Source organism: Schistocerca serialis, chromosome 5 (genome assembly GCF_023864345.2).
Source record: "Schistocerca serialis cubense isolate TAMUIC-IGC-003099 chromosome 5, iqSchSeri2.2, whole genome shotgun sequence".
Taxonomy (NCBI): Eukaryota; Metazoa; Arthropoda; class Insecta; order Orthoptera; family Acrididae; genus Schistocerca; species Schistocerca serialis.
The window spans coordinates 510,307,501-510,379,589 of record NC_064642.1 but is presented as its reverse complement, the minus strand read 5'-3'; the positions used below and the strand labels follow the sequence as shown (position 1 = coordinate 510,379,589).

The 72,089-nt window shown below is 41.9% G+C and overlaps 1 protein-coding gene across 1 annotated transcript; it reads right to left on the bottom strand.

The window, feature by feature from the left end:
• Window positions 1-11,790: 11,790 nt before the first annotated feature.
• LOC126482035 (odorant receptor 43a-like) lies at window positions 11,791-71,661 on the bottom strand. Its single transcript, XM_050106007.1, has 5 exons — window positions 70,877-71,661; window positions 60,648-60,747; window positions 47,435-47,536; window positions 24,526-24,681; window positions 11,791-11,888 (listed from the first exon to the last, which is right to left on the bottom strand). The coding sequence occupies exons 1-5, from the start codon at window positions 71,659-71,661 to the stop codon at window positions 11,832-11,834; spliced, it is 1,200 nt and encodes a 399-aa protein (XP_049961964.1). The 3' UTR covers window positions 11,791-11,831.
• Window positions 71,662-72,089: the final 428 nt, after the last annotated feature.

Below are 72,089 nucleotides of genomic sequence, written 5' to 3'. Positions count from 1 at the left end.
TCCACACCCTGCAGGCTCAAGAAAACGATCGCCGAAGGTATGATGCGAGCCACTGCCCTGTTGTCTACCAGCCTGGTGACCTCGTCTGGATCTTCACTCCTGTTCGGAAGGTTGGTCTCTCTGAGAAGCTCCTCAGGCGCTACTTTGGACCTTATAAGGTCGTAAGACAGTTGTCTGATATTACTTGTGAAGTTGAAGATTTCGACCCCGACACAAGACGACGAAAGATCAGAGATACGGTCCACGTCCTTCGAATGAAGTCTTATTAGGATCCTGCAACCCAGGGTAAACTCGAAGCTCCAGCGACAGGCAACAAGCGGAAAGGTGACGAAGAGTGTAGCGGCAAAGGACGTTCTAAGATCACCGCGAGGGCGAACATCAGTCATCGGGAGTCGGAGTATGCAGGACCGATGACTCGTTTCCGGACTAGGCCGACGTAACACCGACATGCTGTTCTCTCAAGGAGGGAGCAATGTCGCACAAGAAGCTGAGTAGCACTGTAGTTTAGTGGTTATGATACTAAACTGTTGCATGGACGCTCGTGAGTTCAAAACTCACCTGGATTGTATAACTTTAATTTCTATATTCGCTTAGAGTACATTCTAGAAGTATCCACAAATGTCAAGAATCATTGTACTGGAATGTTCTGTAGCTGTATTTATACTGTATGTGTTCTGGCCGGAGGCAGTTCGCTCCGCACTCTTGTATTGCAAGTGCTGAATAAATCTTCATCTAATTACATCTTCTTCTACCTGACTATATTGATAAGTCTTGTTTTGGGAGCAGTAGCGTTAGCTTTCTGGGACACGTGATAAAAGGAGGAGGGATTAGTCCCGATCCAGAAAACAACTGAGAGGGTTTCTAGGGGTAATAAATATTTATAAGAAGTTTGTCTATGTGGAAACATTAGCTAGTCCCCTACTTTGCCAATTGATGGGAAAAGGAACACCCTGGGTGTGGGATGAGTGCGCAGAACGAGAATTCAATAATTTGATGGCGGCACTCGTCAATGCCCTTATTTTATCACATCCTGACTTATCACCAGAATTTTGTATGGCCACTGACAGCGCGAAGACCGGTTTGGGAGTTATGGTGTTGGAGAAGTTTGAATAAGATGGCACATTAGTACACAGAACAATCGCCTTTGGTAGCAGGGTACGATCCAAAAGTCAAAGGAATTACTCTGTTACCGAACTTGAAGCCCCTGCAGTAGTCTGGGGATTTAAAACGTTTAGATACTTTCTGTTCGGTACAAAAACAAAAGTCTATACAGACCATGGGTCCCTAGAATTTCTTATAACCGCCAAACGTTCACATGGAAGACTAGCGAGATGGGTAGCTGTGCTTCAAGAATACCATTTTTCAATAGTCTATGTGCCTGGTCCGACAAACGTCATTACTAACGCCCTCTCCCATTCATCTGTTGGTATAACAGAAAGACGGCTGAAGTATTAGAGCCGGCCGCGGTGGTCTAGCGGTTCTAGGCGCGCAATCCGGAACCGCGCGACTGCTACGGTCGCAGGTTCGAATCCTGCCTCGGGCATGGGTGTGTGTGATGTCCTTAGGTTAGTTAGGTTTAAGTAGTTCTAAGTTCTAGGGGACTGATGACCAAAGATGCAAAGTCCCATAGTGCTCAGAGCCATTTTTGAAGTATTAGATCAAGAGCACTTTTCGTTGTTCTGGCTCAAAAGGGTTGCATTTGAAAACTTCGACACTGCAACGATGCGGAATATCCAGAATGACCAGGACGAGGACCCAGATCTGGTCAAAATAAAGGAAAAATGGAAGGGTCAGACACAGGCGCGCATAAGACAGCACTGTCTCTTGAGAAAAGAGATTCTATTTTATAGGGCAAACGTTAATGATTCGTTGTGGGTGGTGTGCATACCAAATAAATAAGTTTATGTGGTATACACACCTAAGTTACGCACATTTTGGTCCACGAAAATGTTTTATGAAAATGAGGAGTGTGTGCTATTTTAAAAACATGGAAAATCGTACAAGAAAAGTATTAGCCATATATAAAAACTGCCAAAAGGCGAAATCCATTACTGTAGGCAGCCAGGCTCCTTTATACCCAATTATTCCTGAGAAACTAAGGTATATGGCAGCGACGGATTTAATGGAAGCGTTACACAACACACCGAGGGGACATAAATATATATTGGTAGTATTGGAGCTGACATCCAAATTTGTGACGTTGACACCACAAAAATGGGCGACTGGTGCAACTGTGAGTAGAGCCCTGCGCAAAGACTTCATAAACGAAGTCGAAACTGTAGATCGTATTATCTCAAATAATGGACCTCAATATAAATCTTAAGTATGGAAAATAACACTAAGAAGGTATAAAAAAAGCCCATATTTATTAGTAGATTGCATCTGAGTTCGAACCCTGCAGAGAGAACGATGAAAGATTTGGGTAATTTATGTAGACTATACTGTGGAAAGAATCATGCTAGCTGGAATGTATTTCTTAAAGATTTTCGGGATGGGATAAACGAGCTCCCCAACAGTACTACACTGATGCCACCTATGATAGTTCTGAAGAATAGGGACCCTCCAGATAAAATTCGAGGACTGTTCGATTTTCCACAAAGGACGCGCCGACACCATAAAGTCATAGTGGAGGACGCTTTGCGCAATATTCGGGTCGCTGGGGAGAAGTGCAAGGTACGCGCAGACCAAAAGGTGCAACTAAAGGAATTTGTGGTTGGACAAAAAGTCTAAGTTAAGTGTTTAGGTTGTCAAACAAATGAAGCTATGTCAAAAGTTCTTCAAGAGATACAGCGTTCCTGTACGTATAAGAAGACTAGAGCACGCAAATGCGGTTGAAATTCAGTCTGTGACATCAGGAAAATCTTTGGGACTCCATCATGTGAGCCATCTCAAGCCATTTATAGAATAAGTAGGAAGACTTAAAGTGAGCTTGTATGGCGAAAGTAAAGAATATTGTACATAGTTAGCAATTAAGTGAAGTTATTGCACTGAAGGGATATGTAGATTTATCAGTATTTTCTGTGCTATTATCACGTTAAAAGACGTACTACAGTGCATAAAAAGGGCAGGATGTGGAACTGAGAAAATTTGGGTATGTGCAAAGCAAGCTGAGCGTACAATTTAAAAGGTGTTTGGGGTTTAAGATGTGCTATGTGTCCATGAAGGAATAAACTAAAATTGAGAAACGTGTGGTACTGCAAAAATGTTGTTAAGATGTGTGAATAGGTAATTTTGTTACCCAGTTGATTTGGAACGTATTAGAAGAGAACGTCAGCATTTTGAAAAAATTTTAGAATTACTTGATGAAATGAGTGTCTGTTTTCCATGTTTAGCAATGGGATCACAAATGAGTGACTTGCCAGTAGTGGTTTGCAGTGACACGCAGGTGTGTTGTCCATTCTGAGAAACGAGAGTTTACCAGGTGGCCTTCTCCACACGGCTACGTGAGAGTGCACCATTAGTTGTGTGTAGAAGTGCTGCATTTATGTCTGTTCAGAGAGACAGAAGAATTGTGTACATGGTGGCCATTTCTGTGGAACACCGTATGAGAGCACCGAAATATTGTTAGAGTGTTATAGCGACATGAAATGGAAATAATAAGGGGCTAGACATGTAAAAATTAATAAAAGAAAGTAAGAAATGCTATACATTCAAAGAACATGACATTTTTGGTAATATATAAGGGCATGGCAGCCATGTTGATGAGCAGTGATCTTATAAAAGTCACTAAAATCTTTATATTTGCACGTACCACTGGTCAAATAAAATGTAACTTTATTAACATAAAAGGAAGAGTTAACGACAGATAAAGGTAATAGCAGCAGCTCCGATGAAGAGACAGTGACAGAGAAGGTATTACTGAGTAAAAACATGAAAAAAGAACCGTGACAGTATTATTAAAGAAAGCATCTGTAATTTTGTACTAAACTTGCTATGTGCTTTATGATTGTCCACAGGAAGCAAGCTGAAGCATGAAATGAAGAAGAGGCCCGCCTAATCACTCATTCGTGTATGTTTGTTCAGACATGCACTTTCTTATTCACAGATACTCGTCACGACATCCACGACAAAACCAAGAGGCATGAGATCTGACGATCTTCTGATACCCAACGACAGTTTAGTACTTCGAATACGGTTGTAGTTAGATTAGTATAAACATCCTACTGGCCAGTAGTTTAACAAGTAGTATTTGCAATTATTAACACTGGGATCTGGTGATCATAATTCTACTGTTATGTGTATTTTTTCATAGGTATACAGGTGCCAACAGATATTTAATAATTAAATTACGTAGGTTGAGGAATATGTTCTTTTATAATTAACATTAACTTTGTACGTGAAATTTTGATCAAAATAATAAGAGTAAATAAGTGAGCATCTTGGCTGATTGTACAATTCGAACACTAATAAATGTAATGCTAAATTACCTCACTGGTGAGCGAATCTATAAAAAATTTATATTTCGTAACAGAAACATGTCATTGATTTTGTGTTATGCATTGTGCAGTATTTGTGTAAATCGGAAACTAATTGTTTGAGTGCGTACAGGATTCACAAAAAGCTTTGCAAGAGACATTGGAAGCAACAATGTGATGTGTGGATGGAACGGGAGGCTAACGGCACAGCTGCAGAGGAAAGCGGAAGCAAGGGATACCGTCGGTAAGCTAAAGCCATGTCGCGGATGTGGGCAAACAGCAGGCCTATTCTAATGTGGTTGCCTGGAGACCTCGGGCGGCCGGTAACGACTGAGCAGGTAGCATACGGCGTTCCGTAGGAGCCCTACTGGGTCGGGTCAACATGGGTGTTTAAACGGCTACTAATGACTTGTCTCCATTGTTGCATTACACGATGGATACGAGATAAGCAAATTGCACACATTATACAGTCAGTTAATCCTACAGAAACTACTAATAGCTGTACGGAACTGTAAACTCTATTTGCCTTTCCTTCTGCTGTTCTCTGCCAGACAGAGACTGATAAACATCATAATCTATAGCAGTCAGTCACCTGGCACTGACTTGTCAGGAATCTGAGACACACACAACGACTCAAGTTTCATGTATAATGCCATCAAGCAGATAACCTACCTGTCCTCAATTAGCGATATCCTTATCCAAAATACAATATTTATATCAAGAGAAAGAAGTGACACGAAGAACAGAAGAGTAGGAACACATACATAGTAAAAAGAAGAAACACAAAGACTGTAGAGTAGATACCATTACACTTCTCTCTGCTGACACAGAAGAATTTTAGGTGACCTCTAAAGATCCTACCTGACTGTACCTCCCTCATACTGTGTGCAAATTCGATGAAAACTTGGCAGTTTCAAAACATACACCCACTTACCTTGCTGTATATTCAGAGGATCCTTCCACATCATCAACTCTGCAAGAGACTTGTAATCTGATGGGATCCAACCTCAGGGTCCAAAGATGGACTTAAAAAGCCACCATTACCGATCTCAAACAGTTGTTGAACCAGTCTTTGCTTCCTAAACTTCACAAAAAAAAGCTGTAGCTTCCGTCCCTGTACACACGAAAGTGTGTTGTGAAATCTGAATCAGTGTGTGCCTCTTGATAGAAAAGCCATATAATTTGATGAACACTGAACAGCTATACCCACAAACTGTTTCCAATATGTTTATCATTTTTGTAAACACTTGTACTTATTTTTCATGGTAGTCTTAAGAAAATATTTGTGTATTATTGTTTGTCATTCTCTTTGATAATGATACTATATATGCTTCAACGTTTTTAAATATTTGTGTATTTATTTACGTAAAATTATTGCTTGTCGTTTTCTTTGATAATGATGCTATGCGTTTTAGCACTTCTAATGTATTACATTTTTATACACTGTGAACAAGAACATAAGTTAAAATTGGTGGTCAGTCCGGTCTCTTATTGCAGATATTAGTTCTCACAGTAAATGTAAATGCAGTCTGTCAAAGAACGCTTTAGAACATAAGATTTGTGAACTGTTTAAGGAGTATACACATCAGGGAAACACTAGACTAGGGCAATCAGTTTGTGAAATGATTTTTTTAATGGAAGCCGAGAGCATAAATATCACCAAATAAAATTTACACAGGATGTTTCACAGAATTTTATAAAATTGTGTAATGACCGACAGATAACCTCTAGAATAATTGACATAACTACTTGTTTTGCATATTAATGGCTAAATGAAGCACATGTAATTTATTGGATGACCACCTTGAAAAGATTAGGATACTTTAATATTTCTTGCCTCAACTATGTCTTAGGGATGGACGAATGACAGCATAGGCCTTATGTGTAAAAGAAAGATGGGAACTGCCATTTTTGAAAGAGCATAAAAATTTTATAATGCTAGTTAAATTTCTTTTGATAACATGGGTTATTTTGCATGTTATTGTATATTCCAACTGTCATGTCTCGGAAAAATGTTCCAAATATCAGGAGCACACAGATTAAATAATAAACATATAGTAAATATATTTCCGGCAGTAAACGCATGAATGAACACAGAATGACTGTAGAAGGCCATATCATGATTCAATTGTTCCTCTGCCCTCGTATTCTTATTAGCTCGCTTGTACAGACAATTGAAGGTTATATTATTTTGTACTGGATAAGAAGATAATACTATAAAAATTACCCCATCCTAGTACAAAATAGTTCATTAGGTGGGTGTATTGCAAGGTGGCTATAATTTCGCACCTTACAAGCACTCATCTACATACTTTGCCGTGATTTACAACCAGAATTAGGTATATTTGATAGGCTGTACATCGTATACATGAATATTTAAAGAAGACTGACATTGTCACGTACACCTTGTAAATAGTTGTTAACGCTTATTGCGTGAAATATGATAGAGTGTCTTTATTATCAAAATGGCATAGTAAATGATTGCCTATACTAGTAGAGGTTGGAACACAAGCAGAAATGAAATGACAGGCGTAACTCAAGCCCTGGGTGGAAAAGCCCGCACAGTTGTGTTGGTCTGCTTAACACAGGAAGTAGCCAAGCCGGACGGTTGGGGCACCTGAGCGCTGAAGCACAATACAGATGCGGCCGGCTGGTTTGTAACAGGGCCGGAAGAATAACCAGACAATACCTCGGAAACTCTGAAAATCTTGGACGCTGCAGAGAGGAACGAGGAAGCGTTACCTCGGAAATCACGCAGGCTGGGTGTACCATTGTATGTATTCCTAATTAACGAGGATAGGTATTTCTTCGCAAACTTTCCACGCTGGACGACAAAAGACTAAAACATGGTTGGTCAGCGTTCGGAAGAATATTCCGTGGTTTCGAGAACATGTTTCGCCTTCTGCACTTACGAGGGAGGGGAGCCGAGCTTTGCTGGGAAGCCTACGGTGGTGAGAAAGAGGTCTTCCGTTTTGAGCGCCCGTCTTTGACAGTCGCTCAGTATCAGCTTTTGTTGGTACAGACGGACTTTCTGTCTTTGCTCTCGGGGATTTTATAGTTTGAACGGTTAGGCACTGTACTGTTGCCTTGAATTGCCCTCTTTATTTATTGATTGGATAGCCACTGAATTGCTACTTATTTGTTTAATGGGATAATAATAATTATTAAAAGGTGGCAATTTTATTTAAGCACTGTTTTTACTCTTTCGATTGTTGCGAGTCAGCGATAGTGCAATGCTGCTCGCTTTGGAGAATACACATTTTATAAGAATTATTTGGTCCAAGAAACACTTTTGCGATTACGGTTGCGATTTATGGTTGAAAAGGCTCTGAGCACTATGGGACTTAACAGCTATGGCCATCAGTCCCCTGGAACTTAGAACTACTTAAACCAAACTAACCTAAGGACATCACACAACACCCAGTCATCACGTGGCAGAGAAAATCCCTGACCCCGCCGGGAATCGAACCCGGGATCCCGGGCGCGGGAAGCGAGAACGCTACCGCACGACCACAAGCTGCGGACGTTGCGATTTAGACGGTATTCGCGTTATTGTACTGATTAAAAGTTATCGTTTCCGAAAGACGCAGGTTCGATTAAAGCTGTGTGCACTTTTGCGCGTATAATGAAAATATTCATAACACGTAGCGTAACAAAAAGAAACATGCGAATCACATCCGTGATCAAACGAAGAAAATATATGATAACATAAATGTTCTTCGCTGTTATTCAGGACAGGCTCAGATTAGACCTTGGAATTTTTAGTTATAGGAAATCACAAGACGTTACACTTTAGAGATATTTGTTTTGAATAACTAGTATTTACCTTCTCTCTCTCTCTCTCTCTCTCTCTCCTCTTTTTACAGCCTTTATACCTTCATAGTTTCGTAGTAGTACAAACAATGCTAATTTATTCCGTGCACTAGAAAGTCTTTGATACACTGAGCACAAAAATGAAAATAATAAAATTATAATTACATTTTTAATATCATGAATACTTCTTTAAATCATGAAAATAAGGTTAGCACTACAGCCTTCAGGTAGGATGTCATCGTTGAGTACGCAGAGCTCATTGAGAGCACTTCATCTGTCTAAACTCACGTAGAGACGTTATCTGAATTCCGTCCCTGTGGCTGGGAGTTCGCGTTTCTTGTCTGTAGAACACAGAGAGGAGAAGACAGTATTAGATTATACTAGTCAGAGGACCCTCTTCTAAAGTCCCAGTGTTTGATCGAGTTTTATATATATATATATATATATATATATATATATATATATATATATATATATATATATATATATATATATTTTGTGGCAGGAGTTCTTCCGTCTTCGCAGACGTGTACGAGAACCATCACTCCGACGCATCGGACGCAGTACATACGGTTCAGCTTAGATCACGTAGCCATAAAAAGGGGTAGATTTGGGCAATCGATCAGTAATATTAGTTAGGAAATATAAACATTTGTAATATAAAGGAGTTTTTAATCTACAATTAATGTATGAGCAGAAACAGCATTTATCATTTTGTTGTTACTAGTTCCCCTAATCATTCATTTATGTTTATGTCGTAATTTATAGGTTAAAGAGCAAGCTGGAGGAGATAATATCACCATTAGGAGATCCTAAGATCTGCTTCAGGGGGTAGTCAGACAGGGCCAAATCTTCATTTTTGCGATCAGTATTTTCCGTTGCGCATATTCATTTTTACACCCGCCTAGAGTAGCATCTTGGAAGTGTTACCCAAATAATACTGCTGAGGTGACCCAGATATCATATTTATTTAACCAATGACTGTCACAGAAGAAAAGAATACTAACATTCACTTAAAGAATTAAACGTTGTGGTCCAGAACCAGTCATCTGATAAGGTCGTTAAACAAACTACAGGCAACATAGACTACCAGTTAAATGTTAACATTTATGTTTTATGTGGTAGAGAGGTACTTCCAACCATTTATGTAAAAATAAAATTTAGAATGAACAAGTATTATCCTTGGACGAGTATTATTAAACGAGAGTGGAGCAATGGTACACAGACTTTTAATTGTTTTATTAAGCCAAGAACTAATGAGTCAGTCAGAAAATTGGTACTGCTTATTTATAACAACCTTTTTTTATAGAACAGTCAAGTAATTCCCTGTGCATCTCAACTGATACCTACAACTCCTGTTGTTTTGTGCAGTCATTTAGTTCCTTTACTAGTTTCGAAGTGAATCATGAAGCAGTTTATGATTTATTGGAAGAACTTCCTATAACTGTCAGAAGATATTTTCATCACATATTTAAGCTTATGTTACGTATATGTCTCCATCTCACGGTCATAGGTGCGTGGTACAAAGTATAAACTTCGTGTGCAGTCGGTGGACTATGTGAGGAAGAAGACGTTCATTAAGTCTTTTCACAAGCTGTAACCGCCACCACACTGTGTCACATGTTAATGCTAGTACTGTAAATTCAATTAGTGGCAAATTAAGTAACAAAAAAACAAGAATAATACTGTGTAAGCTCTACAACAATGTAGCAGCGATTACATTGTCACTGTCGTATGATGCTGTCAATTATCAGTACTACCGTCTTACGAAATAGAGATAATAGTAACCGCATTTTAAAAATAATTTAATTTCTTGGCCAAAGCAGAATGGAAGCCTTTTGTTTTTAGCCCACAAAAAATTTCATTTTATCACTCAGGGGGTAATTACCATCAGGGTGGGTACCAATATTTCCAATAGTAAAAGTACTTCACAAATCGACACAAAACTAAAGCCCTGACTCAGTATCGCTACCATGTCTAAACACTTGTTGTATAATTTTTGAATAGAAATAAAATATTTGTAAACGTTCGGAATTGTTTCTGAGAAACAAAACTGCTGAACCAGCTGTCTTTGATGAAGCAAGTACTTAACGTTGTGTAACAAGATGAACTAAACTGTACACTGTTTCTAGACTTTGATCTGATCACCCATGATCTGTTACTTGACACAAAAAAAGTTGCCTGCAGCTGCTGAAGTCATATATTTCCGGCACGCAGAACATGGTAGATATATATCATGAGAGCAGAAATTACTTTTTAAGGCGTGGGGAAATTAGTTAAGGAGTTCCTTGGGCTCTGTGTTAGGTCATCTGTTGTTAATGACTAGCCTTTTTTATTGAAGGGCTTATTCAAAACGATTTACAGTGGCATTTATCTGTGACAACAAAAGAGGTGTAAATATGTATTAGAGTTAATTCTATGGCGGACAATGAGAACAAAACGAAACAGATAAGCTTTAGAGTTTTAAGAACTGAAACCATGGCAATATAGTGCTAAAATTATAAGGATGTATCCCTGAACAGACGCCTTTCAGAAAGTATCTAGGGTATGGGCAGTTGAGGTGGGAAAACTTTTTGAACTATTGGACAAAAGATTAAGTAAACGTTATTGTTCTTTACAGTTCTGATTCAGGTATAACACTGAACAGTTACTCTGAGCTTATTGCAATAATACGCACATTTTTTTCAGGTCATGGTGTGATATTCTAGAAAAAATTGATGTATCGCAAAACAATCAATTGAACTCCAATAAAGATATTAAAAGGTCTGTTAAATAGGCAGTCGTACGAAACTTTTCTCCAATTTCAATGAATTTTTTCACAGATGTTTCTTACAGAGTAAAGTTAACCCGTGCAAAATTAGAGGTCAAGATACAAAAAAGTTCATGGCTTTTTGACGCTTTCGCGGAAAAGGCAGATGTCAGGGGTTCGAGTCCCGATCCGGCACTCAGTTTTAATCTGCCAGGAATTTTGATATCAGCACTCACTCCGCTGCATTGTGAAAAATTATTGTGGAATTTTACTATTGCTGCTTTCGTGTTTCAATTGTTTCTGATCAATCAAGTACGCAGCAGCTTGTCGAAGTGTGTCTGGCAAAGAAGAATAAGGAATGTGTGAGGGAAGTTGAGTGTGTGAAATGCTGAGAGCGGAATTATGCCAGTATGTATGTATAAATGACTGTAGAAGAGATGAGATGAGTAGAAGGACCACAACATAAGAGTTTGATTGAATGACCTAAAAGTGTATTACATTTAAATCGAAGAAAAAGGTAAGACGACAGGAAATATTTTGGTATTGCTGTATTGTTTATTTATTGCAGATTCATTCTATACGAATGACGTGTTAGTTGTTACACTGTGCAGTACCATTTTGGACTGTACAACATCAGTTTTCAGCAGTTAGTAGATGAGTGACAGTTCATACTGTTGACTAATTAGAAGCAGCGTGTTGTGCCCATTTGTTTCTCATGCCCGAACTTCACCCACTGGCGTTGTCAGAAGCGCGTTGGTGCTTATGAATGGAGGCAGGTTCTCAGTTATTGGTGGCTGCCCTCCTCTCAACAAGCAGGGTGTGTGCGATGCTGGCAGATGTCGGCCGGCGCGCCTTCAGCGGCCAGTGAAGTTCTGAAGGACAGCGTAGTACGAGTAGCCAGCGTTCAGCAGCTGCAACAATTCGGTCAAAGTAGGACACTGTCAGCAAAAAGCAGAAAAAGGTTAAGATATCGAAACACGCACTTGCGTAAAACACTGAAGTTAGAGGTCCACTACCCGTGATCTACGTATAGAAGAAAGAGTAAGATTCTGTTGGGGTGAAGCCATATTCGAATCCGATTCCCCTTTACTTAATTGTTTTTATTGTATCTCTGCCATAGTCAACTAATAGGATAACACCTCCAGAACGAAATTTTCACTCGCCAGTGAAGTGTGCCCTGATCCCGACCGAGTAAAACTATCTGCAGGAGCGAGTCTCGAACTCAGGACCTTTGCCATTACGTGCAAGTACTCTACCGACTGGGCTACCAAAGCACGATTCACTACTCACTCTCACAGCTTTCTGGAAACATCCCCCAGCCTGTAGCTCACCCATGTCTCCGCAATATCTTTCTTCCAAGAGTGCTAGCCTTGCAAGGTTCGCATTCTGTGAAGGGGGGAGAGGGGTAGTGAGTCGGTGGAGCACTTGCCCGCGAAAGACAAAAGTCCCGAGTTCAAGTCCCGATCTGGCACATACTTTTTATCTGCTAGTAAGTTCCAGGATAACATCTGTTTCTTTGTTCCATCATCTGCTAAACACTCCTCTGTCGATGGGATAAATATCATTAATAATTTTCAAGTAGTGCCAATTGCACGGGATAAACAGTATTAGAAATTTCACTCATTATTACTCTTACAAGTCTGCGAGAAAGCAGCATGGCTGTGTGCTCTTGCCTTTAGTGATAAGATAGAAACCACTTATAAGACTTCAAAATCATTGACAATAAAAAAACTGAGTGTTTAAATGGTGATTCCCTAAACCGCATGGGAGATCATTAGGTGGCTTGTGGAGTACGATGCCGATGTAGAAGATTACTTGTATTTCGTCGTCGCACCATTCTATAAATGAGGAAGAAATATGGAAGCAGTTGACCCTATGAGTATCAACTCTATTTCAAGGCCTTAATCTCATTCAGTATTAAAGGTGGAGGATTTAAACAACCACTATAAATCTTGTTCATACAGACTTATTCTCATGGAACTGACGTCACTGATCCTTACAGAAAGACTTCAAGGTTGCCTCCACAAAAAAAGAAAAAAAACAGCTAACTTCACCGACTAAACGATCATATCACACAGATATTAACGCGGTGGACATGCTCTCGGAAGTAGTGGAGCTTAAATAGAGGCGCGAAAATTCGGATTTTGGGTCTTTGTAGGTTCCTAAAATCATTTCGTGCGATTGTGGGATGATCCTACCAAGAAGGCCACGATCAAATTCATTCACTGCTCTAATTCATCTGAACTATCACCCGATTTCCACTACACACAACGTCGATGGGCCGATAATACCTAATCTTCCTTTCTTTCTTCGCTAATGAAGCGTTGACTTCTTTGTATTACGAGTACCACGTTGTTTGATCATGTTACCCCATGATATCCTATTATCACTGTCTGCCGCGGTGGCCGAGCGGTTCTAGGCGCTTCAGTCCGGATCGGCCCGACTGCTACGGTCACAGGTTCGAATCCTCCCTCGGGCATGGATGTGTGTGATGTCCTTAGGTTAGTTAGGTTTAAGTAGTTCTAAGTTCTAGGGGACTGATGACCTCAGATGTTAAGTCCCATAGTGCTGAGAGCCATTTGAGACTATTATCATCCCATACAAAAGTAGGCGATTGTGACCTATGTGCAATGCCAACTCTCACATAATGCATCGTACAGTTTTCAAGGAAGCAGTAGAGAACCAGTCTACCAAATTCGTATAAGCTTCGGGAAAGTGGAATAACTTGCATTCGGTAATGTTGCTAAGGTAGTCTCTATAGCTAATGCATGTTACTGCGTTTGCTTTCAGGTGTCAATCCTCTGGAACGTTGTACCATTTTCACATATCTATTGGAAATTGATGTATCTCTGCGACTGTAGTCAAATGGGGTACCAATCACACCGCTTCCGAACATGTGGTCCACAACTTTCATGAACGTCATCAATGTCATCCATCAGCCTCTCAACTTCCTTCTCAAAAAAATCATAAACTATAGTCTCTTTTTTGCATATGTAGACGACACCGTATCCAGTAGCGGTTGTGAATATCCAGCTCTAAGAAACACAAATCAGTCATGCAGAATACTGGAAAAAGCTGTCTCATATTCCAACAGAAGACAATACTGGCCAAAAAGCTAAAAGAAAAAGTAAACATGAGTACGGAAAGAAATACACGTTGAGAGACAAGTCATTCAGTCCTATGGTGCCTTCTGCCTCCTAACATTATAGGACTGGACCCACTGATATCCCCGTTTTCTGAAATTTCTTTCTGAATAAATGATAGCACCAACGAACAGGTACAGAGGGAAGTCGAGTAGCAGAACACAACGCTAGGAAGACGTTGCAAAGGAAGTGGAACATCTACAGAGATCTATGACCAGCGAAGTGAGTGAATGAACTCAAAGTAGTGTTCGACTGTTGATTCCTTTTTCCTTTGAATAGTTAACTACGATAATAACATTTTAAGCCGCCTCTGGGACACTTATTTTCAACTTTTGGCATGAATAACAATTAATAACACGCATGGATAATACTTACTGTCTCCAGTGCTAATGTCAGGTGGTCTTAACGTTTCCGAGAAGTTAAGAGTCTTCCAGCACTACTGTCCAATGTGTTCCACCCAATGCCCAGTCTGGTAGGGAACAGTTGAATAATTATAAAGTTTTACCATTTTAACGAGTCCGTTTTGTAAACAACATTCGACCACGAGCGTTGAAGCAGCTGCCGTAAAAAAACTCTCCCCAGCACTGTGGTGTTTAGAAAGTGAAGCCTAGGCAGTAATGGAAAGCTTTTCAGGGGCCATTAGTCTCACTATTGAGCGACAGAGACTTGCGGGATTTAAAGGTTCAAATGGTTCAAATGGCTCTGAGCACTATGGGACTTAACATCTGAGGTCATCAGTCCCCTAGAACTTAGAACTACTTGAACCTAACTAACCTAAGGACATCACACACATCCATGCCCGAGGCAGGATTCGAACCTGCGACCGTAGCAGCAGCGCGGTTCCGGACTGAAGCGCCTAGAACCGCTCTACCACACCGGCCGGCTGGGATTTAAAGACACTCACATAGTTCAAATAAATAGATGAGTTTCTCTAATCAACGACTTTTCAATTACGAAAGTGGGGGCGTTAGTGTAACTGTCGGAATACCATAACAAAAAGAAGTCTAATAGTCAAATTATTGTCATAAAAATTAGGAAAAAGACAATTTAGTGAGAATCGGTATGGCAGGGTCTGTGTTTTTCAGAACTGGCACTTCAATATCATATGTATCCATAGACACCGAGCAAGCGAATTTCAACGAAATTGCCCTCCCTGTACGGCAGTACACATAATGAATATACCAGTGCAGGTTGTACACGCGGTTGACGACATGAGGAAGTTTGGGTCTAGTGCTGTCCTGCTCGGTCATAGTTCCATTTCAGCCGCGCTAGCGAGTGGTTCAAATGGTTCAAAATGCTCTGAACACTATGGGACTTAACATCTGAGGTCATCAGTCCCCTAGAACTTAGAACTACTTAAACCTAACTAACCTAAGGACATCACACACATCCATGCCCGAGGCAGGATTCGAACCTGCGACCGTAGCGATCGCGCGGTTCCAGACTGTAGCGCCTAGAACCGTTCGGCCACACCGGCCGGCAGCTATCGAGTGGACGTTGTTTACTGCTGCACTCCACTTCCGTGTTTACATCGCTGTCCTTGTGCTTCGCCGAGTGCTGTCCGTCCGTTAATCTCCGTGTTCGTTCATATTCCTTGTAATCTGATCGCTCCTTCTGGTCGTGCTGCTGTAATTGGAATTTCAGTTGTTTAACCTAAATGTCGTCGCTGGATTAACCATGCCTACAAACCTCAGGAAGAATAGTATTTGCTTTTGACAAGGAATCCCGTCCTGTTCAGCCCACATCCCTGGAAGTAGATGACTGAATTACACAGGTATCTGGTCTCAGTTCTAAAACCGTCCATACCTGACAACTGGATCAGGAAAAATATTGTGTTTTTGTCAAATTATTCACTGCTGCGACTGTTAATAAAGTGTAACGAAAGTGGGGCTATGAAGAACATTTTGTCCATAGAAATGGTTATAAAAGTAAGGTTTCCATCTATAGAGCTGACATTAATTACAAAACCGATCGTGTCTTAAATCTTCCCATTGAAATTAAAAATGATAAGATTAGGGGAGCTCTTTCAAACTATTGGGTCGTTAAATCAATTGCAAATGAAAGATGGTCGCCTCGCTTTAAACTGCAATGTTTCAACGGGGTCCGCAGTGTAGAGATGGACGTTAAGACAAGTACTCCGTCTCACATAACTGTTTATGGGTATAAGGCACAAATTGCTTTTACAGGGCCGGCCGATGTGGCCGAGCGATTCTAGGGGCTTCAGTCTGGAATCGTGCGACCGATACGGTCGCAGGTTCGAATCCTGCCTCAAGTATGGATGTGTGTGATGTCCTTAGGTTGGTTAGGTTTAAGTAGTTCTAAGTTCTAGGGGACTGATGACCTCAGATGTTAAGTCCCATAGTGCTCAGAGCTATTTGAACCAGTTGAGTCCCATAGTGCTCAGAGCCAGAGCCATTTGAAACATTTTTGTTTGTATAGGTCAGGAAACAATATGCCATATACTTAACGAAACCGACCACTTCAGACAGGAACGTCCGCGGCGAACTGCTGTTCTTAAAAGTGCTGCAGCGTCCGAGACTGACCTTAAACGATCTGTTACCAAAGAATAGCCCGGATCAAGTGGTTGAGTATATTAACGCAGCGGGCCAAGCTGAAGTCCCCCTTCACAATAACAGTCAATTTCCCCCGTTAACAATAAAGGGAAACCCTGTTACCACTGCCCGTCAAACTGAAATGCAACCGGAAAAACGACCTCTGGAGACAACTGATAGTTGCTCAGATGACGAGCTGTCCTGTACAACTCCCTCAGCTCTCAAGCAAAAACAGTGCGATGCGGAAGCAGAGGAACCGGAAGATAAATGTGAATGCAAATTGATGAACAGAAAGATAATAAACATGCGGTACTAGAAAATGAATGGGGTGTAATCAGTCTTAATTTGCAAAAAACATCAGGTGAAGTAGCTGATTGCCAAGATCAGCAGCTATCTGTTAGTAAATAAATTCAGGGAGAGTTTGCAAAACTGCCGTCTCAATTTGTTTCAGGAAGTAAGAGGTATTAATAAAGAACAAGGAAGTGGTGGTCAAAATGAAATCACGGTCAACAGCGCAGGGTAGGCGCCAGCAACAGAAATTGCGAAAGCGTCTGCTGGTGCTCCACATGACCCGCGTAGTAAAATAGACACGCAACCAAATGTGAATGTAGCTCGTAACCAAGGGAACGAAAAATCTGGAAAGGGTGACCCAAACCCAAGGAATGTTCGGTACCAAACGGTCCCACACGAATCGCTGCAGGAAAAATCAGAAAGTTTACAAGGAAATCAGTCTGCTAGCGGTACAAGATAAAACTTCAGAAGTTGAAAGAAAACAGTACAGTAACTAATAAACTGATTGAAGTGTTATTCCATGTTCAGCGTTCCGAGAAACCTGTTAATAGTTTAACTGAACCCTAAACCACAGGAAACCAAATTAGTTCATGAAAACTGCTACATAGTGACAGCGCAATGACGCAATCTTATTCTGTCACCACTATAAACATAAATAAAATTACGTCCGGTTTGAAATCATCGGCACTTAAGGAATTTTTTATACGAATTCGCGACTGATATTGGCTTGTTACAAGAAGTTTTAATCTCGGATTTAGTGATTCCTCGTTATGTCAGTTACATAAATGTGTTTCACGAAAAAAAGTGCTGGGATTGCTGTTTTGGTGAGTGAAAGGATTCCAGTAAGTGAGATGGAACGACTGGAAACCGGAAGGGGAATAGGACTAAATATCTATTATGTGACTATCATCACCTTGTATGCCCCTGCCCGGAAGTTCTCACTGAGCTGACAGGGCATCTTTCTTCAAAGACGAACTGATATACTTGTTAAGGAAAAATCCAAGACAGTTACTTAGAGGTTACTTTAATTGTGTTTTTAATCGAAAAAATCGATTACCTAATTTTAATTTCTCAAGTGAACTAAGACAACTAGTTACTTGTTTAGAGTTAAAGGATATATGTGAAATCAAATACCCCTCCATCGTTGAGTTCATTTATGTCACGGCAACATCTCGTAGCAGGATTGATAGATTATATATTCCTAACAATCTTGAAACTTCCGTGACAGAAGTAGAAACCATTCCTACCTATTTTTCAGACCATTCAAGTGTCTTAGCTTGCATAAATGTAACAAGACAGCTATTTCGCCGATTCAAGAATCAGTGGATGGTTCAACTGGCTCTGAGCACTATGGGACTTAACTTTTGAGGTCATCAGTCCCCTAGAACTTAGAACTACTTAAACCTAACTAACCTAAGGACATCACACACATCCATGCCCGAGCCAGGATTCGAACCTGCGACCGTAGCGGTCGCGCGGTTCCAGACTGAAGTGCCTAGAGCCGCTCGGCCACTCCGGACGGCAGAATCAGTGGAATTTGAACATTTCCTTGTTAGTAAATCATGATTTAGAAGACCTGATTAAAGAAGCAAGGGCAATATGCCTGCGTGCTCGTAGTAGATATGCCACTGCTATCGACTGGTGGGTTAAAATGGTGAAGCCAAAGTTGAGGAAGGTTCTTATTCAACACTGTGCCCAGAGCGCAAGAGAAATGTAATGCACTGTAGAATATTACTATTCAGTTTTGAGAGATCTTTATGATCAGATCTCAGCAGGTTCCTCACTTCGAACAGCAGCCATCAAAAAAGTCAAAGCCAAGTTACTTAATGTCAAGAGAAATCAAATGGAAGGGTTGAAAATAAAATCGAAGAAAAATTCGGTGTCAGAAGAGGAAAGTACATCCCTGTATCATTTAGTGAACCATACGAAAAACGGACTTTTATTCATGAAATTCGAACAAAAAAAGGTACGAGTCTTAGAACCCAGGAGGATATCATGGACGAGATCTATCGCTATTATTGCGAGCTATATTCTGCAAATCAAAGTAGTGATGCATCCTTGGAAGAATTCCTGGACATCCTAGCCCCACAGCTGACAGAAGATAACAACGAAAATTTTCTCGAGTTTGTCAGTGAAGAGGACGTGTATGAGACTCTGTGAGCCTCATCACCAAAAAAAAACCCGGGACCGGATGGTCTGCCAGCAGAGTTTTTCATCCGTTACTGGCCAGTAGTGGGTGCCAAAATAACGGACGTTGTAAATGAGGTTATTCAGGGTAAAATGATTCCAGCTCAGTTTAAGGAGGGTAAAATTGTTTTTGTGCCAGAAAATAATGGAAAAAAAGATTTAAATAATTTTCGCCCAATTTCACTGCTGAATTATGATTATAAATTAATAGCTAGAATAGGAAACAAGAGAATTTCATGCCTTACGGATAAAATTATTAGTAGGCATCAGAATTGTGGGCAAGGCAGAACCATTTTTCAAAATCAAGCAGAATTCAGGGATATCATTGCAATAACTTCTGTAACAAACATGAAGTGTGCTTTTTATTTATTTTAGATTTTTATTAGGCCTTCGATGTAGTAAATCATGAATATCTTCTACAGGTTTCAGAAAATAGGCTTGAACGATAGGGTCATACAGTTGATAAAGAACATAGCAATTGGAATAAATGCAAAAATAGCGGTGAATTGTCAACAATCCAGGCCGATACAAATAAAACGATGTGTTCCTCAAGGAAGTCCTCTGTACATGTCGCTCTTCGTCATTCCACTGGAACCTTTCCGCTGACATGTCCATGCTAGATTAAAAGGCTTAACATTATCAGGAAATAAAACAGTTATAAAAGCCTATACTGACGATATAGGGGTCATTATAAGGAATAATGAAGAGGTAACCACGCTAGCAACAGTGATTCATACGTACTGTAGAGCATCTGGAGCCAATGCAAACTAAAAAAAGTAAGATGATAAATCTCAGAGGTTTTGATAATATCAACGTCGAATGGGCAAAATTAGTCCGACAACATAAAACAATTGAAACATCGTGACAGCATTCCTCATGAAAATGACGGCTTTAAATTGGAAAGTTGCAGCAGATAAAGTGCAAGGAGCAATTATAGATAATCTAACTCGATGCATGAACCAAGTTCAAAGAACAAAGTATAACAACTCATTCATCCTTGCTAAAGCTAATTATACTGCCCAGCTGTTTCCAATACCAAGAATAATAGCGAGGAGAATAACGTTCAAAATCAACAACTTTTTGTGGAAAGGTGAAGTGTTCAGAGTACCTGCTAAAGTAGCCACTTCAGATCCTAAAAATGGTGGACTAGGATTAACTGACATAACGAATAGGGCCTCTGCACTTTTTATCAAAAGGCAAGTTAATTTAATAAAAGACTCGAGAGAAAGCATAACCAGCCAACTTTTCGAGATCATTAAACCTAGAAGCCTGCTTCCCCCGATTGACGTGCAGAATACCAACAGTCGTTTAGAGCATGTGAGCGTTTTCTATGTTGAGTTCAGTTATATAAGTGCCGAAATCAGACAGACACGACACTTAGCTTCAAGAGCCATAATGTTTGAACGAAAGGAAAGCGGAGGAAGGAACAAAATAGAACAACAGTTTCCAAACATTGATTGGACTGAGATTTGGAAAAATATTAGTTCTAATGTGCTCACGTCTTATATAAAAACATCATGGTACAAGACAGTTAACAACATAGTTAGCACCAATGAAAGACTGTACGCAATCAGTCTCTGTGAAACAAATTTGTGTCAACGATGCCATCTAGTTGACACAATAATTCACAGATACACTTGCAGCCGTCACATGGATAGTTGGAAGTGGATCCGAGAGCAAATAGTTCTGATTACACGGATATTCCCTGAGAGTATATCGCTGTCATTGATACACAGGCCTGAACCACGCTATTTCCCAGAGGCAAAAAATAACGCAGTGTACTGGTGCAGGGAAATCTTGTTAATTACGTCATTAACAAACTAGGATCCGACAGAACCATACAGTTCAAGGTACACATGCTGTGTGAATACCACAAAATTAGAAGGTATTCGACTCACATGAAAAAGTTCGGTAATATGTCAAAAATAATATTTGAAAGAATGGGCTTTGATTAATATAAAAAAGAAGACTGTGTTGACAGCGATGTATTGTAGTTACCTTAAGGATATTATTTAAATTTTTAATGTAAATTTTTGGTGAGTGCTTTTTCTACTTCAGAAAGCAGTTTTTGAAATTTTGTGAGCTAATGTACAGAACTTATGTGACAGTCGGATTGTATGTCTAATAGTGTCAAAACACACAACATTAAAGCTATATTATTTGTTTATAGTACATAAAAAATGATGGCTTAATGGTAAGGCGTTCGCTCGCGATGAGCGGAAAATCCGGTTTCCAGTCCCGGTCAGACACAAATTTTCACTGTCGTCAATCGATTATACAGTTGATGGTTGTGCATATTCGCAATAGGGAATACATTTCATGTAGGATTATAAGGTGTTATCAGTTTGTAAAGCGAGAAAAGTCGAAGTAGAATAAGTCACGACAAAATATAAATGTTCAATAGAACTACAACATTAATACAATCAAGCAATGATGTTACAAGTGGTGCAAAGTATGACAGAACAAATCTGAGAAAATCTGTCGTGTTAAGAAACGACTGTGTTTGGATGCAATCTTTGGATTTTAAAACTGCGAACAGAGTGTAGTTGAAGAGAAGTGCGCTGAATAATACGGGGCATCCCAAGGTCAGAGCAATGGCAGATATTAAAGGCACAAATATCAAACAAGAACATAACGTGGTGCACAAAAATAATGGAATTATACGAGCATAGGAGGCTCAGAAAAAGAATAGTAGGATGTATCCGATAATGATGAGGGACCATATACGAAAGATATTAAATGTATTCTCAGTTGTGTATATGGATAACCATCAGCTCTATAGTGGAAAGACGACAATGAAAATTTTTACCGGACCAAGATTCGAATCCGGATTTCCCGCTTATCGCAATCGGTCGCCTTAACATTTTTTATTTTATTTTGTTCGGTATAAAATGGTTCAAATGGCTCTCAGCACTATGGGACTTAACTTCTGAGGTCATCAGTCCCCTATAACTTAGAACTACTTAACCTAAGGCCATCACACACATCCATGTCCGAGGCAGGATTCGAACCTGCGACCGTAGTGGTCGCGCAGTTCCAGACTATAGTGCCTATAACCGCTCAGCCACCCCGGCCGCCTTGTTCGATTTAGTTGGTTGCGTTTGGTGTGGGCGGACGTCACGAGACGTCTGTTCAAATTGATCGTTGATTCCTTTACTCAGTTTTTTTTTATTACAGAGGGCTAACCGAGTATGACACACGACCAGACCCAAACACCCATATGTCGTCAACCTTGCGTCTACAACATGTACTGGTATATTCACGTGCGGGGGAGACATTTTACTTGAAAGTCGCTTGCCTTGTGTCGGTGGATAAATGTGATATTTCAGTGCCTGTGTTATTCGGGAGAACACCTGCAACACCGGCACTCCAGTATCGTAGATACAAAAGCGGATATTATTGACGATTATTTAAAGAAACTAGTCATAAATTTAAGAACTGAAAGAGATGAGAACAGAACTACTTAACAGTCAGAAAAAGCGACAGGAGCTGGATACATGTTAGCTCCAGTCCAAACTGAAAGAGATAATGGACGAGACGGTTGATACAATTACTGCGACTAGAAACAGCAGTACATGACATAAGTAACATGACGAAGAAAATTACAGGAGACGTGAATGAGAGCAGGATGAAAATGTAGGACATGAATAACGGTATGGAAAATACGAAAAATAACATGAGCTCAACGAATAATGACATGAAGTCAATGAATGACAAAATGCGCTCAGAGCTTTGCCGCAAAGTTCCGTTAATCAGAGGGAAAGTCAACAACGAATGCAATATAGAAAGACATGGCCTCGATAAGTAAAGAATGATTGCAGCGTAAAAACAAAACAGAGTCATGAAGCTCATCACAGAAGTCTGAAAGAAGTTTAGGCAGTTCAGGTGAGTCCAGATGATGCTAGTAAGGAAATAACTAAGAGAGGCTAAGGATTCGAAGAGGAGGTAGGCCGAAAATTACCTAAATTGATGGAAAAGTGTTCTCGCTAGCAAAAAAAAAAACTGATCAAGCAAAACTCTTTAAGAAAACGAAAACGTGAGACTTTGCTACCATTCCTGGACGAAATATGAAGAAAAAGACTGATCCAGTGAATAGTTCATTTAACACAGTTTCATCTACATCTACATCTACATTTATACTCCGCAAGCCAACCAACGGTGTGTGGCGGAGGGCACTTTACGTGCCACTGTCATTACCTCCCTTTCCTGTTCCAGTCGCGTATGGTTCGCGGGAAGAACGACTGTCTGAAAGCCTCCGTGCGCGCTCTAATCTCTCTAATTTTACATTCGTGATCTCCTCGGGAGGTATGAGTAGGGGGAAGCAATTTATTCGATACCTCATCCAGAAACGCACCCTCTCGAAACCTGGCGAGCAAGCTACTGTAATAAGCAATTTATGACAGATAAAGTGTTCGATATGACAGGCAGAAGGCACCTAGTGGTATTCTGCGACGAATGTAGAAAAATGTTAATGAACGTTGTACGAGAAAAAGATGTATAATTAGAGCAGTTGCTTTCTCGGGATGACTGAAGATGGATACTGAAGGTCATAATGGAATGTGTAAAATCTGAAGAATGTCCAAAACACGGAAACGAGGAAATGAGAAACAGCAGGCAGCCTAGCGTGAATAGGCGATGTTGAGAGGAAATACGCTAAAATTCAGATGTTTGGGGGAAAGTCGGTCAGAAATTGATTTCAGTTACGAAAGCAGATTTAATTAGACTACGTGTGAGAGTGGTAGAAGGTCACTGCATTACAGCATGTGCAGCTGGTTTTTTTTACATTTGGTAATATTACATGTAGTCGCTTTCCGGGTAAATAAATGATCAGTTCGCTTTCATTTAGCAGAACGTAAAGTGCGTAATGACCGGCTGTCCGCTGAAGGAAGAGTGTCACCCATAAATACATATCGAATATACTTAAAAATATCGAAATTTGAAAGAAAACAATAAGCGGAGTTGTAATAGATTCCTTCAAAAGTGGAACCGTCATCGTAGACAAATGGAGAGTGCAGTGGACGAAAGACAGATCACGAAGAGAAAAAATCGCTAATCTAAATTAACAATTCTGTTGCCGAAAAAGGAAGAGGCCCGATATAACACTAATCCGAACTTTGGAAGAATCGTGAACCGTTTCCGCTTGGGTCGTTTAATATGGGTCTTATGTATTTCCTCAAACTTATAAAATTAAGTGCTCGGATGAGACCTTGAATAGGATTATTTTGTGTTAGATGTCTAGTCCATGCCCAGTTGCTCTCGTGCTCCATCTACAAGAACACCATTATCGTCAGGTGGTGCCACCATCGCGAAATAGTCCAGAGAATTAATGCTGTAATGTCCACAGCAAACAGTATGAAGAGTCATTAAATGCTTACCGAAAGGAAGGTGGCCCTCTGTATGGGGTAGACCCCACCAGCAGTGAGACTCAGAGGCCTCTGTGCCCTCGCCATGACCACCAGCAATGCTCTCTGGAATCTGATGTCGGTATCTGGCCAGCCACAACTGTATGCAGCCACGGAAACCAGCTCACTCTAAAATCACGAAACAGACCAATATTTAACTGTGCAAACTGCAGACAACTCATTATCTGAAGGTTCACGGGAATTATTCACTTTTGGAGCGAATTAGAGTTAATTCATTATGAAAAGTATTCTCTAATTACATTTCTGTAGTACAGACTAATATGAGCCTATTTCGTCGAGACACTTCTGTAACTTTGAAAGATCACGTGGATTCCTGTTGTTTCCGTCTATCTATTATCAGAGATGATCCTATATATTATCTGTAAATCCGACAATTTAGTTGTTCCCTGGTGTTCCATGAAGTAATTTTGTTATGACCAGGGTAGAGTTCAGACAGAATAACAGCAGTCGAGTGGACTGGAAATGATAACGCTTTTATTCTGGAACAGTAACAAAACGAGGTAACACTTAGCAAGTAACCATCTGGTTCTGTATGAGTTACAAAAACAGATAACAATTGGTTGCAACTCCTTTCAGAGTTCGTGATGAAGCCCTAACACAGTGAAGCAAGCGTGTTCGCCGAGAGGGGAGTGTCCAGCCACGGTCGGCGGTGGTTGGGAGCATGTGTGCTACGAATGAGGGACCTTTTAATAATCGGAGTAAATGGTCGACGAATACTCCAACGTCGGCTGTCGCCGGTGATTGGGAGCACATGTGCTGCGAATGAGGGACCGCGGATCGGTGTCTTCACGTGCCCAGGGTTTACTACCGACGAGGACTGGCTGTCGAAGGCTGTACGCCACCCTAACTACTACCTTGGCGAATGACCACAGCGTGAACTATTTTCAGGCATGTGATCTTTGCAGTGGTAAATAGTCAAGCGATGGCTGCACGTTCTGACTTCGATAGCAAGGCGTGGCTGGCTTGCAGGCGGCTTTGCTGGTTGCAGACGACGCCTGCAGTTTGGCCACCCGCTGCTTGCAGATGTATGTGCGGTTGTCGACCGGTCAGAGGGTAGGCGCATGTACCAGGAATTTCTCATATGAGACATTCCTTAGTTACTTGTCTTGGAATGTCATGGATCAAGACAGTCACGTAGACGCCATATTTCTTGACATCCGGAAGCCATTTGGCTCGACACCTGTCCTGCGCTTACTATAAAAAGCACGCTCGTACGTAGTATAAGGAGAAATTTGTAACTGGATTTCCGGTAGGGGGCACGCAGCATTTTACCTCAGCTGGACAGTACTCGGCCTAATTAACTTTAGGCGTGCCCAGGGAATTTTGTTGGGGCCACCGCTGTTCATGTTGCGTATGAGTATTAACGATCTTGCGGACAATATTAATAATAACTCAGACCTCTCGTAGATGCTGCAGATCTGTAATAAAGTATACTGTCTGAAAAAAGCTGCACACGTCTTCCAGTATCAAAGACTCACAATTAGAGTCGATCAGCTCATACAAGTACATGGATGTTACTGTAGCGATATGAAATGCAACCATCATATAGGCTGACAAGGTAACATCACCGATTACGTCCGAATCTACCTTGTATGCAGGGCTTAGCCGGAAACGAAAGTGACAGAAGGGGGATTTCCAGGTGGCCAAGCATTTAGAAGTACGAGTAGCATATTTGTCGCGGGACTGGTAAGGCATGATGCAGAGCCGCGCGGGAATAGCCGAGCGGTCTAGGGCGCTGCAGTCACGGACCGTGCGGCTGATCCAGGCGGAGGTTCGAGTCCTCCCTCGGGCATGGGTGTTTGTGTTTGTCCTTAGGATAATTTAGGTTAAATAGTGTGTAAGCTTGGAGACTGATGACCTTAGCAGTCAAGTCCCATAAGATTTCACATACATCTGAACATCAGGATGCAGGCAGCGGTTGGCGCCGCGGGAAAAATGCGGAACGGTAATCTGAAAGCCTATGGTCGAGCATCTATACGGAACTGTTTTTATTTTCAATTTTTACGTGAGTTGCACTGAAAATAAACCGAAATAATGCTCAATACATTGTATTTATTAATATTTTCATAAAAGGCATGAAAGGATAGACAAAAGAAACTTTGGTCGATGAGCACGTGACAAAATATAGGAACGTCATCATTACTTCATCAAAATCTCGGAAACTTACGTCAATCTTCTACAAAAACTTTGTTGCTGAAGTGAAGAAGTTTTACGTGCAGCAGAACAAAATTCTTCTGTTAATTGGCTCGTGGGGAGGACAAGCAAATCCAAAATTTTACAACGAGATTTTCCAAGATGAGTAAGGAGTGCCATCATGCAGTGTTAACGTGAATCCATAGCCCCAAATGCACTCGCTGCTGCAAGCCTGCGATATCTATTTTTATCATCAAGTTAAATACTTGATCAAAAAGCTTCAAAACTTTTCTTATCTCATCGAGAGAGAAAAAGAAATCACATCCCGACAACAGTGGATAAAAATACATTAAATTGACAATCTTTGGCGAAATCAGGGTTACGAGTGGTTCACTACCATATTGTACGACGAGAGAGACCTTTTATGAATGCAAACTAAAGCTGTTTTCCTACAGAAACTTTAAAACCACCACGTAATTGTAAAAATGTGACTTTACAGCTGTGCAAGAGGCCAACAAAATTACTGCTTCCTCTGTTTTTGCGATGAAAATCACGGCAGAAATTGCAAAACAATAAAAGTATGTAATTTTATGTACGACGTTCTCGTGTACGCCTTACAATGTTTTCCTAAAAATTTATTTGCAAACCCAAATTTTCTTTGACCACTCCTTTACACTCATTTTATGAAAATATTAATAAATACATTATATTGAGCATTATTTCGTTTTATTTACAGTGGAAGTAACGTAAAAATTGAACACAAAAAGAAAAAATACTGAATAGTGTCTCGAACCCCAGACCCTCCGAGAACCAATATGTACTCCTTTCGCTACGATAATCGCTGCTTCAAAATTACATGAACTTAAATATCTCATGCCTCGCTTGATCCGCGCTGTTCTAAACGCTTGGTCATCTGGAGCTCCCAATTCTGTCACTTTCATTTTTGGTCAGGCTGGTAGTAGACTTCTGTTTACAAACAGAATATACCAGGAAAATGGAATCAGTCTGCAAAGGAGATTACTTACATAACACACGTGTGACCCATCCTAGAACACTGCTCAAGTGTGGGGGATCCGTACGAAATAGGTCCAGCAGGGGATTTGTACGAATAGAAAGAGAGCAGCACGAATAATCAAAGGTTCTTTTGATCCATAGCAAAGCGTCACAGAAATGCTAAAAGAACTAAACCGGAAGACACTATCCCTTGAAAGTGTACTTAGTGAGTTTCTAGAACCAGTTTTAATTGATGAATCTAAGAATATACTATGAGTCCCAAATTTCGCTCTCGTAGGGATCGCGAGGACAAGTTTATACTAATTAAAGCGCACATCGAAGGGTTTAAACAACTCTCTCCCCTGTTCCATACGTTAATGGAAAAGAAAGGAGCCCTAATACATGGTACTATGTGTAGTACTCTCTAGCATGCAGTTCACAGCGATTTACAGAGTACGGACATAGATCTAGAAAGGTGTTTGTGCAGCCTTGACCATTGGTGGAGCCTAACTTATTGCATATGTCTTTGAAATGATTTCTTCTAGATATTTATGCTTCAAACAGTAATTTAATGAGGTTCTTAACGTAGGTTCTTAAACCATTTAAAGCGGTCATTCATTGAGCATTGACCGTTTGCTTAAATTTACTAGCTTGCAAATTGTTTGTTGATTACTGTATAGGAAGTTCTTCGCCAGTCTCTATACGTTATGTTCTTCTTCTGACCACAGTTTTCACACTGTTTGGTCTATGAATGTGTGTGTCTCAATTGCTGATATTCTTCTGACGAAGCAAAATGACAAAGTCAGCAACTTCATGCACGCAGTGTTGTATTACCTCCCAAATACAGCAACCTCTTTCTGCTATTCACGAAGTCTTACTTTCAATCTACGTTGTCCAGAGAAACTGCACACTACTGTGTTTTGTTTCTTCGACAATGTAGCGTGGACGGCAAAGATCATATACAACTAACAGCAGATGCGTATTCCAACCCCATCATTGTAGTTAGAAACACGTAATTTTTCTTTCACAGACCTGCTTTATGTATTGGAAAAGACAATTAAATCATAAAAATTCGTAGTAGAAAAAAAGTGCCAGCTCTTTATGTAGTTCATATCCTAAAAGGACAAGGACAAGGGTTGTAAACGTGTAAGACTAAACAATGATCCCCAACGATACTATGTAATATTTAAGATCATGTGAAAAATTTATAGCTAATTTCATTGTATTTAGAAGATATTTCTAACATTCAGGTGATTATGGAAGAGGGACTGGACCACGCAGTGTAAAAGACAACTTGCTGTAAGATGTGACAGGCCGTATATGGATGCGAACTACACACATCAAAAAAAGTTTTGCATCAGTGTTTAACGTCCTGTTGACAACGAGGTCATTACAGAGGGAGCACAAGATTAGGGAAGGATGGAGAAGGAAAGGTGCCGCCCTTTAGAAGGAACCATCCCGGCATTTGTCTTAAGCGATTCAGCAGAATCACGGAAAACGTAGATCAGGATGTCTGGACGCTGGTTTGAACCACCGCCTTCCGAATGCTAGTTCAGAGTGCTAACCGCTTCGCTATCCCGCTCGGTGGATCAGTGGTTAGCACACTGGACTCGCATTCGGGAGGACGACTACTCAGCTCCGACTCCGACTATCCTAATTTACGTTTACCGCGATTTTCCTAAAAGTGCAGCAGGCAAATGTCAGTATAGTTCCTTTGAATATGCACAGCCGATTTACTTTCCCATCCTTGAGTCATTTAGAGCTTGTGCTCCGGCTCTAATGACCTCGATGTCAACGAGACGTTAAATCCTAACCTTCCTTCGTCCCTACCACGTCTCTGAGTTATAAAAGATATCTACTGTCTTCTCCATTCACAGTCACTACTATAGTTCAGTACAATCGAACATCTTTCGCGACAAATGCCACAATTCTCGTTCTTCCGTTGTCTTTATTTGTTTGTCTTGGAGATTTTTTGTTCTGTTTCTCTTCATAAATCTTCTGCGTCGGTTCATATTGTTTCAATCTTCTGCTTTTCTCCTCTCCTCCCTCGTGAAGCCCTAGACTCTGTGGGAAACTATAAAACCTGGATGCTTCGCCGTAATATTCAATGACATTATAACAATGACGCCACCATCCCTCTCTCGCAACACGTTCATTCCGCTCGTCGCTGAACTTTCGGCACTACTTCCCACAATCTCAGTACTTCGACTCTCCTCTCCAAACTTCTCTATCTGAACGTTGCCATAAAGAAACAACTTCTTTCCACAAAATACATCTCATTTCTCCGCTAACAAGGTGCCACTTCCCTTCTGCCATCTTTTTACCTCAGACACCTCTCGTCAACTATGTCTCCGCCTCTATAAAATTACAGCAATAAATTTTAACTTGTAGGGCTATCGTATTTAATATTTACGTTTAATGCTACACAGAGCTTCCATCTGAGTCCACACGAAAAATAACAAAACAGATTTACTTACTACATTGGGTTCGTTTATATTTATGCTGCAATTTGTGCAGATATATGAAATACAATCCGCGAAGTAAAAAGTATACAAATCAGTATCAAGCTCACCATCCATAAGTAAATGCTGCTGTACTAATTTAATAACTATTCTCCATCCCAACCGGCCTCATAAGGCTCAACGATACCGACCACCCGCCTGTCATCCTCTGCCAACAGGCGTCATGGGATGTGGTTATGGAGGGACATGTAGTCAGCACACTAAAGGTCTGAGTGCACCCCGCTTGCCTACAGAGCTCGGTAGACCCAGACGGTGATCCATACAAGTACTAGCCAAGCCCGACAGCGCTTAATTCCGGTGTTACCACTGCGGCAAGGTCGTTGAATATTACTTTACAGTGGAGAAAAATCTCCGTTACAGGAGTAACTAACCGTTCGTTTCTTCTGCTTTGTGCTTCACTTGTTTTTTATGTTCAGGTCAGTTTTTTTAGGCACTGACAAAATCAGATTTACACACATAAGACAATGGCGTGATCCACGCACACATACAAAGCCATCTGTCAAGAACATGAACATATCCCTCTTCTGGAGAGCGTATTCCAGGAGCTAGGAGGAAGGTAATGGGTGTGATTCCTGATCGCTGCAGAAAAGCAACACCCGGGATTTGTCCAGAGCCGCTCCCCGCTAGGCGCCACGGTATGAGTTGTTGATAGATGTGTAAGATAAACGTAAAGTTCCGCGCTCTAGTCCTGATGGGCTAATCGGGCCCGACCGATCTGCGTCTCATTCTCTGCCAATGACGTGATCGGGTTCTACATGAATGGACATGAAGTCAGCACACCCCTCTCCCAGTCGTTGTCATGTTTCTTGATGCTGTAACCGAAACTATTAGTCCAGTAGCTTCTCAGCTGGCCTCACAAGGCTGGGTGCATCCCTTCCTAGTCCTCCCACGAAAGAAAAATCCCTGGCAGTATCAGGAATCGATCCCGCGTCCCCCGTATGGCAGTCAGCTGCACAACTACGGAGGCAGACTGAGAGATGTGCAGCCTCAGCTTAAAATCGACGTGTCACTGTGCTCATAACACACGCCACGACGAAGTTCCGTGAAATACGTCAGACAGGCGAATAGTGGGGTACCGATCTGGCTTAAATTTGTATCCCTTTCTTCTAATGGTCCTGAGAAAGTCTCCGTTCATATCAGTCTAATTAATTAAGTATTCCGTAATTTCGTCAGGACGCCATATTATTTCTAACTATGGTATTTTATTTCACTCTATTGACTGAAGCAGTTACTATTGGCGCCCAACAATACGTTATTATATTCTGTTTCGAATAACAAACCATATTATAGAGCGCATTTGGAAAACTTACTGCTGACTTCATAGATTTTTTCCTATAACATTATACAGTACATTTGGAAGTCACAGCTTCAGCCTCAGTAGTGCCGGACGGGGTGGCCGAGCGGTTCTAGGCGCTACAGTCTGGAACAGCACGACCGCTACGGTGGCAGGTACGAATCCTGCTTCGGGCATGGATGTGTGTGATGTCCTTATGTTAGTTAGGTTTAAGTAGTTCTAAGTTCTAGGGGACTGATGACCTTGAAGTTAAGTCCCATAGTGCTTAGAGCCATTTTTTTTCAGCCTCAGTAGGGGTGACTAGGGCATATTGCCATAGGTGCACGAAGGCAAAATGGTATTATTTCGTTAAACTGCCGTTAGAGTACGCCATCGATCAAGGAGTTTGCTGGTGACAAAATCGCTATCTTCCCACAGACGCGCCAGCGCAGGAGATTGCTGAGCAAATAAGGAAACGTATTTTATGTTTTCTTGATAGTGAAAGTAAATTTTGGATGCTCAAGATATATTGGTGTGTACCCCAAAAGGACGCTCTTACTAAACAAGTCCAACAATTATAGCCTAAAGACGTAGAATTATTTTGACACTGTTCTGCCGTTAAACGATTTCGTTAACGAACTAAAATATTTCCAGTATGGCGATAGGAACAATGCCACGCCGTCTATTTCTAAGTAAATACTCTTATTAACTTTAATAGGTCCAATATAGTCAAGGTCTAGATAACATCCAAAGCAATTTTTAGGTAAGCGCGTTGTGTCCTGCATTGATTTTAAACAGGTAGCAGCAATGTGACAATTGATTTTCTTTTTTTTCTTTAACTAATCAAATAAAACGAATGTAATATAAATTTGAAATTATTCCTTGTAGAATATTGCACGGCATATATTTCCTAGTTTCAGACCTACAGGTATCTTGGAATGTAGTCATGTCTTTACTGATCCTCGTTCTGCCGTTTTGTTTGCAGGATGGTTCGAAATTATAGAAAGAAAACTGGGGGATTCAACGTTTCTGAAGCGACTAAGAGATGAACAACAACAGAAGTACAGGGCTATTACAAATGATTGAAGCGATTTCATAAATTCACTGTAGCTCCATTCATTGACATATGGTCACGACACACTTCTGATACGTAGAAAAACTCATAAAGTTTTGTTCGGCTGAAGTCGCACTTCAGGTTTCTGCCGCCAGAGCGCTCGAGAGCGCAGTGAGAGAAAATGGCGACAGGAGCCGAGAAAGCGTATGTCGTGCTTGAAATGCACTCACATCAGTCAGTCATAACAGTGCAACGACACTTCAGGACGAAGTTCAACAAAGATCCATCAACTGCTAACTCCATTCGGCGATGGTATGCGCAGTTTAAAGCTTCTGGATGCCTCTGTAAGGGGAAATCAACGTGTCGGCCTGCAGTGAGCGAAGAAACGGTTGAACGCGTGCGGGCAAGTTTCACGCGTAGCCCACGGAAGTCGACGAATAAAGCAAGCAGGGAGCTAAACTTACCACAGGATGGTGCTCCACCGCACTTCCATCATGATGTTCGGCATTTCTTAAACAGGAGATTGGAAAACCGATGGATCGGTCGTGGTGGAGATCATGATCAGCAATTCATGTCATGGCCCTCACGCTCTCCCGACTTAACCCCATGCAATTTCTTTCTGTGGGGTTATGTGAAAGATTCAGTGTTTAAACCTCCTCTACCAAGAAACGTGCCAGAACTGCGAGCTCGCATCAACGATGCTTTCGAACTCATTGATGGGGACACACTGCGCCGAGTGTGGGAGGAACTTGATTATCGGCTTGATGTCTGCCGAATCACTAAAAGGGCACATATCGAACATTTGTGAATGCCTAAAAAAACTTTTTGAGTTTTTGTATGTGTGTGCAAAGCATTGTGAAAATATCTCAAATAATAAAGTTATTGTAGAGCTGTGAAATCGCTTCAATCATTTGTAATAACCCTGTAGAATGGCATTATATACCAGAGAACTGAACAAAGACTTTAACATTCCTAGAAAACTTTAGAGAGGTACTGCAACAAATTCAGAGTTGTAGAGAGGTGTGAAACAGCAACAAAATTCTGGAATATGCACGTATGTGGCTATGCAAAAAAAAAAAAAATCAGTTAACATAGTCCTTTGCTTTGTATAAGGGTGATCAAAAATTTCTATTCCAAGGCCGTACAGACCAGAATCGGTATGCCAATCTGGCAAAATCTTCGTGACCATTGATGCAATCATCCCACCGACGAACCAAGTTGAAGGTACCCGTCTGGTAAAATACCGTATCCTGCTTCGTGAAGAGGTCCCTAACTGCCTGCTGTACACCCTCATTCAACCGTGACACTTCAAGGGCTTTTTTAAGGAGCCGAAGAAGTAAATCACATGGTGAGAGTTTAGGAATATAGAGCAGATGCTTATGTGACACCCACTTGAGTCAGCTGGCCTTCCAGATCGGTCGGCGTCTTGTGTCGAATCGCAACCAGCACAGAACTTGGCGCACCATTACACAACGGTTGTTTTCGACAGACCTGCTGCCCTATACACATTCTTCATTCTCCGATAAATGTGTTTGTCCTCCAGCAGTCAAGAAAAGAATGGCAGCACGCTGGTCATGCTTGGACGCATTTGGTAATAACATCGCTATGTTTCACGTCTCTGCACTTCCGCACGCACATCAGAAAGACATGAATACCACACTAATCCCTTGCCTACATGCCGATGCTTGTATAGCCGCATCGGAATCGCACTACACTGCATATACGCTGCTGAAATGCCCTCAGACGGAAACTTTTTGATATCTCCTTAAAGTGTTCCTCTTCATATCTGCACTGTTTTAGCAACAACGTCAAATATAATGGAAAATATATAAAATTAAGTTTCTAATAATTTTATGAAAGCTTTATTTATTCAAAGATTATTTAAATATGTAATTAAGACAAATTCATTTTTCCAGGTGTTTGAGCCAGAACAGGAAAACGTGCTTGAAGAGTACCTTATTAAAGCTAGTGACATATACTTTACCCCTTCACCGAAAGGAGTTAGGCGGTTTGCCTGTAACTATGCTGTTCCCTGTTAACGTAAAATACCTCAGTCTTGGACTGATTTTGGAATTGGGGGGGGGGGGGGGGGGAAGGACGGATTGGTTTTCAGACACTTCACACAATGGCTTCAGCGGTTAATGCAACGGAAAACAGTGTGCCTTTATTTTTCGTATGCCGCGGTGTTAACGGTTAGCTTCATTTCATCAGAGACAGTAATGTTGGAGGCAAAGGTGGTGCCCATCCATCAGAGTGGATGACAGAAAGTAGCTTCTTGAAATACAAACAACATCTTGTATCACGAGTTCGATGTTCAAAAGGCCACCCTTGCTTGGTACTAATTGACAACCATAGTTCCTATTTATCTGCTGTTTGCAAGGAAAATTGTGTCACGCTTTTGTCTTTTCCAGCTTACTATAGCCGCAGACTACAGCACTTCGACAGAAGCGCTTACGGTTCTTTTGTAAAATATGTAATCCTAGCGTGCGGTGCATGAATGGCTTCAAGCAAACGAACAATGACAATATACGAGCTATGTGAAAACTTGACTAGTAAGTGCAGTTACGCACATAAATATGTTGTCTGGATTCAAACTCACAGGCATTCCTCCCCCCCTCCCCCCTTAAGGATACAGGGAATTTATAAATGGTGGAAAAAAATTTTAATGACTTTATTAAATTCTATAGTCATTCCTGATTACATGATATATTCACTCCTGGAAATTGAAATAAGAACACCGTGAATTCATTGTCCCAGGAAGGGGAAACTTTATTGACACATTCCTGGGGTCAGATACATCACATGATCACACTGACAGAACCACAGGCACATAGACACAGGCAACAGAGCATGCACAATGTCGGCACTAGTACAGTGTATATCCACCTTTCGCAGCAATGCAGGCTGCTATTCTCCCATGGAGACGATCGTAGAGATGCTGGATGTAGTCCTGTGGAACGGCTTGCCATGCCATTTCCACCTGGCGCCTCAGTTGGACCAGCGTTCGTGCTGGACGTGCAGACCGCGTGAGACGACGCTTCATCCAGTCCCAAACATGCTCAATGGGGGACAGATCCGGAGATCTTGCTGGCCAGGGTAGTTAACTTACACCTTCTAGAGCACGTTGGGTGGCATGGGATACATGCGGACGTGCATTGTCCTGTTGGAACAGCAAGTTCCCTTGCCGGTCTAGGAATGGTAGAACGATGGGTTCGATGACGGTTTGGATGTACCGTGCACTATTCAGTGTCCCCTCGACGATCACCAGTGGTGTACGGCCAGTGTAGGAGATCGCTCCCCACACCATGATGCCGGGTGTTGGCCCTGTGTGCCTCGGTCGTATGCAGTCCTGATTGTGGCGCTCACCTGCACGGCGCCAAACACGCATACGACCATCATTGGCACCAAGGCAGAAGCGACTCTCATCGCTGAAGACGACACGTCTCCATTCGTCCCTCCATTCACGCCTGTCGCGACACCACTGGAGGCGGGGTGCACGATGTTGGGGCGTGAGCGGAAGACGGCCTAACGGTGTGCGGGACCGTAGCCCAGCTTCATGGAGACGGTTGCGAATGGTCCTCGCCGATACCCCAGGAGCAACAGTGTCCCTAATTTGCTGGGAAGTGGCGGTGGCCCTCGCTCAAAGTCCGTCAACTGCACATACGGTTCACGTCCACGCTGTCGCGGCATGCTACCAGTGTTAAAGACTGCGATGGAGCTCCGTATGCCACGGCAAACTGGCTGACACTGACGGCGGCGGTGCACAAATGCTGCGCAGCTAGCGCCATTCGACGGCCAACACCGCGGTTCCTGGTGTGTCCGCTGTGCCGTGCGTGTGATCATTGCTTGTACAGCCCTCTCGCAGTGTCCGGAGCAAGTATGGTGGGTCTGACACACCGGTGTCAATGTGTTCTTTTTTCCATTTCCAGGAGTGTATATTATAGGGTTTCAGATGAAAAATGATCTATATACATAAAATTTTAAAGTTACAGTCATGTATGTGGCTACGCCCGCTTTATTTCTGTTACAGAAACCAGTATTATTTTGAAAAGAACTGTGAACTTCCTGTTTCCAGCGATTATATGTGTGATACATTGTATATGTTAGTTACAGTGCGGGTTTCTAGTGTCTGGAAATGATTATCTTTGCTGGTATTTACTTTTGTTTCGCTGAAGCAGTTTGTTCACATGTTACTGAATGTTTATTGCCAAAGTGCTACATACATTTGTGGAAGTACATATCCTTTAGTGTGCAATAAATATGAACTGTGCCACACATCAAGAAATTCAAGGAGATTTCGTGGTAACCAGTTCACAAACAAAGCAAGCCACACTGTTGAAAGTAACCTATGTATCAGTTCTTCAGGTAAAAAACTCCCACATGGCACGCCTCCTGGTGATTCAAATTTTTGTGTTAACAATGACGCTGTTTATAGTGGATTTTTTGTTGTTGATGTGGGCATCTTATCTTCTTTGATAAAGGAAGTGGCTAAACGTAAACAATGTGATGGTGTGAGCTGTCTGGAAATAACTGAACAACAAAGTAGCAGGAAGGATTTAGCGTCAAAATTAGTTGTTCTGTGTATATCCTGCAATAAATCTACCTTTAAAATGACTTCGGACATTGTGCATAATTCATATAATGTGAATTTGAAGTTCGTGTATGCAATACGTGCAGTAGGATGTTCAAACGTTTTGTGGTTTTATGGACCTTCCTCCCCCTCCCATTAGGTTCAGCAAGTACATAAAAATACTTTTAGGTGCCTTGACGGTTGTGTCTAAAGCATCTATGAAACCTGCGTAAGAAGAAATTGTAAATATTAGTGGAACCAGGGATATTGCTGTTCCACTTGATGGGACATGGCAACGTCGAGGACATCGTTCCTTGAATAGTGTTGTAAGTGCTACTTCTCTGGAGAATGGAAAAGTTGATGTTGAGTGCTTATCTTAGTACTGCCACACCTGCCATGGTAACACTGAAGGACATATTGAACATCAATGTTCTAAGAATTGTGATGGTTACAGTGGAGGTATGGAGTGTGATGGAGCTCTAAAAATCTTTCAGAGGTTGGTGCCCATTTATAACATTAGATATACGAAGGGGACTCTAGCTTTCAATAAAATTAGTGAGTTCAATGTTTATGGTGGTACTTTTGGAACAAAACTCGAGTGTTATGGACATGTGCAAAAGAGGATGGATGCTAGATTGACTAAGCTGCTAAGAGAAATGAAAGGAAAGTCGCTATCTGAAAGAAAATCTCTGTCTGGCCGAGGCAGATTGACAGAAACTGAACTAGACCTTCTTCAGAGTTATTATGGACTGTCCTTTAGACGAACTGCACCTCTGAATGACGTTACAGCAATGAGAAAAGCTAAATGGGTCTACTACTTTCATAAGTTATCGACAAATGACCACCCTGTTCACGGACATTGCCCTAAAGGAGGAGATTCTTGGTATGGTTGCCAAAAATAAAAAGAAAGTGGCCAAATATACCGTCATAAGCATCCTCTTCCTGAGCCTGCTATTAATGAATTAAAACCAATTTTTAGAGACCTGTGTGACCCTGTTTTGCTTAGTAAGTGTCTTCATGAGGGCACTCAGAATACAAAAGAAAGTTTCAACCATTGCATATGGGAAAGATTACCCAAGAATGTTTTTGTAGGACTAAATACATTAAAAGTTGGTGTACTAGAATCAGTGATATGTTTCAGTCATGGAGGTCCTGAGAAATTTAGGCAGAATATGTGGTTCTAATATGGAAAATCAATTGCTTGCTTCTGACAGACAATGGGTGAATGAAGTTGAACGATTCGCTCTTCAAGTTACCATAGAACCAAGAGGTGCTAAAAGGAATGCCAAGAGGAAGCTTGAAGATGAATAAATGCTGCAGGATGAAAACAATGCTGCAGGAATGTTCTGAGGTACAGTTTAATTGGACTCATATCATCATTCGCAACTTCCCGCAAGTTGTATTTTTCAGAATTCAGGTACAAATATTTCTAAAGTTTATAAAGCATTACTCTATTTTTTTCTGTAACTTGCAATAGTCAATACTTCTGTAGTAGACCTAATCTTTATTGCAGAATCAACAAAATTATTGAAAAAATAACACTTTTATTAGGAAAAAAATTATAAAAATTAGAATGTAAGATGTGATATTTTTTATCCTTGTAATATACATAGTAGGTGGAATTAAATAGGTCTAGTACCTCAGTCATCATGTCATGCATACCTGGTAAAAATTTGGTCTCCTTCAAATGTATAACATTGGATTAAATGGTACCTCAATTTGAGGAAGAATTTTGGAAAAAGAAATTGCGTCAATTTCTTTGTAAGTTTTTAATAACCCTAAGCAGGTTCAAAAATATTCAAAATATTTTTAATTTGTTTAGAAAGTGTGCTGCATTACCTGACATCAACAAAAAATCTGTAAAACATATACCTTATAAACAGTGCCTGAAAGAAATAGGTGTTGATTTTTACATAATATTGAGCTGGAAAAGTACCCTGTATCCTTAAACAGGTAAAAAGGTAGATTATCACGAAATGTGACTGTTTGTCTTCATACATAAGAGATATGCCTGATCTTGCTGTTGGTTGTGATTTAACTGCTGGAGCTAGCCTTTCGAATGCTCAAGAACACATTCTAGGTCTATTCGGTCAGTAACAACGCCTGTTACATTAAACATCACATCACCTGGCCAAATGTCCTTCCCAACACCTGAAGAGGTCAGGCCATTCGCGGAATTGTGAAAAATAAAAGAGACAGCAAACAAACGAAAGAGAACTTGAGCAATACTGACAGACACTCGAGCGAAAGACATGTCACCACGCGAACCAGCAAGCCTCCACACAGAAGAAAAGAGAACTCCGTAAAGAGAAATACTTATGGTTGGCGTAAAAACCTGTTTCCTCAAAAAGTGAAAATCGTAAACGTAAATCACATTATAGAACTCCTCAAATAAAGCGCAGAAAGAAAGTAAGCATTCCTGAGAAAGTTCTTCAAGATGAAGAACACTAGGATGATTCGTCTTAGGTGTCTTAAACCTTTTTTCGCACAGCAATCCGTATGATTAATTGATTCAATATTCAAGTTTTAAGAGGTAGATATATCTGTCATGTGTTAAAAATAAAGTGAAAGAAGTTTCTTATTAATGTTTAACCTGTGAAGATCCTATCGGGCATTCAGGCAATGAATGATTAAAATTTTGTACATACTTTTTATCAGACTTATTACAACAATGATACATGATTTATGAGAATAGTTTTTGTCATTAGGCTTTAGTAATTTGTATTACAACAACTTGAGTATAAACTAGATATATTTTCAGTTAATAACTAATCTCGTAACTAAATTATATGATAAAAGCTTATGGGCCAGCTTGTCCAAGCTGCTGAGTCAACTTGCCCCGTGGGTTGGCATCGGTGTCATTACTGTACTAAATTTCTTTTTATAAATTGACAAATAGTGCGAAGCCATAATTAAGTAGTTTAAAGCTGCTGGAATAATGTACCAATGTTTCCACATAAAAAGATATATGTAAACATTGAAAACACAAGATGGAAAGAAACAACAAGAAAAAGATGCCAATCTGCCCTAGTCTACCCACTTAATTTGTTATGTAAGGACCTACACCACGATGTCATCACGCGAAAATAAGAGTCTGCAGGAGTTATAGTGCACTCTTACCTGAAATTTACGAAATTTCGATGGAATATATACAGAATTACAGAAGAATATTTGCAGAATTTTGTTGATACAGTATACCCCGGAATTTTGTTGATTCCTTTTGTACATGACCTCGTAATGGAGTAATCTACATCTACACCTACATGGATACTCCGTGCCTGGCAGAGGGTTCATCGAACCACCATCACAATAATTCTCTATTATTCCAGTCTCGAACAGAATGCGGAAGAAACGAACACCTATATATTTGCGTTCGAGCTCTGATTTCACTTATTTTATTACGATGATCGTTTCTCCCTATGTGGGTCGGCGTCAACAAAATACTTTCACATTTTGAGGAGAAAGTTTATGATTGAAATTCCGTGAGAAGATTCTGCCGCAACGAAAAACGCTTTTGTTTTAATGATGTTCACCCCAAATCCAGTATCAGGTTAGTGATACTTTATTCCCTGTTTCGCGATAATACAAAACGTGCGGCTGTTTTTTGAACCTTCTCAATGCACTCTGTTAATCCCGTGTGGTAAGGATCACAGACCGCCCAGCAATATTCTAAAAGAGGACGGACAAGCGTAGTGTAAGCAGTCTCTGTTATGTTTTCTAAGCGTTCTACCAATAAAATGCAGTTTTTAGTTTGCCGTCCCCACAACATTTGCTATGTGTTCTTTCAAATTTATGTTGTTTATAATTGTAATTCCTAGGCATTTAGTTGAATTTACGGCCTTTATATTTGATTGATTTATCGTGCAACCGAAGTTTAACGGATTCCTTTTAGCTCTCATGTGGATGACCTCACACTTTTCATTATTTAGCGTCAATTGCGAGTTTTCACACCATACATATATCTTTTCTAAATCGTTTTGCAATTTTTTTTAGTCTGCTGACGACTTTACTAGACGATAAACAACAACATCATCTACAAACAACCTGGCTGCTAAGATTGTCTCCTAAATCGTTAATATAGATAAGAATCAACAGAGGGCCTATAATACTACCTTGGGGCACGCCAGATATCACTTCTATTTTACTCGACGATTTTCTGTCAATTACTTCGAACTGTGACCTGTCTGACAGGAAATCAAGAATCCAGTCACATAACTGAGACGATATTCCATAAGCACGCAATTTCACTACATACAACTTCTGTGGTATAGTGGCAAAAACCCTCTGGAAATCTAGAAATGCGGAATCAGTTTGAAATCCCTTGTGATTATCACTCAACAATTTGTGTGAGTAAAGAGCTAGTTGTGTTTCACAATGAAGATGTTTTCTAAATCCGCGTTGACTGTGTGTCAATAGACCGTTCTCTTCGAGATAATTCGTAAAATCCTGCTGCATATCGACGTAAATGATATGGGTCTTAATTTAGTGGATAATGTTGTTAATGCTGCTATATCACCGTACACAGTTTGCAAAAATGACACAACAAGTTTTAGAGAACGTGACAAACTGAATAGAATTTCAGTTTTACTGTGATAATATATAACTGTCATGCTACACCTCGTACAACACAACTTAATTATTACAAACATTTTTTACTCATATCCTACAGAAAAACCTATAACGTCATCCGTTCCTGGAAGTAGTTGATATTAAATGTGAACATTAGTACAACATGATTCGTAACATAAATGAGTTATTGAGCAGTCATGTCACTTGGCACAGTAAATCTACTTTATTAACACGTTTTTCATTTACTTCACTGTATATGTTTTGTCAAAAAATACCACATTTTTTTCTGGAAAATGACTTCCTTTTTCATTAAACTAAAACAATCGTTGCTCAGCAATTGCATATTGTCACATTGTCGACAAGAGGACTAAAACTTGGGGCCCGTCCTTAGAGTCTATTCTTTAACTCTGCCAAAAACTGGCTAACTAAAGGAGGTTTTTCATTTCATTTATTTTTACTCCCTATTTTGTCGTCTTGTAAGAGGGTTATAGGCTATTAGTTATGTAATGTCAACCTCTCTCAGCTATGTGTTTTCATACGCCTCAGATGTTAAAATTTGTAACATTTCTATAAAATACGTGTTACTGAAATATTACATTGTGATTATTGTGTGTTATGATAGAGGCAGTTTCGGTAATGCTAGCCGGACGTTGTGACCGAGCGGTTCTAGGCGCTTCAGTCCGGAACCGCGCTGCTGCTACGGTCGCAGGTTGGAATCCTGCCTCGGGCATGGATGTGTGTGAAGTCCTTAGGTTAGTTAGGTTTAAGTAGGTCTAATTCTAGGGGGTTGATGAACTCAGATGTTAAGTCCCATAGTGCTTAGAGACATTTGAACCATTTTTGTAATGCTATGGTCAAGGTGTATGCGTCAGTAAACTACCAAAGCGAAGTGGAGTGGAGTGAAGTGCGCCACGGCCTGCAGAAATCGGTAAGCTTCATTTGAGTAAAGAAAGAAGGACACCCTGTCAGTCCGAAAAGTTCCGAGAGAGACTTTTAAGCGACATCAGCCCTGTAACTGTGAAAGCAGCCTGAACTAACAACTGTAAATCAAAGATATCCATTCGACCGGTCAGTTGTGAGCGGGTAGTGTTAAGTGCTGGACATGTGGCCGTTCTGTGTCAACGTGTTCTGGAGTAAGGAACTGAACACCTCTATATAAAACGTGCAACACATTCTTGAGAACATTTTGAAGAAGAGAAAAGAGTGTGCAATGTTTTCCCTGCATACCTTGACTTCCGCACAAAACCAACGAAGCGTAGACAACTGGCAAGACTTTTGGCAAACTCATCCCAGGTGACGAAACTTGGTTTTATCACTACGGACCTATCACAAAACGACAATCTGGAGAAATTCACATAAAGGGTCACCGCTTTGGTGATACAATGGACATTCAAGGCAACGTGGCGTGCGATTTGAACCATACCCCAAAGAAGAACTTTTCTTGCAGTTTCACATGGTTGTATGAGCATTCTGTGGGCCGTACTCAAGTGTGGGATGCTACTGAGAACACTTGAAGCATTAAAACTTCCATCTTAAAGTTTCTTATTTTTATTAATCCAGTTTCGATCGGGCATGTCCTACCTTCACTTCAAATTTGATAACTCAGTTCTGCAAAAGGAAATACATTTCAGTTTTTTGTTAAAGGATATTTTGTAACAATACCCAAAAGGCCAAAAATTACGCTTTTCCTTAACCTTGCCACAGAAGATTTGTAGAATGTAACAACGAATTTAATGGTCATTGCTAGTTTTCTAATTTGTTGGCTTTACGTGTAGACCGTTCACCAATGGTTTGGCGAGCTTGGAAGCGGCAATAAGAGCGTACTCTGTGAGAAGTTTTAAAATTCTGGGAAGGAGTTAAGGATCTCGTAGTGACAGTATGGAGTATTTTACGGGGCGGAGCGACCTCTGAGAAATCTTCGAGAAAATCGTTGCTTCATGCATCCCTTCAACTGGTGTGTTATTAACTTCTGTTCGCAGAGCTGAGTATGTATTGAAACTGAAATCTTACAAAGTAACGTTAGTGTGTCGACTAACTAGTTCAGGCATATTGATCGACTTATTGGATGTGATAGAGATGATAGTCCTGAAATATTATATATATATATATATATATATATATATATATATATATATATATATATATATATATTTTTTTTTTTTTTTTTTTTTTTTTTTTTTTTTTTTTTTTTTTGTGACGTGCTGCTGCACTTCCTGTGCGTGATGTGAAAACAAGAATGGCGGATAATTAGTGCTACACGAATTGTCAGGTAGATTTTTCTCTGACATACCATAACTCCTGATATGGATGTTACAGTACACTGAAACGTCTTTTTCCTAGAGAACTAACAAATAAACATCTGATCCAAGACATGAAACCGTACACACTGCCAAGATATCGGTCAACGTTTACTTTAAGCCTCTAGTAAATTGTAAAGATGGGAGAATTTTATCGATGATTACTGCTGAGCAATCAGGCGAAACACTAATAGAAAAATGTGTTTATGCTAATTTTTGCACAAATGTGTTACAGAAGCAATAAATTATAACGGGTCTCGAAGAACCCTGATTTGTTGACGTATCTAAAAAACAGTATCTCATGCCAAAATGTCCGAGCAACGACGGCAGGCCTCAATTCAGACCTCTTATTTATACGCTTGACAAAATTAGCTGCAACTATTTATTTCTTGTCAATTCCATAAGTTCACGTTCGACGTACGTGCCATTATCAAGTGTTCCTGTTGACACTACCTTTACATATCATTTTACTCTACGTCAGTATAACAGTACTATCAAATTTTATATGAGATTTTATCTTATATATACGCCGAGATGAAGTGACGTCCATAAATCAGCTTGGAACTTAATTTGTATTATGTACTACGTTGTTAACATATGTCACGTATTTACTTTCTATAGAAGAATAATAGCGAAATTTCTTTTGACAGTTACAAATTTGTAGGTCATTCCAATGTCAGTGTAATAGTACTACGAGATTTTGTCTTATATTGTTGCTACTCACGTCTATGTGAAGTGATGTCCATAAATCATTTTAGAACGTAAGTTATTTTATGTACTTTGTTGCTAACAATCTATAAATATGTCGTGCTAATTTTTGACAGTCGTAAAATGACAAATCGTTCAAATGATATTTTATGTTTACAAGTAAATTATTTCTTAGGTAGTCGGAGACGTTTTTTTGCCAAAGATATTATGCATTTGTAGATATGCAATTTTAATGCATTTTATGGTTTTTTGTTTATCGTATTGTGTTCAAACCTTTTCTATATTATTTCAATGAAGTTGTCCCGGTAATTTCTGTGTTTGAGATCCGTCCGTTCATTTAGAATGCCATTCAGAATGGCATTTACGCCGAAACAAGCTTGCCGTGAACTTACGTAATCAACAAGAAATAAACAGTTTTCATAATTTTGTCAAAAGTGTAAAGAAGATGTCATATCACGACGTTATGCAAGTTGTGCGCGCATCAGAGAAGAAGTTAAGCAGTTCTCCACTGTGCTGTAATTTGGAACGATCGATGCTCCAGGCCAAGATTAAACGTAGAGTTGAATGTGTTTCATACCGAAGTGAAGCTTTGTCACTGATTTTCCAGCGCATAGCTTGTAATGTTTTCTGGAAAAATACACGAAGAATTTTGTTGCTGCATTCGCGCTTTTACGGTTGGCGGTTCGAACTTCGTGTAAGTGAAGGTTTTTGAGTGATAATATCGCAATTTGATCATTGCTTGAAGCCTTATAGCCTGAACGGTATTATTTGGGAGTGTAATTGATTACATGCATTACGTAGACAGCTCAACAACTCACTGGCTGCATTGCTCATCTTATCGACGATATTTAAGATAAGTCTTAAAGATTTTCTTCTGATAATTAGACTGTGGGATAATGGAAGGGAAAGATGAATATAAAAGGGCTTGTCTGACGTATGTGGTGAAACAGATAAAATACCGTTACTAGTTAGAGTGATTTTGCCATGAGTGATAAGGTCCTGATAGCATCAAAAGAGGAGGAGGTCAGTGAAGAGAGTAGCGTGTCTCGAGAAGAAAAGAAAGGAAATTAAATCTACTTAGCATTGTATAGGATATGTTACTAGAATTAGACTCTAATGTAAGATAGTTAAATAGTAAGATGGATGTCAGTTATAAGGGTATGAGATTTGATAGTCAAGAATTAAGATATAAGTTAGACTCTAATACTGTTAAATCAAATTCTAATAGTGTCAAACCAGAGGGTAAAACAGATGATAATTATAAGGTACTGAAGTCTGATCTGTATAAATTTGAGCCCAATTGTTAATCATTCAAATCAGATTTAAACCTAAACAAGTGAACTAAGAAGGGGCTTTTTTTTTAGGTTGAGTTCAGTTTCATGCAGCAAGCATTGGGAATAACTGTACAGTAAGAATTGAATAGATGCCACGAGAATTTTTCAATATTCAAGGAGGGAGTCTCTGAAGAAGTACGTAATTTGAGCATCGAAACCACGCACCGACAGGTTGAGGAAGGAACAGATGTCAGACACTATTGGCGCCAGTAACACTTAACTCACTGAAATAACGAATTTTTATGAACTAGCATTAAGAACAAAGCCGAGGTAACTGAAACATTATCCACTGATATAAGTAAGATGAAATCTGATGTAAAACAACGGGTGGAGGCAGTACAGGTGAAATGTGTTGGCTAACACAAAATAAGATGCTTAAATCTGGTGTTGAAATCCTATAAATCAAACCAATCGCAATGTAATGCAAGTACGTATTTTAGACTGGTGTATGATAGGGATTCAGAGAGTAATGATGAATTTGTACTACTTAGGTGGATTAATGATGATCCAGCGGGCAACCTACGCTCAGCTGCTATTGTGAAATTATTCGAGGGAATGAAGGGATGTAAAGAAAATTAATATTTTTGTTGATATTTAAGAGGAGGAGTAATTGTATAGCCTACCAAATATTTAGATAACTTTAAGACATGAGATGTGTTCCAATTAGCCCTTAGCAAGGCATTTATATGTCTGAGCGAGCACAGTGGGGTGTACATTTAGTAGTTCGGTGGAAAGTAAAGACTTGAGATGTATCTACTGCCAGAATCCCAGTGATGGATATGTTATGTTGAGGACTCCTGATATCATGACAGGTGCGGTGTTTCTCATGTTGCCAGTCACAGAGCTGGAGGGACTTTCAGTTATGTCAATGGAGGAACAGCAGGAGTTATACCATTGTAGTTCTTTACATCGATTTACTTTTATTTACTTATCTCAGGAGGGCAATGGTCTTGTCATAAATTTATTTGCCTGCTCTTGAAGGAGAAGAGTCTTAGTAAGAGGATTTTATATCACTTCATAATGCAAGGAACACTCTTAAGAATTCAGTTTTTTTTTTTTTTTTTTTTTTTTTTTTTTTTTTTTTTTTTTTTTTTTTTTTTTGCTGCTGCATGAAATTTAACGTTAAACAGAATCAATGGACCGCCGACAGAGAGTAAATTTAGTGTTAAGTTTATTCTTTGGTGGCACTAAAGCGTGGGTGCGTGGTAGGTCATGAAATTAATTTTGTGGAATCCCATACTGTGAATATTTTACTGCCGAGAAAGATTTTTTGGTAGTATGCGTGTTTCCCGTAATGTTAGTTGTATAAATAGAGGAGCTCTTATGTTAAACCAAAGTGTGAAAGTGTTGTAGGTATAAATTACTTGAGTCGTGAAAGAGGGGAAGAAACGAAAATAATTGTCTTCACCTGTTCCCGGACGCTGTGAGCTCCGAGACAGTAGACCAGCAGCTGCATGCTGACTGCTGGTGCCGTTACCAACACCTTGATCAGCGACCCGCTCTCGGCGTTCTGTGAACAAACGATATTCCCCTCATTTCTTCATCGATGTTTTAGTGTCACACAATCTGGATTACGAAGCTCGAATTTCTCCAGCTTCGGCAACACACGGTAACGAGAGCAAAAAACGTGTGTTTTATATATTTACTAATTATTGCATAGCGTAGGAACTAAGTTGTCTCTTCGTGTTTCCTGTCCACCGAACGACACTACGGACGAGCGAAGTCTATCCAGTGTAAGTCACAAACGTTCAGGGGAGCTGTCGGTTATTCACTCCAAGGCAAAAAAGCGACGCACCACGAAGGAATTATCCCAATGATAAAGAAATTAGTAGATGTGACGTACATGTAGCCTGTTCACCGAGGCTCAGTCCTAAGCGGGACTCATCACTGAAGACGCCAGTCAATGAGATTCCAGGCCGAAGACGTGTCTGGAGACGCCACAGAGAGCGCTGCTATACAACCGGACTGTTGCCCGCCATACTGCTCGACAACCAGCAGAGGTCTGGGGTGCCACGTTTTCTTCATAGGAGGTCCCCTTTGGTTGTCATCTGCGGCACCCTTGCAGCACAGCGATACGTCGACGATGTTCTACGCCCTGTTTTGTTACCATTTGTGGCAAGTCTTCCTTGACTTACATTTCAACAAGATAATGCCCGCGTGCACACGGCTAGAGTTTCTACTGCTTGTCTTCGTGCTTGCCACATTCTACCTTGGTCCGAAAGGTTGCCGGATCTCTCCCCAGTTGAGAATGTTTGGAGCATTCTGGGCAGGGCCCTCCAAACATTTCGTCATTCTGACGATCTAAAGCACCTCTTGGACTGAATTTGACACGATATCGCTCAGGAGATCCAACAACTCTTTCAATCAATGTCAACTCGAATAACTACCATTGCATAATGGCCAGAAGTGGACCAACGCTTTATTGGGTTGGGTTGGGTTGATTTGTGTGGAGGAGACCAAACTGTGTGGTCATCGGTCGCATCGGATGGAGAAGGATGTCGGCCGTGCCCTTTCAAAGGAACCATCCCAGCATTTGCCAGAGGCGATTTAAGGATGTCATCCTTCTTGAGAAAGTTTATGTTGGCACAATACCATGGGTTTATGGCTATGTCTCAAAAACGTCTCTAGGAGATCACTCAGGAACAGAGGGGCGTTTTACATTCGCAAAGAGATCCCAGGCACAGGCATTACACTCCTCCCACCTGGCTGTAGCATGGCTGACACCATCTTTGACTTGTGCGTACTCAATATCTATGTCCTATCTCGCTCCACAAATCGTTGGCAGTGGTCCACATTCTTCGCAGACGACACGACTCCTCTATTTTCCAGACGTTATGATCGCTTCGTCGTGGGCGGCGATTTCAACTGTGTAGAAAGACGAAACACCTGGTTATTAGCCATGCCCAACGTTGTGCACTTTAGTCGAAGAGCCGGCCGGTGTGGCCGTGCGGTTCTAGGCGCTACAGTCGGGAACCGAGAGACCGCTACGGTCACGGGTTCGAATCCTGCCTCGGGCATGGATGTGTGTGATGTCCTTAGCTTAGTTAGGTTTAATTAGTTCTAAGTTCTAGGCGACTGATGACCTCAGAAGTTAAGCCGCATAGTGCTCAGAGCCATTTGAACCATTTTTTAGTCGAAGAATTTCAACTCGTGACTTTTGGGAAATAATTCACGGTGACGTCCTTGGTTATACCAATTATTCAGCGCATTCTGCGAGCAGACTCGATCGGTTTTATGTCTTTGTGCACCTTGGAAGCACAGTCTTCCAAGCGGAAAAATGGCCCCTCGCGCTTTATGGATCATTGCGCCTTCATCATCACGCTCATTCTACCACCTCAGTCTGTCTGGTGCAGCAATGGGTTCTAGAAGCTTAAGGCTGCCCTACTTGGAAACTCTCGTTGCCGACAATGTACCGCCACTACATGGGTATCCTGTGAAAAGCATCTCCCATTGCATGCTTATTCCACTGGTGGCTCAAATGTGCGAAACCTGCAGTCACAAAGATCTTCATGTAATGTGGCAAGGAAGCAGCAGCATGGCATCGGGACACCACCAACGTTCATTGCACCGTCCTTTGTGAACTCAATGCTGGTGTCCATAGGGAACATCAGTGCACTAAAGACTGTCTCCTCCCACTCCAAACGCGATAAATTGTACGGCGTCGTGGTGAGTTCGCGACGAAAGTACCTTCTACACGAGGAATCGCTGTCCACAATTCACACAGCATCTGACCATCGTCGCTGACGTCGATTTTGGTTTCTAAGCTCACTACCTCCTACAGTAGTCGCCACACAACGCAGGCAGCGGTGGCGCCTGCCTTCGAAGACCGCTACCGCCACTTTTACGACGACTGTTCGATGGCGGTGCCAATTCCTGATGGCTCCGCCTTGCTTCTGGACGGAGTCTCAACATTGCAGAGTCAACATCAATGATGTCTGCGATCACTGCGGACGAGGTGGAGGACGCAATTGACAAGAGGATGAAGAACAAGTCGCTGGGACCAGATGGTCTTCCAAGGGAGTTCTACTGGGCGTTCACCACTTTAATCCTCCCTCGCTGGACAAAGATACTTCAGGAACTCTGTACTTCTGCCTTACAGATACCAACCACACGAATTTGTCACTGACGTTCTTCTACCAGTGCCTAAACCATCAGGAGCGACCAATGTCTCTTCATATCGCCCCCTTACATTAATGAACGCAGATTATAAAACCTATATGTGCCCCTTAGCGGCGTGCACACGCACAGTCTTACCTTAGGTCCTTTTACCAGAACAGACTGCATATGGTTGGGATACCCTTCAAACGGCTTTGGTGGATAGCTGTGACCTCATCACGATAGCCACAGGTTGTCATCTCTGTGTGCCGCTGATCTCCATTGATTTTGCAAGTGCCTTTCATCACATTCGACACCCATTTCTCCTATAGGTGTGGCAAGTATGAGGTTTCCGCGGCTCTTTGTGGATGCTGTTCGCCAGCTTCTGCTTCGTGGTGTCCCTGAGGTCCAGGTCAATGGGAGACTTGTTGGACCAATACCTACATGCCACTGTATTCCACTCTGTGCACCAAGGATGCCGCATTCCACGTTACTGCGTGCCATCGCACTGGAGTCCCACATCGCCAGTCTTACAACTCGCCCACAGGGTCTTACCTTGCACAATCATATCTATCGCTGCTGTCCCTATGCAGATGAGCTCCTGAACCACTCCACACCGGAACTCAATGACACTATCCACTGGATCAAGCAGAGTGGACATATTTTGGATAGCATCCTTAACTTCGGCAAATCAATGACGATGCATATTGGACATGCACTCGAGACTTGGGCGCTGGACCTGCTTCCTATCTGTGCCACTCTCTGTTGCTTAGCGACAAGTGCAGGGGCTCCGCACACTGCGCCGTGGCATTGCTTACTGCCAGTTTTTACAGTCCAAACTGCACCATGTTCGCTAACATGTCCACTGTAGTTGGTGTGTGTTCTACATCAACACATATGTAGTCTCTAAGCCGGTACACTTTGCACAAATCCTCCCAATCCTGTTACTCCTTGGTCACAGTTTCAGTTGGCTTTCGGGTACTTCATGTCAGCTGGGACCCTTTTCAAGGTCCACTTCAAAACTCTACCACTGCCTCCTCTAAAAGGCGTCCTTGGACTTGTCAATGTGTGAGCATGATCCACCGCTCTCTTTGCGCATACTATGTTGCAGCATTGGCGGGGGTTCTGTTCATCTCTAACATGCAGTCTCTTGGATGTCCTTTGACTAGCTTCTCTCCAACCCGCGATCGGCTAGCACATATCTCTCCGGTGTTATTCCTTACCATACCGTATTTCGTCGAACTCAGTTACGTTTGGAACAATCTCCCAGTCACCCACGCTCCCCGTGGGAAGGACTTTTATCCTTGTTTACATCGTCCACTCCTCCCGCACCATGGAGGTACAGCACCCAGACGTTAACTGGCAGATGGCTTGGAGATTCTTCCATGCACCCTCTTTACTATCGAACTTGTATGCACTTTGGTATGTCATAGTCAACGATACGTTTCCGACCAATCGATGACTACAACATATAGGACTGGTTACGTCGCCACTTTGTTCTGACTGCCAACTTGGCAAAACCAGCGGACACCGTCTGAACTGCCCCCTGAAATGTGACGTATGGCTCCTCATCCAACGCATCATGACTTCGGAATTCCTGCTGTTGCCCAGACGTCACATTACCTTCTTGCAAAACAGCATACCCTCATCTGGTTTCGAGGAAGGCTTTAGAATAACTCTTTCACAACTGCCCACATATAGTCTTCGACTTCTAGAATCGCGTTGTGATCGCGCACAGTAGGCTCACCCTGTCGCCCCATTACCAACGAAATTTCGCCGGATATCTCGTCCACAGAGTTTTTCTTGACCCCGCTCCCCCCTATAGTTGGAGTGTGCCCTGTCTCCCCATTTCGTGACGCATCCTTGATCACTTTGCACCGTAAAATGCACTAACATGTAATGGCCAAAGAACGATATTGTACGAACACAAAATAATAAAAAAAATTAAAATAAAAAAGTAAAAAATCAAACCTTGTTTTATGGTTATTGGAATCTGCTATCCCTTATTCACATCGCCCGTAAAGATCGACGCTCGAACGATTGCCCCATTTTCGTTATCTTAGGTTCCTTTAGGAGGAAGAGGGGGGGGGGGGGGGCGTTAGGTGTAGTTTGGACGGCAACGCCTGAAGAAGGATCAGTTTATTTTTGTTTGGTAGGGTCCCAACTGGCGGTGCCCCGTAAGGCTAGTCCTGATTTGTTTGTTGTCTTTTGCTGTGTACCCTTAATGCGAGCATCCAAAAAAGAAAAAATAGCGGTTAAGGCAAGTGCTCGTGTAAAGTAGGAAATCTGGTTTCGAGTCCCTATCCGGTACAAATTTTCCTTGTCATCGTTCCCTTATACAACTGTTGGTTGTTCTTAATAGCAACAGCGAATACATTTCATGTATTTCATAACGGCTGTAGTCGCCACAGTGCCTGCACTGGAGAAAGAATGATGGACGCGTTGTTACACTGATGAGGCAAAACGCTGTAACCACGCCACATCGCGCGACTGAGTGCCGCCTCCTGGCATTGCGGGCACGTGACACGGTGCAGGGCGTACTGTATGTTAGCGGAACAGAGACGGATGCAGAATCGTTCTAGCGACGATATTGCTCACAGCCATAGTAATCGACAACAGCACACCCTTCATACATGATGTCTACCCTGACAACGATGGCATCTACCAACAGGGCTAGTGTCCGCTTCACAAGGCCAGAATCGTACTGTCAAAGTCTGAAGAGCGTGATAGTGAACTCCTGTTGATCTCTAGGTCACTAAATTTTCCAGATATGAATTCGATGAGACATACAGTATATCGTACGCAATCAGGCGTCAGCTATATGGCCACAAACTACTGGTTCGTAATTTACGGGAATTGCGTGATCTATACGTAGACATTTGTTACAATATACCTTAGTGAATTGACACTACGCAGAATTAATGCTGAACTGTGTTCCAGATATGGATCCACACACTATTAAGTGGTGGTCATTACGTTTTGGGCCATCAGCGCCATTTTTGGAAGTTTAGGCGTCACTAATAACGCGTATCTCAGGTATCTCAACCGTAACAAGCCAGGTCTCAGACCTCTCCGAGACTTAAATATCCACCATACGTCAACTTCCAGTACTATAGTTACTATCCCCCCTCCGTTTCTCTTTCCAGGGGGCCCACGACTTTTTCCTGATTATAAGGGTAAAGGAACTAATAACCACTGCACTGAACACCGCCGCCTTATTACATGCGCAATACATCTGATGACTAAAAAGATTCATACCCGTATTCATGTTAACACGCTAAACATTTGCGAGCTGCATCAGCGCTCATTCGACTGACATAGAGTCTCGAGCTCAAGAACATAGACTACTTTCACCTGACTAATAGTCACTTTCCTGTGAAGCAGGTTTAGCAACTCGTCGACGGCGAGGTCATAAAAGTCGGAGCACAAGCTTCCTAAAGGTAAGTCTGGGTAATTTGAGCCCCGTTTTAAGCAAAAGCTTCTCAATGTTTATGACGTCATATCTCCTGAACTACGTATCGTACAATGATACAAATTTGCGGGTATTTTCAGCGGTATACGTGACTAGTGTCTGCAAAATGTGTTGCGAATGGAGTCTGTAGTAAAGAAATAATAAATGAAAATGCCATGTCTGATGCTAAAGTTTTACTGGGTGAACTGCGAAAATGTAGTTAGCAATAAGGTTTTGTCCTTTCATTTATTTTTTTTTTATGTGTTTGCGAGAAAAATTTTCTTACAGGTTATGAAATTATGTGCAAAATTTCTTGGAAGTCGCTAATTGCTATCATTTTCAATTACTGCGTGAATACATTCTTGCTGTTACACGGTGAGTTACGCTGTCTCAAGGCACATACACCCAAGTAAGATTGGGTTAAATGTCCCGACGACATCGAGGTCATTAGAGACGGGATATATACACTCTTTCTAAGTGTAATACTTGCCTTACTCTGTTAAACCTTTAACATAAGATTACACCTCTTAATGAGTAGATTATTATTGCGTTTTAAATTTTGAAATTCAGTCAATAATTACATGAAAAATTGAAAATCAGATCTTTGTTGTCCCCGGAAGCAGTCAGATAGAAAAGCTAGGTATGAACCGACTTAGCCATTTATTAATATTTTTCTGTATGTAATATGTTTCGACAATACTTTATAGTACTTAAAGTCAAAAGGAAGAAAATAATGTGCTTGTCTATCGTTTATACAAAGACGCTAGCTTTGATAGCGCTATATTATATTTGTATGTTGGTGCAGTAAACGGCATCAGGTTTACCAGCCTAAAAGCTTTCAGGTCGAGCATGATACCGGTCTGTACAGACTTTCAAGGAGGAAAGACTGCCGGTGTCAGGTTAAATGGTAAACCTCTAATAACAGTTCCAAATCTACAGTTGCAAATCTACCTGGAGTATCTAGCTCGCCCGCGTTGGCGTTATTCCGATTAGGAGACTTCATATTCCGAGATTACATTGTCCCCGTGTTTATTCCAAAAAATGCTCATTTTTGTTCATTGCATATTTATTAGCATGAAACATGCAAAGATTCCCAGTGGTCCGGAGTTCCCTTTAAACTGTTAGTCCCTCTATAACAGGCTGCGTAAGTCCGTTTAAAGGTTGGAGGAAGGCGAAGGCATACCACCTGGAACAGGGCCATGCCTACTTAAGCGCTCTGGTGTCCAATCCAAAATTCGGGTCGAAGACGATTTGAATTTACTAAGGTAAGAATGATATAAGCGCTCGGCGCCGAGCGCCACGATCACGGGGTTTGAATGTTACCAATTCATAGTCGTCTCTGTTCTAAAAATTAAGGACCAGTAGCATTCCTGCTGCGTCTCTAAGAGAATTGGAATACTTTCTTGGCCAGAAATAGTACAAAAATTCATATAGCACTATTCGGGATTTATATAAGCTTTTAGGATGCTTCAGCTATCAATATTTGGGTTACACCCTATTTCCCTAGTCCTTGCGTTGTAACTACAATCATAAATATTACTTCATGATAAGTGCGTTTATACTAACGGATAGGCTAAACTACTCTCCTGACAAAGGTTCTTTTTATGGGGCAGACGCAACTGTACAAGCCCATTTTGTAAAATGAAGAAACCACACAACAGCTGCTTACTCCACAATCTTTTTTTGTGTAGATGACCGGTTCCGCAGCACTTAAAGTTTCATTACATGGTTTGAACTATAATAATGAAAATATGGTGTTATACAAGAATGGGAGGGGATCCTAAAGTCTGACGTATCAGATAACGAGCTATACTGCTAAAATTTCTAAATTAAAATAAATTAAAAGAGAGAACAGGACGTTAGTTAAAAATAAAATCACTCAACTATCGGAAGTCATCCTCTCCCCAGTGTTGTCATGGTTCCATGTCAAAAGGGTAAAAGGGACCTAAAAAATCAGAAAAAAACGGACATCACGACCGGACACGAAAAGCCACCAGAATCTTGAAACACGTAAAACGCAATGAAAATTGGGTGGGGTATGGGGAGAGAAATCGTATATTGTCTGAAATTACTTACATAAATTTCATAATAACCGTTCTCCTGTGCTACGCGACCGGAAACACGAACAGGAAAACTATGTAACAGTACATACTAGCCTTAGTACATACGCCGCACACGACTCATAGCGTAGGCACGCTATGAAACTTACATGCCATTGATGATGTGTTTGAACTGGAAAAGTGGAGAGTAACAGCAGAAAAGAGACGAAATCATCACAAAATCAAGAGGAAAAGAGGACCTGTACATTTAAAAGAATAGTGAAAAATATTACGTTATGTGGACACCTCAATTTGTTTGGATAATGTCATAATTACCTAAAATATTTTTATGATATAGGTCAGAGATTGCGTTAATCGTATCGAGAGGTTATAAATGAAGACTTCTTAAGATTTAAATTTCTTCCAGGACATTGAGTCTCTGACCTTAGTCTGCGTTGTGTAAAATAGTTAGGTTACCGCTAACCTGCTGCAACTCACGCGGGTTGTCAATCAAATGCATTGTCAGAGCTGACCCGGAAATGGCCAGGTCTTTATGTTCTTTAAATCTCGTATAAAAATTCCTGTCTGTCTGACCAAATGGTTAAGTGATTTTATTTGCAAATAACGTCCTGTTCTCACTTTTAATTTATTCTGGTTAGAAATTTTACCCACATAGCTCCTAATCTGATATTTCAGACTCGAGGACCCCCTTCCATTCCTACGTAAGACAATATTTTCATTATTACGGTTTACACCAAATAATGGAACTTTAAGTGTTCTGAGACTGGTCATGTACGCAATAAAAGATTGTGGATTAAGCCACTGTTGTGCGGTTTCTTCATTTTACAAAGTATACTTTCCTCGCAAATGGCAAAAGAAAATAAGTTGCCCCAGGAGCAGAGGTTTAGTGCGACGGAGTGTAATACATGTAACTATCTCTGTCAATATGAACATAAGCGTATAAATTAATTTCGCCTCCCAGAACAATAATAAACATTCTGTAAGTTGTTAGCAGTTCTTCCTGAGGCTACTGGAACGTAACTTAGCGGACAGTGCCGCTCCTAATAAATCTGTGCATGTCATATTTTCCATTGCAGTATTATAGGATTTTTCATGCAAATGTCAGACAACCACATTCGTTTTTGGCGTGTGTTCTACGCCGATTTGTCTGCGGTCTTCAGGGGGGCGAGGTACACTGAGGTGACAAAAAGTCATGCGGTAGCGATGTGCACGTATACAGATGGCGGTGGTATCGCGTACACGAGGTGTAAATGGCAGTGCACTGGCGGAGCTTTCCTTCTGTGAGAAGGCGGGAAAATCCCGCAACCGGCTCGTCCTTGGCCTGGACCACCAACCACACCACAGGTCAACAACACGTTGGCCTGACTTGCTGCTAGAGTAATTTTCTCACACCAGACACAGAATATCATCACCACATCATCCTTGAAAAATTCGTGTAGGTAAGGTTCTTCTTTTCCTCCCCACAGGAGCAGCAGAAACAGCATTTCTATGCTTACACTGCTCAACACGCCGAGCAAGGAAAGCTCGTCAGTGAAGCGTCAACGTCAGGAGCTGTGATTTGGACTCAGATGATTCAAGTGCAAAGGTTTCCGATGTGATTATGGCCGCACGACGGCAATTAACAGACTTTGAACGCGGAATGGTAGGTGGTACTAGACGAATGGAACATTCCATTTCGGGAATTGTTAGGGAGTTCAATAATCTGAGATCCATAGTGTCAAGCTTGTGTCAAATTTCAGGCATTACCTCTCACTATGGACAATGCAGTGACCGACGACTTTCACTTAACGACCGAGAGCAGCAGCATTTGCGTAGACGTGTCAGTGTTAACAGACAAGCAACACTGAGTCAAATAACCACAGGGATCAATGTAGGCCGTACGACGAACTTATCCTTTTGGACAGCGAGGCAAAATCTGGCGTTTAATCGGCTATGGCAACGACCGACGGGCGCGCCTTTTTTAACACCAAGACATCATCTGCTCCGCCTCTCCTGGACTCTTTGCCATATCGGTTGGACCCTAGACGACTGGAAAACAGTGGCCTGGTCAGATGAGTCCCCATTATAGTTGGTAGGAGCTGTTGGTGGGGTTAGAGTAGCGCAGACCCTACGAAGCCATGCACACAAGTTGTCAACAAGGCACTGTGAAAGCTGGTGGTGGCTCCGTAATGGTACTCGCTGTGTTTACATCTAATGAACTGGATCCTTTGGTCCAACTGAAGCGATCATTGACTGGAAATTGTTCGGCTACTTGGAGACAATTTTCACCCATTCATGGGCTTCATGTTCCCAAACAACGATGGAAATTTTGTGGACGACAATTCGCCATGTCACCAGGCCACAATTCTTCGTGATTGGTTTGAAGGAAATTCGAGCGAATGATTTGGTCACTCAGATCGCTCGATATGAATCCAGTCAAATATTTATGAGATATATTCGGGAGGTCAGTTCGTGCACAAAATCCAGCAACAGTAACACTTCCGCAATTGTAGATGGCTATAGAGGCTCATGGCTCAGTATTTCTGTAGAGTACTTCCAGTCAAGTGCACTTACAACGCTAGATCTACGATCCGTTCTCCTTCAAAAATTCGATAACAGCAAGTCTTCAATCGAAAAATCGTCCCAAGTATGCCCTTTGATTTAACCGATGTACTTTACGGTAATGCATAACGTCTCCATAATCTTCGTTCAATAATTCCCTTTAAAACTGTTGCAACGGACAGTCTAATGATACGACTGACTTCTGAAAATTTGCTATTCGTACCACCAATGCTCCATTCCTTCAAATTTAGCACATAGAGCTTCTTGATGTACAAAACAATGAATCCCATATAAATCATCTTCGATCGTAGTAATTTTTTGTTCTTTCATTGTCAACTAAAACTTTAAATTGTTTCTGCTTGGCGTTGGAATGCCGTTTCGTGGCAAATCCGTGACACCTGTCGTTTATTAGACTTTGCATTTGCTATTACAATTTCTCATCTTTCCTTACTGCGATTTCCATCCATTTTTAAAGATTTACTGCGGTGGTGCTCTTTTTGTGCAAACAGCCACTGGACCTGTGAACTTCCTTTCAACAACGAACAAATAGCAAATGTTAAACAGCACAGAGAGCAGGATTCTATCGAACTGAAGGAAGTGATGTTGACAGGAAAAAAAATAACGCACCAAATATCATGAGAAACGGTGCAACATCGCATGCTAAATGATATGTCGCGCTTACACAGTTCCGAGAAGGGCTGTGTAAAGCTGAGACGTACCAAGGAGTGCTGTGACATCCAGAATCTTGGTATGCATGCATGTAGAAACTTGTACATGTGAGCAGTTTTGCTTACCGTGGCTGACACTGGCGTAGATAGAGGAGAGTAATGATACAAGGGCTATTCGGGAAGTAAGGAACGATAGGTCGCGAAATGGAAACCACAGTGCAAATCAAAACTGTTTTGTTTGCAACGGTTAATTACACCTTCCAGCTACTTCTCTACACAGTCGCCGCTCAGACTTAGGCATCTGTCGTAGCGTTGTAGCAACTTTTCAATTCCCTCGTTATAGAAGGCAGGCGCCAGTGCTTTTCGACAATTTTCTACTCTGGACTGAAGCTCGTTGTCTGAGTCAAAATATTGTCTTCATAGCCAGCGGTTCAGTTGAGCAGAGATGAAGCTCAGGGGTAGCCAATTAAGGGCTGTATTGTGGGTTATCAAACACTTCCCTCCGAAAACGCTGCAGGAACATCTTCATTGCCCCTGCAGAGTGCTACCGAGAATTGTCGTGTAGAACGAACGGCATGACAGTTACGTTATGTGGATCGCATAGCTTCAGGCAAAATGTTTCGCCAGGCCCCTATACTTGGCGGGAGACCCTAATTTCTAGCCATATTTACGTTCTCACTGTGAGCTCAGAACTGAAAAGAGCCACATGATGCGATCGACAGGCGTACTAGACACAGTGCCCAACGCATCTGTGCAAAGCTTCATCAGATTTTCACTGTATTTTCCATTTCGCGACCGATATTTCCTTTCTTTCCGAATAACCCTCTTATTACTGTTTCCAGAACGAAATTTTTACCCTGCTGTGGAGGGTGCGCTGATATGACTTCTTGGCAGATTAAAACTGTGTGCTGGACCGTGAATCGAACTCAGGGCTTCGCCTTTCGCAGGCAAGTGCTCTACCGACTGAGACACTCAAGCACGACTCACGAGCCGTTCTCGCAGCTTTACTTCCGCAAGTACTGACAGAAGTGCAGCTATGAAGGCGGGTAGCGAGTTGTGCTTGGGTACCTCAGTTGGTGGAGCATTTGCCAGCGTAAGACAAAGTCCTCAGGGTCTCGGTCCAGCACGCAGTTTTAACCCATCAGGATGTTTGATATTACTATTTCCTGTCGTATTGTCAAACCAGTTCAGTACCTTACCGATGGAACAATAGCTCCCATGGAAAGTGACATGAATATTCAATGCTTGAGAGAATACCACCTGTCGGAGGAGGATGTGCAGTACTTATAACCATCGTCTATGGGAGTAAAAAACCTAATGGTTTGAATAATGGGACACATGGAACCTCACTGGGAACTGGGACCCAAGTAACTCGAACCTAATGGTACAGATTCGTCATTTTTTACCTTCTCTGTGATTAGTAAAAGTAATGTTAATCTTGTTTGTCAACATAACCTTATAAATCGGTTATGACGTAAAACACATAGGTTATTGACGTATGGTGTATAGTGGTATCTTCAAATCCAATTGTTCATTTTTCTTAGTGAAACAGTAAATACAAAAGTACCGTAATTCGCATTTTGACTCGACAGGTAAACGATACCGATGTAACTCGCTGTGGAGACTCGTAGTAAAGTTACTTCCTCGGCTGAGTTCTATCTTCTATGATGATGTGGATAAGAATAGTCACAGAGATATTGTTTAAGACTGTGTAAGGTTTTGAAATTCTTATTCATTTCCAAACCATCATGCTATTAAGGTAATGGGCAAAATTTCTCGCATACAATTCAACACGAATTTACTTACATACGCTGCCGGGAAAATGAGCATGCAGCCGTTGAAGACTCCGAGGGCCAGCTGCAGCATTGCGATGGGATTCATCACTCTTTCTAGTTGTTTGATGAACCTGAAAAGTAAAGAAATAATGTAAGTAACAAAATAATAATGATGAGAAATGTAAATCCGTAGTCTATGCGTTATTTGCATCAAAAGGATTATTTCATTCGCATATTTGTAGATCCATAATTCTACAGGGTGTTCCGAAATTCCCGTTACAAACTTCTAGGACTTGTAAAGGGGAAAGAGAGACAATATTCTGAATAGGAACTCATTTCCAGAAAGGCAACGTTTCCGTGCTACAGCCGTTTAAAAAGTTTACTAACTGGGTACGAACAGGGTAGCTGTGGTGAGCGATGGTTACGTCGAATTTGCTGATGTCATTTGTCGTCTGTCCTACTTCTCTGACCTGGTTTGAGCCCCATTCACGTGACTGTGGGTGTTAGACCAACATGGCTGAGTCCACATTTGCAGAATAAACCGACATGATACTACTGAATGGCCAAGCTCATGGCAATGGAAATTCTCCTCGTCGCCTTTATCAAGATCGTTATCCACAACTTCCGACTCTATCGCATACCCTTTTCGCCACAATTAAGCAACGGCTTCGAGAAAGGGTAGCTTCAAGGTCAGCAGCAAGGTCAGATGTGGATGTGGAGGGGAATGGAGAGAATAAGCTGGATGGAAAGGGTGAGTAATGAAAAAGTATTGGAAAGGATTGGTGAGAAAAGATGTCTGCTGAAGGTTGTAAGAGAAAAGAAAAATAACTGGCTGGGACATTCATTGAAGAGGGAGAGAATTGGTTAGGCGTGACCGAGTACATCATATTTTGAGGTTCCGCTCGTTAATAGCCAAAGAAATTGCTCGTGTACTACTTGGCGGGGTCTCTTCAACGTGATGCAGTACGGCTTCTTCCAGTTCGGGTGTGCGGCGTCCCCTTGGAGCACTGTAGTCACGCCTGCTTTCCTTCATCATCATCATCAGTGGTCTGCCAATAGGCAGGTTTTCACATGGTAGTTCTCCAGGCTGTCCGGTCTGCTGCCATCCTCTACAGGTCTGCATAATTTCCTCTTCCCTTTATGTCGTCTATCATTTTGTATCTCCTTCTTCCTCTCGGTCTTCTCCCACAAACCAATCCTTCCAAAGCATCGGCGTTGGCAACCTCAGGAGGTGTGTCCACAGATCCCGAAGTGAACAGGTGTGACGTACCAACAAATATGTGGAGAAGAAATTATCGCAACGACCGTTTTGATGTGCAACTGAATTTGAATGTGCAACTTAATTTGCAACTGGATTTCCTACTTCTCATGAACAATCGTTCTAAGCTTGAGCAACTGTGGCTCTAGTGCAAATTGTGATGTGTCCCTTTAGCTATATCAGATTTTGTCTGAATCAGGTTGATTGACCGCCAATAGCCCAACAGCATTGTCGAACAGTGCGACCGTTCTTGCCTGTTTATGTGCATTGCTTTATATTTATATGCGTTCCAAGTCAACTGAGGGGTTCTGCACTAACCATCGATCTTTTGGAAATCTTCCTGCGTTTCACTACAGTGTTTTGCCGTTGTAACCTTCCTATAAATAACAATTTTGTCCGCGAACAGTCTCACCTGAGCTTCCACGTTATCCACTGTTCATTTATGTACGGGTAAACTTTCACTATTTGAGAGGGCCACGATGAACAATAAGTGATCGCAGAACAATGAATCAGGTACTGAATCAGGTTTTGTCTGGATCTAGAACTTCCTAGCAGATATAACAAAACACGTCGTTCTTGAATTAACTCTCGCCAGTTGATCGAATGTGGACTGCGTATTCAACTTAATAGCAATGATGTTCTCATTGTGTGCTGAAGGATTTGCGTTGTTGGTGGTGTCAGCGTCATGGCTTGCCGTTAGGCGCCGGTACAGGTAGGACGACGTAGGAATGAAATGCCAAGCACCGGTGTGCATTGCAGTTGCAGACAGTCGGCATGGGTCTGGACGAGGCGGGCACGGCTTTACTCGTAAAACTTTTTAGCACAACAACAGCAATAGTGCTGCTACTCTTCGCGACTATCCATGCATTGCTCTTTAGCTCCCTCGGTTATGCCGTAACACATTTGGAGAAAACGGAAACATTGACCGGTCCTTACAAACTGCGTGGCCACTGAGATCTTCAGATTTTAACCCGTGTGACTCCTGGCTGTGGGGACATATCGAGGACAGGTTTTCTCAACGAGACGCAAATACACGTTGGAGGTTGCAGATAAGCATAGCGAGGGAGGTAGCCGACATCCCACTTGAGATGTTTAGGGTGGCAGTACGGCAAACTCTAGAGCGATTCCAGGCTGTTGTGGATGCAGTTTTTCATCACATTGAGCAACTTTTGTAACCTGGAACGTAAACATGGTACTCAGTTAACAAATGTTACCTTCTCATGTGGAAATTAAAATGTGTTTGTTTCATTGGTTTATTCGTTATTTCTCTTCCACATGTCCACACACATGTTTCTACAAAGCTTCATTGTTCTACGGTCACTTGTTTTTCATGGAGGCCCTATCAAATAGCGAAAGTTTAATTATAACCATCCCGTATATAAATGAACAGTGGATAATGTGCAAGCCCGGGTGAGACTGTTCACGGACAATATTCTACATCTACATCTACATTTATACTCCGCAAGCCACCCAACGGTGTGTGGCAGAGGGCACTTTACGTGCCGCTGTCATTACCTCTCTTTTCCGTTCCAGTCGCGTATGGTTCGCGGGAAGAACGACTGTCTGAAAGCCTCAGTGCGCGCTCGAATCTCTCTAATTTTACATTCGTGATCTCCTCGGGAGGTATAAGTAGGGGGAAGCAATATATTCGATACCTCATCCACAAACGCACCCTCTCGAAACCTGGCGAGCAAGCTACACCGCGATGCAGAGCGCCTCACTTGCAGAGTCTGTCACTTGAGTTTGCTAAACATCTCCGTAACGCTATCACGGTTACCAAATAACCCTGTGACGAAACGCGCCGCTCTTCTTTGGATCTTCTCTATCTCCTCCATAAACCCGATCTGGTACAGATCCCACACTGATGAGCAATACTCAAGTATAGGTCGAACGAGTGTTTTGTAAGCCACCTCCTTTGTTGATGGACTACATTTTCTAAGGACTATCCCAATGAATCTCAACCTGGTACCCGCCTTACCAACAATTAATCTTACATGATCATTCCACTTCAAATCGTTCTGCACGCATACTCCCAGATATTTTACAGAAGTAGCTGCTACCAGTGTTTGTTCCGCTAAAATATAATCATACAATAAAGGTTCTTTCTTTCTATGTATTCGCAATACATTACATTTGTCTATGTTAAGGGTCAGTTGCCACTCCCTGCACCAAGTGCCTATCCGCTGCAGATCTTCCTGCATTTCGCTACAATTTTCTAATGCTGCAACTTCTCTGTATACTACAGCATCACCCGCGAAAAGCCGCATGGAACTTCCGACACTATCTACTAGGTCATTTATATATATTGTGAAAAGCAATGGTCCCATAACACTCCCCTGTGGCACGCCAGAGGTTACTTTAACGTCTGTAGACGTCTCTCCATTGATAACAACATGCTGTGTTCTGTTTGTTAAAAACTCTTCAATCCAGCCACACAGCTGGTCTGATATTCCGTAGGCTCTTACTTTGTTTATCAGGCGACAGTGCGGAACTGCATCGAACGCCTTCTGTATAGGAAGACTGCAACGCCAAAATACTGTAGTGAAACACAGGAAGATTTCCAAAATATCGATTATTGGTGCGGGAACTGGCAGTTGACCCGGAACGTAAATAAACATAATGCAGTGCATATAAATAGGCCAGGAGGGTTCCATTGTTCGACAATGTTGTTGGGCTATTGGCGACCAATTACTGGAAAGAATAACAACCGTAAAACACCTAGGAGCAACCGTTAGGAGCGACGTAAAATGGAATGACTGCATAAAAACAAATTGTGGGGAAAGCAGATGACAGGCTGGTCTTCATTGGGGGAGACGTAAGGCTATTTAGCTCGTCCGAGGACTCAATGGCTTAGGTAACAATTGTTCGACCGATTTTTCATTACTGCTCGTCAGTCTGGGAATGTTACCAAACTGGATTAATATAAGAGACAGAGAAGATCTAACGAAGAACGGTGTATTTCGTCACGGTTTGGTTGGTAAGTGCCAGAGTTTTTCGAAGCTGCTGAACGAACTTCAGTGGCAGACGCTAGAAGACAGGCAGTGTGCACTACAGAGAGGTTTTCAGTTTAATTTTCCAGGATATATGTTTCAAGAAGAGTCAGATAACATATTACATCCCCACAAACGTCTCGCAAAATGATCACCAAGACAAAATCAAATAATCTAGCGCTCATACGGAGTTGTTCTTCGCGAATGAAACAAGGAAGGGAGCAAATGATGGTGGTATAAGGAATACCATCTGCAACACATCATACGATGACCTGCGGTATGAGATGTCGGTAGAGAATTTCTCCGGTCATTGGTTAGCAGAGAATTGTTTCCGCTCTTTCCTGAAGCAGTGCTAGTCCCGTGGTGCGAGAATCTCTGTATGTAAGACACCAAGAACTATGAAGGAATCATCAAGAGACAACGAGAAATTGGATCAGTCCAGCAGGCTTGCTTAAATAGCCTAGGCGACTCCTCATGAAAGGCAGCAAATTATTAGGGGACTGATGACCTCAGATGTTAAGTCTCATAGAGCTCAGAGCCATTTGAACCATTTTGGAAAAGCAAATTATTCTAGTCCCAGTTCTGGAGCAAGTTTTCTTGTGGTACTTTCGAGTAAATGTTTTTAAGAGGGGTAGGACGTCAAACGGGCCGACTTGGAGCGGGAGAGGCACCACAGGGCATTTTAATTTCCACTGTCTATACTTTTACAAGTAAATTTATAAAACTTTGTCGGCATGACCAGGAAGGATTCAGGATTCACACTCGTAGCAGCGGAAGTTGAAAAACATAGTAAAGTAATTTTTTTTTTTACATGTGAAATTTCATTATTTTTTCACTTACTATTGGCTGCGTTTGTTGCTATAGGTACACTTTTCTTCATAAGTAAGAGAGACTGTTCGATGAATTTTGCACAGCATACAAACCATACTTACAGGTGTCTGAAACTTTAGAATCTATTTAATTTATGAAAAAATGAATGAGCTGTTACGTTTTAAACTTTATGTTTAGAAAAAAATCAAATTTTGTAGTTAATTATCTCAATTTTTACCACAGTTTTTAATAGATTTGGAAAATTCTAGAGTTTCATACACCTGTAAGTATGGTTTGTATGCTGTGCAAAATTCATCAAAGGGTCTCTCTTACTTGTGAAGAAATATGTACCTATATGTGCTCCCTGCCTTCGTTGGATAAGCAGCTGCAGCAGCAAGTCGTATACTCCTAGCTCACTCATTTGTTACATAGTTTAATTCTTAATTTCTTTGCGTGTTTTTGGTACTTGCATTGTCTAATTCATAAATTTCTGGCGTATTATAGTATTTGAGAGTTGTAGCATCGCGTTTTAGTACCTGAATAGTGTAAATTCGCGTAGTCGTTTGTCTTCTGTTTTTGTTTTGAACGGCCAGTGTCGGTTGGTCACAGTCAGTGTGCCCCCTGCCGCCGTTGGATAAGCAGCTGCAGCAGCAAGTCGTATACTCCTAGCTCACTCATTTGTTACATAGTTTAATTCTTAATTTCTTTGCGTGTTTTTGGTACTTGCATTGTTTAATTCATAAATTTCGGGCGTATTATAATATTTGAGAGTTGTAGCATCGCGTTTTAGTACCTGAATAGTGTAAAATCGCGTAGTCTCCTTCCGCCGCCGAGCAGTGTGTCAGCAGTGCGCAAGTAGCAGCATTACTGCATTTACTAGGCAATCTTGTATTTTAATAACCGTTTAAATTTTGTGTCGATTTGTTTGCGCTCTCTGTAGATTAGTTCAGACGTTCTTTGCACAACAGTTTTTAGCATGGATAGGGACTGCAACTGCTGTGTTCGGATGCAGGCTGAGTTGGCATCCCGTCGCTCCCAGCTTCAGGCAGTGTTGGCTTCGGCTACACAGCTTGAGGCTGTTGCCAATGGGCATCACTGTGGGGTTCCGGATGGGGGTTTGTCGGGGACGGCCAGCTCGTCCCACGCATCCCCCGATCGGACTACGACTGTGGTTGCCCGGGATACTGCCCGCATTGAGTAGAGTGGGAGGTCGTCTCAAGGTGTGGCAGGGGGCGAAAGACATTCCGGAGGGCTGAACGGAAGGCCTCTCCAGTTTGTCTGACGAACCAGTTTCAGGCTCTGTCTCAGGCTGATACTGATCTTCGGCCTGACATGACTGCTTGTCCTGTTCCAGAGGTTGCCCCTCAGTCTGCAAGATCCGGGCGGTCGCAGAGGGTGGGCTTACTGGTAGTTGGGAGCTCCAACGTCAGGCGCGTAATGGGGCCCCTTAGGGATATGGCAACAAGAGAGGGGAAGAAAACCAATGTGCACTCCGTGTGCATACCGGGGGGAGTCATTCCAGATGTGGAAGGGGTCCTTCCGGATGCCATGAAGGGTACAGGGTGCACCCATCTGCAGGTGGTCGCTCATGTCGGCACCAATGATGTGTGTCGCTATGGATCCGAGGAAATCCTCTCTGGCTTCCGGCGGCTATCTGATTTGGTGAAGACTGCCAGTCTCGCTAGCGGGATGAAAGCAGAGCTCACCATCTGCAGCATCGTCGACAGGACTGACTGCGGACCTTTGGTACAGAGCCGAGTGGAGGGTCTGAATCAGAGGCTGAGACGGTTCTGCGACCGTGTGGGCTGCAGATTCCTCGACTTGCGCCATAGGGTGGTGGGGTTTCGGGTTCCGCTGGATAGGTCAGGAGTCCACTACACGCAACAAGCGGCTACACGGGTAGAGGCTGAGACGGTTCTGCGACCGTGTGGGCTGCAGATTCCTCGACTTGCGCCATAGGGTGGTGGGGTTTCGGGTTCCGCTGGATAGGTCAGGAGTCCACTACACGCAACAAGCGGCTACACGGGTAGCAGGGGTTGTGTGGCGTGGGCTGGGCGGTTTTTTAGGTTAGATGGCCTTGGGCAAGCACAGAAAGGGCAACAGCCTCAACGGGTGCAGGGCAAAGTCAGGACATGCGGGGACCAACCAGCAATCGGTATTGTAATTGTAAACTGTCGAAGCTGCGTTGGTAAAGTACCGCAACTTCAAGCGCTGATAGAAAGCACCGAAGCCGAAATCGTTATAGGGACAGAAAGCTGGTTGAAGCCAGAGATAAATTCTGCCGAAATTTTTACAAAAGTAGAGACGGTGTTTAGAAAGGATAGATTTCATGCAGCCGGTGGTGGAGTGTTCGTCGCTGTTAGTAGTAGTTTATCCTGTAGTGAAATAGAAGTGGATAGTTCCTGTGAATTATTATGGGTGGAGGTTACACTCAACAACCGAGCTAGGTTAATAATTGGCTCCTTTTACCAACCTCCTGACTCAGCAGCATTAGTGGCAGAACAACTGAGAGAAAATTTGGAATACATTTCACATAAATTTTCTCAGCATATTATAGTCTTAGGTGGAGATTTCAATTTACCAGATATAGACTGGGACACTCAGATGTTTAGGACGGGTGGTAGGGACAGAGCATCGAGTGACATTATACTGAGTGCACATCCGAAAATTACCTCGAGCAATTAAACAGAGAACCGACTCGTGGAGATAACATCTTGGACCTACTGATAACAAACAGACCCGAACTTTTCGACTCTGTATGTACAGAACAGGGAATCAGTGATCATAAGGCCGTTACAGCATCCCTGAATATGGAAGTTAGTAGGAATATAAAAAAAGGGAGGAAGGTTTATCTGTTTAGCAAGAGTAATAGAAGGCAGATTTCAGACTACCTAACAGATCAAAACGAAAATTTCTGTTCCGACACTGACAATGTTGAGTCTTTATGGAAAAAGTTCAAGGCAATCGTAAAATGCGTTTTAGACAGGTACGTGCCGAGTAAAACTGTGAGGGACGGGAAAAACCCACCGTGGTACAACAACAAAGTTAGGAAACTACTGCGAAAGCAAAGAGAGCTTCACTCTAAGTTTAAACGCAGCCAAAACCTCTCAGACAAACAGAAGCTAAACGATGTCAAAGTTAGCGCAAGGAGGGCTATGCGTGAAGCGTTCAGTGAATTCGAAAATAAAACTCTATGTACCGACTTGACAGAAAATCCTAGGAAGTTCTGGTCTTACGTTAAATCAGTAAGTGGCTCGAAACAGCATATCCAGACACTCCGGGATGATGATGGCATTGAGACAGAGGATGACACGCGTAAAGCTGAAATACTAAACACCTTTTTCCAAAGCTGTTTCACAGAGGAGGACCGCACTGCAGTTCCTTCTCTAAATCCTCGCACAAACGAAAAAATGGCTGACATCGAAATAAGTGTCCAAGGAATAGAAAAGCAACTGGAATCACTCAACAGAGGAAAGTCCACTGGACCTGACGGGATACCAATTCGATTCTACACAGAGTACGCGAAAGAACTTGCCCCCCTTCTAACAGCCGTGTACCGCAAGTCTCTAGAGGAACGGAAGGTTCCAAATGATTGGAAAAGAGCACAGGTAGTCGCAGTCTTCAAGAAGGGTCGTCGAGCAGATGCGCAAAACTATAGACCTATATCTCTGACGTCGATCTGCTGTAGAATTTTAGATTATGTTTTTTGCTCGAGTATCATGTCGTTTTTGGAAACCCAGAATCTACTATGTAGGAATCAACATGGATTCCGCAAACAGCGATCGTGTGAGACCCAACTCGCTTTATTTGTTCATGAGAACCAGAAAATATTATATACAGGCTCCCAGGTAGATGCTATTTTTGTTGATTTCCGGAAGGCGTTCGATACAGCTCCGCACTGTCGCCTGATAAACAAAGTAAGAGCTTACGGAATATCAGACCAGCTGTGTGGCTGGATTGAAGAGTTTTTAACAAACAGAACACAGCATGTTGTTATCAATGGAGAGACGTCTACAGACGTTAAAGTAACCTCTGGCGTGCCACAGGGGAGTGTTATGGGACCATTGCTTTTCACAATATATATAAATGACCTAGTAGATAGTGTCGGAAGTCCCATGCGGCTTTTCGCGGATGATGCTGTAGTATACAGAGAAGTTGCAGCATTAGAAAATTGTAGCGAAATGCAGGAAGATCTGCAGCGGATAGGCACTTGTTGCAGGCAGTGGCCACTGACCCTTAACATAGACAAATGTAATGTATTGCGAATACATAGAAAGAAGGATCCTTTATTGTATGATTATATGATAGCGGAACAAACACTGGTAGCAGTTACTTCTGTAAAATATCTGGGAGTATGCATGCAGAACGATTTGAAGCGGAATGATCATATAAAATTAATTGTTGGTAAGGCGGGTACCAGGTTGAGATTCATTGGGAGAGTCCTTAGAAAATGTAATCCATCAACAAAGGAGGTGGCTTACAAAACACTCGTTCGACCTATACTTGAGTATTGCTCATCAGTGTGGGATCCGTACCAGATCGGGTTTACGCAGGAGATAGAGAAGATCCAAAGAAGAGCGGCGCTTTTCGTCACAGGGTTATTTGGTAAGCGTGATAGCGTTACGGAGATGTTTAACAAACTCAAGTGGCAGGCTCTGCAAGAGAGGCGCTCTGCATCGCGGTGTAGCTTGCTCGCCAGGTTTCGAGAGGGTGCGTTTGTGGATGAGGTATCGAATATATTGCTTCCCCCTACTTATACCTCCCGAGGAGATCACGAATGTAAAATTAGAGAGATTCGAGCGCGCACGGAGGATTTCAGACAGTCGTTCTTCCCGCGAACCATACAAGACAGGAACAGGAAAGGGAGGTAATGACAGCGGCACGTAAAGTGCCCTCTGCCACACACCGTTGGGTGGCTTGCGGAGTATAAATGTAGATGTAGATGTAGAATGCAGCCAACAGTAATCGAAAAAATGATGAAATGTCATATCTTAAAAAAATTTATTTTGTTACGTTTTTGCACTTCCACTGCTGTGAGTGTGAATCCTGAATCCTTCTTGGTCATGCTGACAAAGTTTTATGCATTTATTTGTAAAAGCATAGACAGTAGAAAATAAAATGTCCTCTGGTACCTCTCCTGCTCCAAGTCGGCACGTTTGACGTCCTACCCCCCTTGATTATATGTTCTAGGTTCATATATACCTTGCGATATCCTGGTGAGTCTGGATACAGAGACATAAATCCTTGTAGGTGTCATCAATCATCGAATCATTCTTCACTGCTACGTTTCGCGGATGCAAATCAGCGATTCGCGAGCCCACTAATTTCAACTGAGCTCCGATGAGAATCATAACTGCTGTAAAGAAGCAGTCCAAATGCACATTGATTAAACAAATGATTATGACAGAGGTGCCCTGTAAGGCGTAGGACAGTTCGTACAGTGGGAAGGTTGTCGTATTCGCCATGGGCAGCTGCTGGAAGGGCAGTCTCTTGTCACCAGAGGAAGCGATCAGTGGTGCAACGGTCCACAGGCTGAGCAGGGAGACGTTGTACGCGTCGAGACCTTTGGAGATGCGACTGGCGCGTTGCCGAGCTTCCCTGAAGATTGCCTCGCGCGACGGCTGGTCGCGCACGTACTCTGTCTGGCGCTCCACCAGCGCGTCCAACCAGCGCACCAGGAAACAGAAACTGCCCTCGTTACGGAGGAAGATCGCCACTTTGAGCACTCCGACGATTATGACCGACACGTTGGACAGCGCCAGTGTGTAGTCTTCCAGCTCCCCTCGCAGTGTGCAGAGGTTGATGCCGGCTTCGGCAATGTGACCCAAGCACAGAGTGACTATGGTGGCAATACAGATGCGAAATAGTTGGAAGCCTTGCAGTGGCCACAGACCAGATACATTCAGAAAACGCACGTTGTATTTAAGAACGGAGCTAGCAGTGTACTGCCATGTCAGGGGCTGTGATCTCTGTGGATCCCAGTCCATGATGAACAACGACCAAAATCAGAGACTGCTGCGCTCCCAAGCCCCTTCCTTGCCTCCACCGTTCTCTGCCCAGCACGAGCACCACTGACGTGAATAGCAGGACACTTTTCCAGCATCGGCTCCGTCCCCCACACGATCGCTGCTCTTATAAACGAAGAGCGCGAGATCAATACAGAAGACGCCCAATATTTTTATTACAAAATTTTCTGACATTCAGACAGGTCTCACCGCAAGTTAAAGAGAATTCCTAATCCACGTAACAGAATCTCTTAATTAAATGCGCATGACGCTGATTTACGTCACACCTCCTTACATAACTTATACCAACGGCTGTACGGAATGTATTGCGTAGCCTATCACTAAAATCCGACAAGCGTAGTCAAGCACCCCTACAAATAAGTAATACATTCCGGTTTGGAGTGCCCCAG

What these genes read in the sequence shown, in the direction of transcription:
- LOC126482035 (XM_050106007.1), bottom strand. Translation starts at nt 71,661, where the DNA reads ATGGACTGGGATCCACAGAGATCACAGCCCCTGACATGGCAGTACACT. An exon ending in ACTCACCAGGATATCGCAAG is followed by an intron (nt 60,748 to 70,876) that starts GTATATATGAAC and finishes TTTACTTTTCAG; the next exon opens with GTTCATCAAACAACTAGAAA. An exon ending in TCATTTTCCCGGCAGCGTAT is followed by an intron (nt 47,537 to 60,647) that starts GTAAGTAAATTC and finishes GTTTGTTCACAG; the next exon opens with AACGCCGAGAGCGGGTCGCT.